The 71,519-nt window shown below is 44.9% G+C and overlaps 2 protein-coding genes across 5 annotated transcripts in view; both read left to right on the forward strand.

Annotated features, from left to right (window-relative positions):
- The first annotated feature begins 1,689 nt into the window (after positions 1 to 1,689).
- MTARC2 (mitochondrial amidoxime reducing component 2) lies at positions 1,690 to 45,892 on the forward strand. Its single transcript, XM_049868217.1, has 8 exons — positions 1,690 to 2,137; positions 11,580 to 11,753; positions 21,618 to 21,780; positions 23,393 to 23,533; positions 40,876 to 40,937; positions 41,076 to 41,147; positions 42,650 to 42,804; positions 44,890 to 45,892. The coding sequence occupies exons 1-7, from the start codon at positions 1,866 to 1,868 to the stop codon at positions 42,774 to 42,776; spliced, it is 1,011 nt and encodes a 336-aa protein (XP_049724174.1). The 5' UTR covers positions 1,690 to 1,865; the 3' UTR covers positions 42,777 to 42,804; positions 44,890 to 45,892.
- Positions 45,893 to 47,422: 1,530 nt separating this feature from the next.
- The window catches only part of MTARC1 (mitochondrial amidoxime reducing component 1), a 34,841-nt gene continuing 10,744 nt past the window's right edge, over positions 47,423 to 71,519 (forward strand). For all 4 annotated transcript variants that reach the window (XM_049868221.1, XM_049868219.1, XM_049868218.1 and 1 more), the window contains exons 1-6: positions 47,423 to 48,341; positions 53,019 to 53,192; positions 61,003 to 61,165; positions 62,584 to 62,724; positions 70,463 to 70,524; positions 70,613 to 70,684. In XM_049868221.1, the coding sequence (XP_049724178.1) occupies positions 48,070 to 48,341; positions 53,019 to 53,192; positions 61,003 to 61,165; positions 62,584 to 62,724; positions 70,463 to 70,524; positions 70,613 to 70,684 (884 nt within the window). In that variant the 5' untranslated portion in view covers positions 47,423 to 48,069. The remainder of the gene's footprint in view (positions 48,342 to 53,018; positions 53,193 to 61,002; positions 61,166 to 62,583; positions 62,725 to 70,462; positions 70,525 to 70,612; positions 70,685 to 71,519) is intronic.

Consider the following 71,519-nt stretch of genomic DNA (forward strand, 5'->3'; position numbering starts at 1 on the left):
AAAGATGTGGCAGTGTGCTTCCATAAAGATTGTTGTTAGGTACTGTGGAGTTGGTTCCGACTCATGTGACTCACTGTATGTACAATAGAACGAAACACTGCCTGGCCTGTGCCATCCTCAGAATTGTTGCTATGTTTGAGCCCATTGTTGCAGCCACTGTGTCTGTAAAGATTACAGCCAAAGAAATCCTGTGGGGCAGTTCTACCCTGCCTACAGGGTCATCTATGAGTCAGAATCAAATCGAAGGCACACAGCGACAACAATCGGTATCACTGAGTTGTACATGTAGAAATTGTTGAACTGCTTTTTGTTCTGCTGTGTATATTCTCAACAACAACAAAAATTAAAAAAAAAAAAAAAGGAACAAAGACAATATGTCTTGGCCACTGAGTATGACAGGGTGTATGGGGACCGAAGAGATTGGGGTGTGTGGCTGTCCAAGAGCTTGGTTCTCCCAGGTCTGGGGTTACAAACTGCGTCTGCTTCCAGGGAAATTCAGCCTGGTTTTCACTCACTTTTCATACCCAAGGTGTGCAAAGAGCTTTGTTTTTTTGGTTCTCCTTCCCTCCCCAGTCTATTCTCTTCCCACAGGGTGGGCCTCTTCTGCAGAGGTGGCCCATGTGGATTTTGGAGATGGCCCACTGGCTGCCTCCCTATGCGCTCCTAGAACTGTGCCACAATTTATTAAGAAACAATCTTTTAAAAAACAAATGAGCTGAAGCCATCGCAGAGGCTTCCCCTGCTCCACCACAGTTCTCCCCTTCCTTGCAGCCCACCAAGCCTTGGTTTCTAACTCACTTGGCCCAACCTCGCTGGGGCCCAAACTATGGATTGAGTTTGTCACTGGAATTCCTCACATGCACAAACCAGGATCTTGGAGCATGTGAAGGACCTGAAGAGCTGTGGTCCTGAACTTGGCCCCAGACATGAACACTGCGGGAGAACAAGATGTTCTCCAGCACACAGTGGCACCCAAACCCATTGGTAGAGTGAAATGTCCCATCCTTTTCAACATGACTCAGCACGTGGATCTCCAAATAGGACATGGGAGTGATTGCAGTGTCAGATTTTGGGCACCAGTCCCTGCCGCTTGGGGACTGGAGGGCATAAAAGCTCCAAGCTCCCCTAGGACAGGAGCACATGGTCTTTCCACTGTTAGACCCCAGTTGTTCCTTGTTCTGGAAAACAATAAATTGCCACTTTCTGTTTCCCTTGCAACTGGTGGCCTGGCATTTGTCTTATTTCCATCGACTAATAGAATAGGAATAGAACAGGACGAGAACCTTCATTCAGCTACAGAAAGACCTGGAATCTTAAACTTGTATGCCTAAGAAAAATCAACTCTTCCCAAAATAGCTTGAAGGGAGTGGTCTGTCAGAAAAAGTAGTTCCCAAATATTTTTGAAATCTTGGATTCTGCAGCCCACCTTCACGGTTCTGTGTGCCCTGGTCAAGCAGCTAAGTGTGTGATATTAGAGGAGAAGAGGGGGCTACAGAGACCAGGGGTGGGAGGGCAGATGAAGGGTCACATTGCGTGGGGGACCGCCGCCTTGCAGGGGACAGGGAAGAGGGAAAAGCAAAGTGAAAGCGAACACTGTAGAGAAATTGGCCGTTAGCCCGATGGCTTTGAGCCGGCTGGATCGCCCCCAGGGGCGCCCAGAGACCTCAGCGCTGCTGGCTTCGCCCCACCACTGCGGTGCCCTTGGTACCGCCTTTAGGCACTCCCTCCCTGCGTGTAAGTGGCCGGCAAAAGGTGGCGGGTCGCGCAGCGGGCCGGCTGTGGCTCCTCCCGTCCGCCGGAAGCCTTCTGCGCCTCCACGTCCTCCTTTGCCCGAGCTCAGGCCCCGCGTCCCGCAGCGCTTGGCCATGGGCCCCGCCGGCTCCTCGGCGCTGGCCCGCCTCGGCCTCCCCGCGCAGCCCCGGCCCGGGTGGCTCGGGCTCGCCGCGCTGGGACTGGCCGCCGTGGCACTGGGGGCCGTGGCCTGGCTCCACGCGCGACCCTGGCGGCGCCGGCGGCTGCAGCAGGTGGGCACCGTGGCGCAGCTGTGGATCTACCCGGTCAAGTCCTGCAAGGGGGTGTCGGTGAGCGCGGCCGAGTGCACGTCCATGGGGCTGCGCAGCGGCCACCTACGGGACAGGTACGGCCGGCCCGGGCCGGTGGGCAGCGCGGGCCCAGTTATGGGTGGGGGTGGAGGAGGTGGGGTCTGTTTCCCATAAGAAAGTAGAGGTTTGGGACCTGAGTTAACCTTGGCTGACCGTTGGAGCCTCTGTCTTTGAGCCTTTAGCTGGGAAGTTCAAGTTCACGTCTGGTTCAGATTTGGAAAGGTAGGTAGGGCCCTACCCTTGGGCAGGCTCCTGCGTTATCTGAGTGGGAGGCCCCTTTTCTGTAAAAGAAGGGGGTCTGACCTGGTTATCTCCAAGACTCCTGTGAGCTCTAAAGTTTCTTATTCTGTCTCTGTAGCACGATGGTAGACAGTTAAACGCCAGTGGCCCTAGTGGCGGGATGGGGCAATGCAGAAACTGTTGTTCAGGTACGCTGCCGTTGGCCTTGCTGAGGCTTGTTCTTCGCAGTTCCCCCATCCTTGGGGTCCTGCCTGCGAGACCTGACTCACTTTGATGCGTGAAGTCTTCTGCTGGGGTGGGGGTGGGGGTGAGGGGGCGGCGGGGAATGTCAGTGGGAGAGAGCTGCTCTGGCAGGGCCACGAGGGTGACACTTGCCCCCAGAGGCAGAGTGGTCCTCAGCTAAGAGCTGTGCGTAAAGTCCCAACCCAACACAGGGCCTGGCAATTAGAAATTTTGTTCTGAGCCCTCCAGAAAGGAGAGGTGCCATAGTACTTGTCCCAGAGGTGAGCATGCGTACACGTTATCACTGGCCCAGAACTATGCAGCTGTGTATCAGGAAGGCTCTCTTGACAGTGAACAATGCTAAACCCTAGAAAGAGTAATCAAGAGAGAACTAGGCCGCCTGCTTTGGTTCATTAGGTTTAAGATGGCTTCTTACCTGGCTGGGATGCTGTATAGCTGGGGTCTTATGTCTAGTGGGAAGGAGATTTGCAAGTTGGTCATTTAAGGAACCTTCTAGCAGAGGCCATCTGCTGCCCTGAGTTCACTCCAGGTTCCACACATAAGTGCTGTCTCTGAAGATGGCTGACTTCTTAAAGAAACGTCAGTTGGCCAGTGCTCTGGGAAACCAATCCCACCTTGTTTTAGGGAAGTACAGGTGATGTAACTTATAGGAGATTTCCCATTTTCCCCCACCAGATTTCCAATTCTGGAGAGTTTAAAAAATATATATATAGCTTCTGATTCATGACAACACCGTGTGTGTCGGGGAGAACTAGACACAAGCCACAGGGTTTTTAATGACTGATTTTTTCAGAAGTAGATAAAAAAAAAATTTTTTTTTTTTAGATCAGCAGGACTTTCTTCCGAGGCACTTCCGGGTGGACTCAAACCTCCAGCCTTTCCATTAGCAGCCAAGCACGTTAATCATTCACACCACCCAGGGACTGGATATCTTAATTAACTTTGTAACAATCTTGTGAGCTAGGTGTTATCTCATTTTGCAAATAAAGAACCGGTGTCAGGAAGGATACTGAGATGTGGTATCTCACCCAAGATCACAAATCTCTATGTGCTGGAGGGATTTCAGCTCTGGGCTGTGTGAGTACAATAGGCACACTCTTTCTGTGCATCCAGAATGTGAAATAGAAGTGTGAGGATTGCAGTGAGGATCAGGAGAACTTGGGCAAAGTGACTTGCCCCTTTGAGCCTCCTTTCTCTCATTTGCAAAATAAAGAGGTGGAACCCTGTGATTTCTAAGACCCGATTAACCTAGATTTGGAGCCCTGGTGGCACAGTGGTTAAGAGCTCAGTTGCTAACCAAAAGCTCAGCAGTTCGAATCCACCAGCTGCTCCTTGGAAACCCTATGGGACAACTCTACTCTGTCCTATAGGGTTGATATGAGTTGGAATCGACTCAACGGCAAAGGGTTTGATTTGGTGTGGTAACCTAGATTTTATTTACCAAAAGATGATTGACATTTGAAAGCAAACCTGTGCACTCGAAAGAGCTCTGCCGAATGACTCCTGTTGTTCTCTCAACCCGAGAGGACAATAAAAAACCTACAAATATTCCTAAGCCAAACCGTTGCCATTGAGTTGATTCCTATTCATGGCGACTGCGTGTGTCACAGAGTGGAACTGTGCTCCGTAGGGCTTTCTTGGCTGTAAACACATGGGGTCTCTATAAGCCAGAATTGACTAGCTGGGAACAGGTTTGGTTTTGTTTTTAATCTTTACGGAAACAGATCACCAGGCCTTTCCCCCACAGTACCACTGAGTGGGTTTGAACCTCTGAATGCTGGAAAAGTTGTCTTTGCGTCTATTCTGAGTCAGTATTTTTGGAACGCCTCTTAAGAAGCTAGGATTTTCCTTCGTCGGTGCTCTGTGCCTCAACTTTCTGGAGGTATTTTGTTAGCTCGTAATGTATTTGTGAATCCTTAGGTGAAGCACCCTGTGCTTTGAGGGTGGTTAAAGTCCAGCTGACACAATGCTGGCATTGGCTGCTCCTGCTCAGGTCCTGGGAGGGCCTGGCTGCTCTCCCTGATCTTGAAAACCTGCTATCCTTAGCAGCCATTCATGACTGTGTTGTTTATAAATCCCCAAACCTTTTCTGACACTAGCCCTTTATTTTCCTTTGGGAAATGAATTTTCTTAATTTTATTATCCAGTATGTCATTCCCTGCCCAGCTCTTGTGCTTTTATCCTCCCTGTGGGGGGTTCTGTGCTCTCCCCACTTGCAGGCTCAGTCTTTCCTGCTCCCCAGGCCATTTGTTACTGGAGAAGTGAGATTTTTAAGCTGTCTTGGGCTCCTTCTTCACGTTACTCTTGGTTGCTCAGGGCCCTGTTGTTCTTCGGCTCCTGCACAGGTCCCTATATCACATACTCGTGTTTTAGGTGTAAAGTCAAGGTGCTGGTGTTCCCTATTACTGCCTAGCTTGTGCTAACCTTCTCGTGAAAAAATCCACTCTCCAGGCTTACCCTTTCCTTCAGATCAGCAGAACAGAGCGAATTGTTAATTCACTGGGTGTCACTACCCAGGCCCTCAGGGGCTCCCGAGGGTGGATGGGGGATGTCACAGAAGACAGCCTTTGACCTTTGTGGCGTCCTGTGTTATTCTGCAAGTTGCCACTTGACATCGCAGTTATTAGCACAAAACCTTTAACTACAGCTTCCTGCTGTTAACTCCCAGAAGTTACCTCCCACAGGATTATACAACAGCCTGGAGCTCAGGGCGGGGACTGCGAGCCAGAAAAAACCAAAGCCCACTGGCATTGAGTGGATTCCAACTCATAGCGACCCCATAGGACACAGTAGAACTGCCCCAATAGAACTTTCAAAGAGCACCTGATGGATTCGAACTGTTGATGTTCTGGTTAGCGGCCATATCTCTTAACCCCTATGCCACCAGGGTTTCCAAAGGAAGCGCTAATACTGGGGGAATGGCGGGGAGATGAGAAGACTCAGCCCAGGGAGGGGCTGACTGTCAAAATGATGTACAAACATGGGTGTCACTCTTCTTCGGACATGTGTCTCGTCATGGGCAGATCTCAGAAGTCATCTTGTCTAGAGGTGGGACGTGTTGGAATTTAAGGGTACGGGCCTTTGGGGTGTTAACTACATCAGGGTTACCCAGAACTCTGCACCCAAGGATGAAGCTGGAAGTAAGGAATGGGGCCCGGCCTCAACGGAAAAAGGGCTGTGAAAAAGTAGGCAGGAAGTCCTTAGGTTACAGAGATAAGCAAGATGCCTAGAAAAGAGGGGCCCCCTTGGAAGGGTGGGGATCTGGTACTGCCCAGCATTGCCAGCTGGTAGGAAGAGAGCAGACAAGACCGCTACCAAAATGCCGTCACACGTTACCTCCACCACTGCCACACCCTTGCACCAACACCATGCCAGTCAGCAGGGCACAGCTGCTAGCCATTGTCTGCTGGCTTGGTTGCAGGGAGAGGACAGGTTAGACAACACCTGACAGGGACTCTGCCTGACACGGGGGCTCCAGGTGAGAAACCACGTACCAGGTCAGGAAGGGCAGCACGGGGCTCCCTGCACCCCGTATTAGATGGCGTCATAGGTTACTTCGGACATCTCCAGTGTGCTCCAGTCGTGTTTTGAAATGTCTCCTGGGGAGGGGCTACCCCTTATTCCAGAAGGGGCTGTCTTTTTTTTTTTTCTAATTATTATATTTATTTGGTTATATGACCAAGTTTACACATACTAGATACATTTGTAGGGTTTTTATTTTTTTACAGTGTTTAGAGAGAAACCTTTTTTTATTTTTTTTAAATATTGTGTATTTCTGATACACTGCTATTTTCACCTCTTTGTTTTATTATTATTACTATTATTTTGGTGAAAGTATACACAGCCAAAGATACACCATTTCAACAATTTCTCCATGTACAATTCAGTGACTTTAGTTATATTCTTCAAGCCGTGGTACCATTCTTGCTATCCTTTTTCAAATTACTACACCAATATCTTAAACCCACTACCCCCTAAGTGATCCATTGAACCTTTCCAGTTGACTGTCAATTTGACATCACATAGACAATTCTTTAAAAGAGCACAATACTCAAAGCAGATGTACTTTACTAATTAAGATAAGCCATTTTTTGATTCAAAGAAGACATGAGGATAGTTTTGTTTTGAGGTTTAAAGTTTAAATATTATCTTAGGGCAGTAGTTTCAGTGGTTCATTTCAGCCTCAGTGGCTCCTAAAAGTCTGGATTCCATTGACAATTTGAATATCTGTTCCACATTTTCCCCTCTTTTGATCAGGATTCTTCTATAGAGCTGCACCCTTCCTGTGGGTCCAGTAAGGGTAGCTGGGCTCCATGCAGTTCTTCTCATCTCATGGCAAAGGAGGCAATTGTTCATAGAGGCAACCAGACACACGGTTAAATTCCATCTCCAGTTCCTGATTCTCCTTCTGCCTCTGTTGCTTCGGGTGAATGGAGACCAGTTGTTGCACCTTGGATGGCTGCTTGCTAGCTTTTATGATCCCAGTCACTATGCAACAAACTAACAGAAGAGAGGTACTGAGAAACTGTATTAGACCAATTGATTGGGATGTCCCTTGAAACTATGATCCTAAACTCCAAACCAAGAAAACAAACCCCGTGAGATGTTTGTTTTGGTTGTACATAAGTAGCCTCAACAGCTTTTTCTTTCTTTTTTTTTGGAAAAGTATATATAGCACGGCATATGCCAGCTCATCATTTTTCAGACGTCCAGCTTAGTGACGTCAATTACATTAATCTGTTATGCAACCATCACTCTAAGCTGAAACGCACTGCTTCCCACATGGTGGTTTTTCTTCCCCTTCCTTCTGCCCCTGGTAACCACTGATAAACTTTGGTCTCTCTCTATTTGCCTATTCCTGTTATTAAACAAAAGTATTTTCTCGTATTTTTTTGTTGGTGTTCAGAATGTACCCAGCAGAACAAACACCCGTTTAACAGTTTCTACATGTTAAATTCAGTGACGTTGATTACATTCTTCAAGTTGTACAACCAGTACACCCTCCTTTTCTGAATTGTTCCTCCCACATTAACATAAACCCACTGCCCCCTAAGCTTCTTATCTATTCTTTCGAGTTGCTGTTGTCAGTTTGATCCCATATAGTTTGTGATAATTAGTTTCCTAGTGTTGCCATTAAGGCCAAAGATGAAGAAATTGAAGATTTTTATCAGCTGCTACAGTCTAAAATTGATTGAACATGCAATCAGGATGCATTGATAATTACTGGTGATTGGAATGTGAAAGTTGGAAACAAAGAAGAAGGATCGGTAGTTGGTCGAAAATATGGTCTTGGTGATAGAAACAATGCTGGAGATCGGATGATAGAATGTTGCAAGACCAACAACTTCTTCATTGCAAATACTTTGTTTCACCAACATAAATGGCAACTATATACATAAAAAAAAATTTTTTTTTTTTTTATATACATGGACCTCGCCAGATGGAACACACAGGAATCAAATTGACTACATTTGTAGAAAGAGACGATGGAAAATCTCAATATCGTCAGTCAGAACAAGGCCAGGGGCCGACTGTGGAACAGACCATCAATTGCTCATATGCAAGTTCAAGCTGAAACTGAAGAAAATCAGAGCAAGTCCATGAGAGCCAAAATACGACCTTGAGTATATCCCACCTGAATTTAGAGACCATCTGAAGAGTAGATTTGATGCATTGAACACTAGTGACCGAAGACCAGACGAGTTGTGGAATGACATCAAGGACATCATACATGAAGAAGGTGAGAGGTCACTGAAAAGACAGGAAAGAAAGAAAAGACCAAGATGGATGTCAGAGGAGACCCTGAAACTTGCTTACGAACATGGAGCAGTTAAAGCAAAAGGAAGAAGTGATGAAGTAAAAGAACTGAACAGAAGATTTCAAAGGACTGCTCAAGAAGACAAAGTAAAGTATTTATAATGACATGTGCAAAGAGGTGGAGATAGAAAACCAAAAGAGAAGAACACACTCCACGTTTCTCAAGCTGAAAGAACTGAGGGAAAAATTCAAGCCTCAAGTTGCAATAGTGAAGGATTCTATGGGGAAAATATTAAATGATGCAGGAAGCATCAAAAGAAGATGGAAGGAATACACACAGTCATTATACCAAAAAGAATTAGTTGACGGTGCCATTTCAAAGGTAGCATACGATCAGGAACTGATGGTACTGAAGGAAGAAGTCCAAGCTGCTCTGAAGGCATTGGCGAAAAACAAGTCTCCAGGAATTGACAGAATATCAACTGAGATGTTTCAACAAGTGGATGCAGCACTGGAGGTGCTCACTCGTCTATGCCAAGAAATATGGAAGACAGCTTTCTGGCCAACCGACTGGAAGAGATCCGTATTTATGAGTATTCCCAAGAAAGGTGATCGAACCGAATGCGGAAATTATAGAACAATATCATTAATATCACACACAAGCAAAATTTTGCTGAAGATCATTCAAAAGCGGCTACAGCAGTATATCGACAGGGAACTGCCAGAAATTCAGGCTGGTTTCGGAAAAGGATGTGGAAACAGGGATATCATTGCTGATGTCAGATGGATCCTGGCTAAAAGCAGAGAATACCAGAAGGACGTTTACCTGTGTTTTCTTGAATATGCAAAGGCATTCGACTGTGTGGATCGTAACAGATTATGGATAACACTGCAAAAAATGGGAATTCCAGAACATTTACTTGTGCTCATGAGGAACCTTTACATAGATCAAGAGGCAATTGTTCGGACAGAACAAGGGGATACTGATTGGTTTAAAGTCAGGAAAGGTGTGCACCAGGGTTGTATTCTTTCACCATAACTATTCAATCTGTATGCTGAGCAAATAATACGAGAAGCTGAAGTATATAAAGAAGAACAGGGCATCAAGATTGGAGAAAGACTCATTAACAACCTGTGTTATGCAGATGATACAACCTTGGTTGCTGAAAGTGAAAAGGACTTGAAGCACTTACTAATGAAGATCAAAGACCACAGCCTTCAGTGTGGATTACACCTCAACATAAGGAAAACAAAAATCCTCACAACTGGACCAGTGAACAACATCATGATAAACGGAGAAAAGACTGAAGTTGTCAAGGATTTCATTTTACTTGAATCCACAATCAACAGCCATGGAAGCAGCAGTCAAGATATCAAAAGATGCATTGCATTAGGCAAATCTGGTGCAAAAGACCTCTTTAAGGTGTTAAAAAGCAAAGATGTCACCTTGAAGACTAAGGTGCGCCTGACCCAGGCCATGGTATTTTCAATCACAACATATGCATGTGAAAGCTGGACAATGAATAAGGAAGACTGAAGAAGAATTGACGTCTTTGAATTGTGGTGTTGGCGAAGAATATTGAATATACCATGGGCTGCCAAAAGAACAAACAAATCTGTCCTGGAAGAAGTATGAACAGAATACTCCTTAGAAGCAAGGATGGTGAGACTGCGTCTTACATACTTTGGACATGTTGTCTGGAGGGATAAGTCCCTGGAGAAGGACATCGTGCTTGGCAGAGTACGGGGTCAGCAGAAAAGAGGAAGAACCTCAACGAGGTGGATTGACACAGTGGCTGTAGCAATGGGCTCAAGCATGACAATGATTGTAAGGATGGCGCAGGACCCAGCAGCGTTTCATTCTGTTGTGCATAGGGTCACTATGAGTCGGAACCAACTCGACAGCACCTAACAACAACAACAACAAGGGTTTCCATAATAAATTACTACAACTGGGTGGCTTAAAACAACAGAATTTTGTTCCCTTCTAGTTCTGGAAACTAGAAGTTCAAAATTGAAGTGTTGGCAGGGCCATGTTCCATCTGAGGGCTCTAGGAAAGGTCCATTCTTTTCTCTCCTAGCTTCTGGTAACCCCGGGTGTTCCTCGGCTTGTGGCAGCGTCACTGCGATCTCTGCCCCCATCTCCATTGCCGTCTTCTCCGTGCGTGTCTGTGTCTCATCTCCTCTTCTTGTAAAGACTCCAGTCACACTGGATCAGGGCCCACGCTACTCCAGTGTGACTTCATCTTAACATGATTATATCTGTAAAGACCTTGTTTCCAAATGAGGTCACATTCATAGGTACTGGGATTAGGACTTGAACAAACCTTCTGGGGGGACACAATTCAACTCCTAACAGTGTGTGTGAAGAAGAAAACCTGCTCAGAAAGTTCTCCATGTAGGATCCACACACTACAGCAAATTAAACAGAGTAGAGACTAATTTGGATCCTCTTGGTGTCAGGAAACGCATTGCCGGCGAATTGATTCCGACTCGTAGCAACCCTCTGGAACAGAGTAGAACAGCCCAATAGGGTTTCCAAGGAGCAGCTGGTAGATTTGAACTGCTGACTTTTTGGTTAGCAGCAGAGCTCTTAACCACTGCACCACCAGCAGCGATGGCTGCTAACCAAAGTGTTGGCAGTTTGAATCCATCAGGCGCTTCTTGGAAACTTTATGGGGCGGTTCTACTCTGTCCTGTAGGGTCACAATGAGTCGGAGTTGACTCAACAGCAACGGGCTACCCTTTTGTTGGGGTCAGGAACATCACAAGACCTTGTCTAGGGTTCCGTGCCGCTTGAGCCAGTAGTGTTGGCCAATCTCATCTTGTTTCACAACAAAAAGACCTGGAAGATATTTTGCTTCTCCCAGGGCCTCACAGAGGTGTTTAACAGGCCCAGGGGAGCTGCTGACCAAAGTAGAATCCCAAACTAAATAATATGGTTGCTTAAGCCGTGAGGAAAGACCGTTAAACCAGCCTTGTTTTCTGGGGTTTTGTAACTGGACATTTCCAAACATTGGCCAGACCCTCTCCTCCAGGGTTGTTTCCACCAAACAAGCTCCTTTTGGGGACATCAACTTTTGGACTCAAAGAATTTAGCCAGACCTGGATAATTGCCTAGAAAAAAATTGTTGTGTCCCAGGTTGGTTGAGGGTTTTAATGAAGTAGAAAGTAGAAGGAAGCTATTGAGAGGGTGGAAGAGTGTGTTCTGAGCCTGCCCTGGTTTTTCCTCTGTAGGTTTTGGCTAGTGATTAAGGAAGATGGACACATGGTCACTGCCCGTCAGGAGCCTCGCCTCGTGCTGGTCTCTATCACCTATGAGAACAACCGTCTGATCCTGGAGGCCCCGGGCATGGATCAGCTGGCTTTGCCTAGCAAGCTGCCCTCTTCAAATGCACTCCAGGACTGCAGGTGCTCTGTGTGGGGGCATCCAAGGACTGCAATAGACCCGGATTTTCTTTAGGGTCTTCCCTGCATTCTATCTTGCTACAGTTTGTAGAGCAGAAGATGACATTGGTAAAGGGAATATTTAAGAGAAGTCCAGTCTGGGTTTGGGGTCAAGACAGTGGTCAGACAGGAGTGCGTGGTTAAGAGGATAAGAGCAAATCAGCCTAAATCAAAATCCCCACTTTCTCACTTCTCCGCCACTTCGTTTCTGACACCAGCAGTACAGGCGGCACTTCTTCCTCTGACCCGAGCCACCTGGAGCTAGGTCAGAGCTCACAAGTTCAAGGGCACAGACTGCCAATTCTGCCCAAGACGTCAAATGCCAGCCATAAGCTTGGGAGTCCTCACGACACCCTCACTTCTTACCTGCTGGCTACAAATTCAGCATTTTCCCACTACTCCATCAGGCTGCCGGGCACAAGCTTGCTCCCTCCACCCTGGCTCCCTCACTTCTGACCTGCTGGATACAGATTCGGGGGTTCCTTCTACCCCTTCAGGATACAAGCTGTAAGCTCAGGGGCTCCCAGTTCCCCTCACTTCTGATCTTTTGGCTTCCAACACTCCTTTGGGTTCAATAATTTGCTGGAACGACTCACAGAACTCAGGGAAAGAGCTATACTTACAATTATAGTTGTTTTGCAGGAAAAAAGGCTACAATGAAGAGCTGCATAGGACAAGGTCTGGGAGGGTTTCCACTGCGGAGCTTCCATGTGCCAAAGGGTGTGCTACCCTCCCAAGGACATCACAGTCTTTTGCCAACCAGGAGCCCTTGGTGTGTCCCTGTCCATAGCCTTTATTGGAGTCTCATTAAGTAGACATGATTGACCGAATCATGCCACCTCCCCCTAGGCCAGCCATCCAGAGGTGGTCTTTCTGGCCTGGCCATCCCTCACCTGAGTCTCCTTGCTAGCGTAAACCCTCAGGTATGGTCTGGAAGCTTAGATAAGAAAAGACACCTCAATTATTCAAGAAAGAAATTCCAGGGGTTTAAAGTTCTCTCTCAGGAACCTGGGGCAAAGACCAAATTCTTTGGGTAAAGTTAAATTCTTTACCCCACAGCGATTCAGAGTGTAGAGGGGGCAAAACGTGCTAGTCTTTAGGCCCTGTCTCCTTTCATTTGAGTCGATGGACATTTATTCAAAATTGCCGACCCTTCAGCCAGGCAGTCAAGGGAGTAAGTGGGGCCTGTACCAGCTGAATCTCAGGGCTGGTGACAAGGATGCTGGAGCTTTTTAAGATGCCTCTGAGGCCTGGGTCTGAGACTAAGGTGTTGTTGGGAGGAGTAGGGTAAGAGGATTTCCACGACTGACCTAGGGACCTGCCTCAGGCCTGGCTTCCTGTCAGTGATGGGACTCTCTGCAGGACTGCCAAGTTCCATGTCTTGCCCTGTGCTATCAGGAAGGCTTAGAGGCTCAGGTGTTCATCATGGGTGTTCTGTATTCCTTTCTAACCAATGGGACTTAAAAAAAAAAAATTATGATGAGTGTACATATATATGTGTGTGCATGTATGTATGTGTATGTGTGTATATGTATGTATATCTGTGTATGTATGTATATGTATATGTATGTATGTGTGTATGTATATATGTGGAAACCTTGGTGGCATAGTGGTTAAGTGCTATGGCTGCTAACCAAAGGGTCGGCAGTTTGAATCCGCCAGGTACTCCTTGGAAACTCTATGGGGCAGTTCTACTCTGTCCTGTAGGGTCACTATGAGTCAGAATCGATTCAACGGCACTGGGTTTGGTTTTTTTTGGTTTATGTATATATGTGTATGTGTGTGTGTATGTATATGCGTGTAGATATGTCTATGTATATGTGTGTGTGTATATATATATATATAAGATTGAAGTTGTCGAGGATTTCGTTCTACTTAGATCTACAATCAACAGCCATGGAAGCAGCAGTCAAGAAATCAAAAGATGCATTACATTGGGCAAATCTGCTGCAAAAGGTCCCTTTAAAGTGTTGAAAAGCAAGGATGTCACCTTGTACACTAAGGTGCACCTGACCTAAGCCATGGTATTTTCAATCACCTCATATGCATGCGAAAGCAGGACAATGAATAAGGAAGACCAAAGAAGAGTTGACATCTTTGAATTGTGGTGTTGACGAAGAATATTGAATATACCACGGACTGCCAGAAGAATGAACAAACCAGTCTTGGAAGGAGTACAACCAGGATGCTCCTTAGAAGCAAGGATGGCGCTAACACGTCTTACATACTTTCGATATGTTATCAGGAGGGATCAGTCCCTGGAGAAGGACATAATGCTTGGTAAAGTAGAAGGTCAGCGAAAAAGAGGAAGACCCTCGATCAGCTGGATTGACACAGTGGCTGCAACAATGGGCTTAAGCGTAGCAATGATTATGAGCATGGCGCAGGACCAGGCAGTGTTTCATTCTGTAGTACATAGGGTTGCTATGAGTCGGAGCCGACTCAAAGGCACCTAACACAACAACGAATGTATGTATATATAAATTGGAGCCCTGGTGGTACAGCGGTTAAGAGCTTGGCTGCTAACCAAAAGGTGGGCAGTTTGAATCCACCAGCCGCTCCTCAGAAACCCTATGGGGCAGTTATTGCCAATTCAATATTATTTACATGTAAAAACTCAGTGACATTACTGTGCGCATCATGTCGAGCAACCATCACCACGATCCAGTTCCAGGCTTTCCCATCACCCTTAACGGAAGCTAGTGCCCACAAGCAATGACTCCCTCTTTCCTCCTCCCTTCCACCCACCCCTGGTCTCTATACATTTGCCTGTTCTAGATATTTCATATAAGTGAGATCACACATATTTACCCTTTTGAGATGACTTATTTCATTCAGCATGTTTTTAACCATTAGAACTTTTAAAAAAAGTTTAAGTATGTGAAAAAGAAGTGGTGTCCCAAGATCCTAGGGCTCAGAGGAGAGGCTAAGATTGATCCCTGGGCCCTAATCTTACTCTTTCGTGAGCAAAGTGTCTGAGCTAACACTTAAGCTTCCTAATCTTAAAACATCCAAAGAAGTATCTCGCCGAATAGAATATTTTGGTTAATTATCTTAGCAAGCTAAAAATCCAGTTCCCTTCTAGTCAGTTCCGACTCATGGCAAACCTATGTGTGTCAGAGTAGAACAGTGCTCATCAGGGTCTTCAGTGCGTGATTTTTGGGAAGTAGATCGCCAGGCTTTTCATCTGAGGCACCTTTGGTTAGCAGTGAAGCGCAATAACTATTTGCACCGCCTAGGAACTTAGCAAACTTATAAGGTGGTTATCGTTAATTCCACTTTAGCAGTGAGGAAACCAAGACTTCGGTCACTATCCTGCAAAGGTGGAGCTGGAATTTGAATCCACCTGCCTCCTAGGCTTTTGCTCTTAACTCCTATGTACTTGTAAAGAAACCAAACCCGTTGCCATCGAGTCAATTCCAACTCATAGCAACCCTATAGGACAGAGTAGAACTGCCTCATAGGGTTTCCAAGGAGTGGCTGGTGGATTTGAACTGCTCGCCTTTTGGTTAGCAGCCAAGTGTTTAACCACTGTGTCACTCCTATGCACAGAAAGGAAAAAAGATTTTCCATGACTGATGGGTTTTGAGCAAATACATTTACTGAAGAGGAAAACTGTAGCCATCTCCGCTTGACTGGAGGACGCCAGAAGCTCAGGGAAAATGCTTCCTTGATGTGTCGAGAGACAGACGTGGATGTTGCCTGGCAGACTCACTTTGTCACCCAGATTAAGCAAATGTTTCCCTCCAGGTGGTTTCCCTTGCTAAACAGGCAGAACTCTAGGGAGACACAAACCCTCCCTGGGGAGAAAGAGGAGGACCCAGTTGGGGCTGATCCGAGTCTGACAGAGTCAACCAATGAAGCTCTTTCTTGTATCCATTCATTCTGTATTTCTGAATGTGGTGGGAATGAAGGCCCCAAAGCCCTGGTGATTTGGAGAAACCAGACGCAGGGAGCTGTACATTTGGATTGACACCAAGGGGGGAGATGTCATCATCACCTCTCCTTAGATGTACTGCAGCTAGTGCAGCCTGTATTATAATCTCTCTTTAATGGGGTGCCTGCCATGAGAACTGGTAAAAACAGAAGAAGTGATATAAAGTAGATGGTAAGTAACAGAGTGATTACCATGGTGAGCTCACCAGAGCCTAAAATAAAATGAGCTCAAGTCAGAAAGAAGAAAAGGAAATCCCTTAACACAGGCATATGGACAAGGCTGAAATGCCATGATAGGCTTTCTTTTTTAACTTTCGTTGTTAGTGTCTCATTATCGGTCTTCCCTGTCCACGCTTTGTGGTGGCAATTTTTTTGAGTGAGTATAGACCAATAAGTTTTCTTGATTATCACAAGAATTTGAGAGGTTTTTGTCTAAAAAGGCCAAGTTTATGTTTTAAAGTTGGAGGAAGGAAGAAATAACTTTAAACTTGGGTAGTCTAACACAAGTTTTATATCTTTGTAACTGAACACTAAGTCAGTTTTAAAACAGAAGTGATTTCTCCAGCTGGCTTTCATTCAGCTACAAGTATATTGACCGCTGATTATATTATAGAGCTGAAAGTGCTTACTCATCTACGCCAAGAAATTTGGAAGACACCTACTTGGCCAACTGGCTAGAAGAGATCCATATTTATGCCCAGTCCAAAGAAAGATGATCCAACAGAGTGTGGAAATTATGGAATGATATCGTTAATATCAAACACAGGTAAGATTTTGCTGAAGAGAATTAAAAAACGTTTGCAGCAGTACATCAACAGAGAACTGCTAGAAATTCAAGCCAGGTTCAGAAGAGGACGTGGAACAAGGGATATCATTGTTGATGTCAGATGGGTCTTGGCTGAAAGCAGGGAATATCAAGAAGATGTTTGCCTGTGTTTTATTGACTATGTGGAGACATTTGACTGTGTGGATCATAACAAATTATGGATAACATTGTGAAGAATGGGAATTCCAGAGAAGAACTGGTACATAGACTAAGAGGCAGTCATTCACAGAACAAGGAGATACTGCATTGTTGAAAATAAGGAAAGGTGTGTGTCAGGGCTATACTGTTTCACCATACTTATTGAGTCCCCCATGTATCTGTCAGTTTGTTGTACTGTGGGGGCTTTCATGTTGTTGTGGTGCTGGAAGCTATGCTACCGGTATTCAAATATCAGCAGGGTCACTCATGGCAGACAAGTTTCAGCTGAGCTTCAGGACTGAGACGGCCTAGGAAGAAGGAACTGGTGGTCTACTTCTGAAAAGAATTAGCCAGTGAAAACCTTATGAATAGCAGTGGAACATTGTCTGATACAGTGTTGGAAGATGAGCCCCTCAGATTGGAAGGTATTCAAAATACAACTGAGAAATAGCTGCCTCCTCAAAGTAGAGTCAACCTTAATGATGTGGATGGAGTCAAGCTTTTGGGACCTTCATCTGCTGATATGGCATGACTCAAAATGAGAAGAAACAGCTGCAAACATTCATTGATAATCTGAATGTGGAATGTACAAAGTATGAATATAGGAAAACTGGAAATCGTCAAAAATGAAATGGAACACATAAACATAGATATAGGCATTAGTGAGCTGAAATGGACTGGTATTGATCATTTCGAATCTGACAATCATATGGTCTACTATGCCAGGAATGACAACTTGAAGAGGAACAGCGTTGCATTCATCATCAAAAAGAAAATTTCAAGATCTGTCCTGAAGTACCAAGCTGTTGGTGATAAGATAATATCCATACAAGGAAGACCAGTTAATATGACTATTATTCAAATTTACATGCCAACCAGTAAGGCCAAAGACGAAGAAATTGAAGATTTTAACCGGCTTCTGCAGTCTGGGAAATCCTGGTGGTGTAGTGGTTAAGTGCTACAGCTGCTAACCAAGAGGTGGGCAGTTCGAATCCTCCAGGCGCTCTTTGGGAACTATCGGGCAGTTCTACTCTGTCCTATAGGGTCGCTATGACTTGGAATCGACTTAATGGCAGTGGGTTTGGTTTTTGGGTTTTCTGCAGTCTGAAATTGATCAAACATGCAACCAGGATGCACTGATAATTACTGGTGATTGGAATGTGAAAGTTGGAAACAAAGAAGGATCGGTAGTTGGAAAATATGGTCTTGGTGATAGAAATGATGGGGGAGATTGCATAATAGAATTTTCCAAGTCAGACTTCTTCATTGCAAATACCTTTTTTCACCAACATAAATGGTGACTATATGTGTGGACCTCACCAAATGGAATACACAGGAGTCAAATGGACTACATCTCTGGAAAGATATGATGGAAAAGCTCAATATCATCAGTCAGAACAAGGCTGGGGCCAACTGCAGAAGAGACCATCAATTGCTCATATGCAAGTTCAAGTGGAAACTGAAGAAAATTAGAAGAAGCCCACAAAAGCCAAAGTATGACCTTGAGTATAGCCCACCTGAATTTAGAGACCATTTCAAGAAGAAATTTGACACATTGAACACTAATGACTGAATTACATCAAGGACATCATACATGAAGAAAGCAAGAGGCCATTAAAAAGACAGGAAAGAAAGAAAAGACCAAAATGGATGTCAGAAGAGACTCTGAAATTTGCTGTTGAATACCAAGTAGCTAAAGGGAGTGGAAGAAATGATGAAGTAAAAGAGCTGAACAGAAGATTTCAAAGGACGGCTTGAGAAGACAAAAGTAAAATACTATAATGACATGTGCAAAGACCTGAAGATAGAAAACCAAAAGGGAAGAGCACACTCAGCATTTCTGAAGCTGAAAGAACTGAAGAAAAAATCCAAGCCTCGAGTTGCAATTTTGAAGGATTCTACAGGGAAAATATTAAACGATGCAGGAAGCATCAAAAGAAGATAGAAGGAATACACAGAGCCACTATACCAAAAAGAATTGATTGATGTTCAGCCATTTCAGGAGGTAACATATGATCAGGAACCAATGGTATTGAAGGGAGAAGTTCAAGCTGCACTGAAGGCATTGACAAAAAACAAGGCTCCGGGAATTGACAGAATACCAATTGAGATGTTTCAGCAAATGGATGCAGGGCTGGAGGTGCTCACTCGTCTATGCCATGAAATTTGGAAGACAGCTACGCGGCCAACCGGCTGGAAGAGATCGGTATTTATGCCTATTCCCAAGAAAGGTGATGCAACAGAATATGGAAATTATCAAACAATGTCATTAATATCACACGCAAGCAAAATTTTGCTGAAGATCATTCAAAAGCGGCTGCAGCAGTATATCGACAGGCAACTGCCAGAAATTCAAGCTGGATTCACAAGAGGACATGGAACCAGGGATATCTTTGCTGATGTCAGATGGATCCTGGCTGAAAGCAGAGAATGCCAGAAAGATGTTTACCTACATTTTACTGACTATGCAAAGGCATTCGACTGTGTGGATCATAACAAATTATGGATGACATTTCAAAGAACAGGAATTCCAGAACACTTAATTATGCTCATAAGGAACCTATACATAGATCAAGAGGCAGTTGTTTGAACAGAGCAAGGGGATACTGTGTGGTTTAAAGTCAGGAAAGGTGTGTGTCAGGGTTGTATCCTTTCACCATACCTATTCAATCTGTATAATACAAGAAGCTGGACTATATGAAGAACAACAGGGCATTAGGATTCGAGGAAGACTCATTCACAACCTGTGTTATGCAGATGACACACACAGCCTTGCTTGTGGAAAGTGAAGGGGACTTGAAGCACTTACTGATGAAAATCAAAGACTGCAGCCTTCAGTGTGGATTATACCTCAATATAAAACCCAAAAAGCCAAACCCACTGCCGTCGAGTCAGGAAATAAAAATCCTCACAATTGGACCAATAAGCAACATCATGGTAAACAGAGAAAAGTTTGAGGTTGTCAAGGATTTCATTTTACTTGGATCTACAATCAGCTCTCATGGAAGCAGCAGTCAAGAAAGCAAAAAGATGCATTGCATTGGGCAAGTCTTCTGCAAAAGACCTCTTTAGAGTGTTGAAAAGCAACGATGTCACCTGGAAGACCAAGGTGAACCTGACCCACACCATGGTGTTTTCAGTTGCCTCATATGAATGTGAAAGCTGGATGATGAATAAGGAAGACTGAAGAAGAATAGATGCCTTTGAATTGTGGTGTTGGAGAAGAATATTGAATATACCATGGACTGCCAGAGGAATAAGCAAATCTGTCTTGGAAGAAGTATGGCCAGAATGCTCCCTAGATGCAAGGATGGCGAGACTACATCTCACATACTTTGGACATGTTATCAGAAGGGACCAGTCTCTCTAGAAGGACATCATGCTTGGTAAAGTAGAACGTCAGCGAAAAAGAGGAAGAGCCTCAATGAGATGGATTGGCATAGTGACTGCAACACTGAGCTCAAGCATAACTAGGACTGTGAAGATGGCGAATGACCAAGCAGTGTGTTGTTCTGTTGTACGTAGGGTCACTATGGGTTGGAACCAACTCAATGGCACCTAACCAAGAAGTAATTTTTGGTAGGTTATTTTTGCCTTGTCAATTACTAAACTGCTAACTAATGAAGTTAGAATGTACTTACATAGTGAAAGTCAAATTTTTTCATGGGATGTTGATGATGGAATATTTTGTGTCAAAATGTGGAAGAAAGTGTATTTTACAGAAAGTTCTGAAAGAATTGAAGGTGGAAGGACGGAGGAATAGATACATGCGGTCTGTTTCAGGGATGGGGACAGTGAGGATTAGCAGAGAAATAATTTTCAGGAGTGCGAAGGGGTGTTTTATAATTAGTATCCCCTTACCTTGTTGGGTGCTCTCTACTTTTCAAAGTGTAACACCAAGCTTACCTGCGTAGGTGCAAGCTGAGGGGTAGAAGTGCGTACGTTACATGCAGTGCTGTTCTGAAGAAGTTGACGGGCCGTGCTGAACCCAGGAGCAGGAGCTTAAGGAACTGCTGACCAGTGGCATCAAGTCTGTTGAAGTAAGAGACTGGTTGGTTCCAGGAGAGTTTTAGAGGAAAGGCCAAAGTTCAGGCAAGGACCATGAGATGTCTGTGAAGTCCTAGCCAAGAATTAAACAGAGGCTAAACAATGGCTCCAAAAAGGGGGTTTAGAGAGAAGGAAGAGGTCCAAGAACTGCTAATACAATGGCATCAGGATTTGACAGTAGATGAGTGAGGAGGCAAGAGGGTAAGAAGGCTCTGCCAGACCAGGGTTATGGGTCACCAGGTGCACGGGGGTTCAGCTAACCATTCTTAAGTGTACAACTCAGTGACATTAATTTCATTCACCATGTTGTATAGCCATCACCACTCTTCATCTTTGTGTGTTTCTCATCACCCCCAACAGAAACTCAGTACCCACTGAGCAGTAATTCCCCATTTCGTCCTCCCCCAGCCCTTGGTAATCACTAATTAACTTTGGCCTCTATGCCTCTGCCTAGTCTAGATAATTCACATAAGTGGGGTCGTACAGTATTTGTGCTTTTGTGACTGACTTATTTCACTCAGCATCATGTTTTCAGGGTTCCTCCATGTGGTAGCATGTATCAGAACTTCATATACCACATTTTATTTATCCATTCAACTCCTGAGAGACACTTGTGTTGTTTCCACTTTTGGCTGCTGTCAGAATCTGCATTTTAACTGCATCTCCAGCTGACTGGCCTGCACAGTAGAGTCTGAGAAGCATTTTTCTAGAGCACATTCTGCCCTAGTCCCCCTCCTCTTCTGTTCCGCCCACCTTCTGCCAAAGGACTGCTTACAAGCCTTCTGGGGTAGTCAAGCTGCAACAGTCCGGCTATTCCATTGCACACCATCACTCGATGTGTTGATGTTAGTAACCGTGGTGTTTTCTTGTGACCCTTCCAGGGTATTCGGGCTTGACATTAAGGGCAGGGACTGTGGCGACGAGGCAGCTCAGTGGTTTACCAACTTCTTGAAAACAGAACCTTTCAGGCTGGTTCAGTTTGAAACAAACATGAAGGGGAGACAATCAGAGAAAATCTTGTCTCCTTCTGTACAGAATTATGAGGTAAGCTTACAGTGAGTTTCTCTTCACTTCTACGGGCACCCTCCTCTTTCTGGCTCCTTTCTTGGCTGACAAAGAGTCTGTCTTCAGAAACCAGTTAGGAGAGTTTGTATTGTAATGGCCTGAGTGAGTGTTAATGAGGGCACAACCCGGGCAGAGACACAGGGAATGGAGAGGGAGAAGAAATATTTCAAAAGTGGAGTCTCTAAGGTTTGAATATGGGTACTATTCAACCCTTATTCAGTAATCCTTATTCAGGTAAGGATTTGAGTATGGATTGAATCAGGATTGAATAGGGGAGATAGTGGAGGGAGAAGTCAAGGGTGGCTCCCTGGTTTCCAGCTTTGCGCTGCCAGGTACACAGTGAACTCAGAAAGAAACTAGTGTGGGAGGCAAAGGTGAGACTTTTGCTTGGGGCTGAATCTAGGTACCCTGAAATTACAAGGCAAGGATTTCTCAAGGCATCTTGTTTTAAAGAGTACTGCGCTCTCTGCCAGTTAAGGCCCAAAGACCAACGCCCTGATTCTGCAGTGAGATAAGATGTAAAAAGCTACAAGTACCTTTTTCTTCCCAGGTCCCCTAAATGATAAGCTCCTTGATGGCAGCTTTTTTTTTTTTTTTTAGTGATTGCTTTATTTTTATCCCGTTTAGATAGAATTCAAAAACGAGGGGAGAATCAAAAGACTTGGATATTTTTCTAAACTGGGTTCTTCAGTCCTGGATAGTTGAAAGTAGTAGTTACGTTGTTCTCTCCGTCTCAGTCATCTAGGCTCCCTGGAGCTAAGCATTTGGAGTGAAGTGTGGGAGTCCTTGGGTCAATTGGGTTGAATGTGTGCAGGGTGTGGGAGCTCTGCTGTGGGTGCTGGGGGAGGAAGAGGGGCAGGAGATAAAGATGGAAGGAAACTTGATCTTTGTCCACTTTGAGTTCAAGGACAGGGTTTTTTTGCCTTTGCTCACTGATGTTTCCCCACCTGGCACAGTGCCTAGGACATGGTTGGTGCTCAATAAATATTTGTTGAGTGAATGGCTGTTGTCGAAAGCGATTATTACTAGAGTAGAGCTGACTGGTGGGGCAATGTTTAAGTGCTTAGCTGCTAACCAAAAGGTCGGCAGTTGGAACCCACCAGTGAGTCCACGGGAGAAAGACCTGGCGATCTCTGATAAAGATTACAGCGCAGGAAGCTCTACGGGGCAATTCTGCTCTGTCACTTGGGGTCGCAATGAGTTGGAGTTGACTTGATGGCACACCACAACAATAACAGAGTTGACTGGCAGCAGGCCCGTCCCCTGTTTGATAAGGATATGGAAGGGGCACTGTGTAGGGAGCTGGCATGAGGACCAAGAAATATGAGGCCTGGGAGGCATCTTTGGCTTGAGCCCTACCTGCTGCCTCCAATTGAGTGCAGACATGGAGAGCCCCATGGAGGCTTAGCAGGCAGGACCCATACTCCAGCACTTACCTGGCTGTTCCTAGCCCCACAGTATCACCTCTCTCTGCTGGACACCACTCTTCTGTACTCAAGTAGTCTTGCTTCTGGGCTCTGCTTAGCTTTGCAGTTGGTCTAAGCGATTTCAGGGAACAGTGAGGCCTGATTATGCTGTGTTCTTGGTACAGGTGGCCTACCCGGACTGCAGCCCAATTTTGGTTCTCTCAGAAGCCTCCCTGGCAGATCTGAACACCAGGCTGGAGAAGAAAGCAAAAATGGAGCATTTCCGGCCAAATATCATAGTGACGGGCTGCGGCCCTTTTGATGAGGTAAGCAGCCCACTGCCTTTGTGCGTCGTGCTCGGATGTGCTGTTCTAGATGTTCAGGGAACTGCTGTCTCCTTTGGAGTGCTAACTCAGCTCCTCCAAGGTTGGCAGTGGAGAAGACCTCTTCTTCCCCAAGATTCACCTTAACCTGGTGGAGTTTTTCTATATTGCTGATGCCCTCACTTCACTGGCCTCAGGGGGGCACTGATTCCCATTTAGTGCTCTGGACCCGAGGAGACAATCCCAGCTCTAAATTTAAACAAGTCTGAGACTTCCTTTGCTATGTTAGTTGCCACACAGTTGCCTCCTACTGAGGGTGACTTTATGTATAATAAAATGAAAAGTTGCCCGGTCCTGCACCATTTTCATGATCTTGGGTATGTTTGAGCCCACTGTCGAGGCTATTGTGGCAATCCATCTCATTGAGGGTTTCCCTCGTTTTCGTTGTCCCCCTACTTTACCAAACATGATGACTTTTTCTAGCATTTGGTCTTTCCTGATGATGTCCTAAGTAAATGAACCAAAGTCTTGCTATCCCTGCTTCTAAGGAACATTCTGGCTGTATTTCTTCTAACACAGATTTGTTCTTTCTTTTGGCAATCTACAGTATATTGAATATTTTTTGCCAACACCGCAGTTTGAACGTTTCAATTCTTCTTCTGTCTTCCTTTTTCACTATCCAACTTTCACACGAGTATGAGGCAATTCAAAGAGCTCCAGCTGCTAACCAAGAGGTCAGTAGTTTGAATCCACCAGACGCTTCTTAGAAACCCTATGGGACAGTTCTTCTCTGTCGCTATGAGTCAGAATTGACTTGACAGCAGCGGGTGTGGATTTTTTTGGTTTGTCTTGAGTCAGACGCCTTAGTCACCAAAGTGACATCTTGCTTTTTAATACTTTTGAAGAGGCCTTTTGCAGAAGATTTGCCCAATACAAAACATTGCTTGATTTCTTAACTGCCACTTCCATGGATGTTGATGGTTGATCCAAATAGAATGAAATTCTTGGCAATGTCAATTTTAAGACTATGCTAGAATATATAATGGTAGCTCAGGCATAACTAAAGGAAAATTAATATGAAGAAAACAGAAAACTCAGTAGTCTGACACACAGGTGTGGTTTACTCATCTGTACCACATAGGAGTGCCCTGAAAGATCTGAGACTCCTGGAAGCACTAGACTCCAAAGTGGGGCCCAGAAGGATAAAGGAGTTGAGCTGTGAACGGTGTCCCCTGGCATCCCATGCAGTGGCCCCAGTTCTTTCCCAGGAGGCATACATTCTCTCCTATGTGACTGACACCAGAAATGTCCTCTCTCCTCAAGGACACTCCCTTATGGCCTCATAGGGATAACCACACCAGAGCCCAGTAGTGACCTGAGATCTGTACATCAATGCATAGAACTGAGTGTTGGTTTATAATATGAAACATCAGACATATTAAGCATTGTGGGGTGGGGTGGGCTAAACTTTCTGAGCATGGAAGGTAACAACTACAAATGCCATTTATTGGGTGTTTGCAGAGGCGTCTCTAAGTATGGCGGGTATGCTGCATGCCCTGGGCACCACTCGAAGTGGGGGTGCCACTGAGCAGTTTCCATTAATCATCGCAGTTTCCACTGTGCCAGCTGTGAGAGATCATTCGGCAAGTTAACACTAATACTTTTGTGTTTGAGAGCATCCATGGAACTCTGGTGGCACAGTGGCTTAAGAGCTCGACTGCTAACCAAAAAGTCAGCCGTTCAAATCCACCAGCTGCTCCTTGGAAACTCCATGGGGCAGTTCTAGTCTGTCCTATAGGGTTGCTATGAGTCAGAATCAACTGAATGGCAATGTTTTTTTTCTAGGGGCGGGGTATGGGTCAAGGGGAAACCCTGTTGGCGTAGTGGTTAAGAGTTTGGCCGCTAACCAAAAGGTCTGCAGTTCGAATCCACCAGGTGTTCCTTGGAAACCCTGTGGGGCTGTTCTACCCTGTCCTATAGGGTTGCTATAAGTTGGAATTGACTCTACGGTGATGGGTTATTTTTGGTTTATGGGTCAAGACACACTGTGTGATCTTGCTGTGCTGAGTGTTAAAAGAGAAGAAACTGAAAAAAATGACTTTGAGCACATCATAGACCAACTTTCATCAGTGAAAGCAAGGAAGGTATAGTCGTAATTTTCAAGCAGCGCCGTAATGTGTTAAGTAAAAGATTAGCAAGCTTGACTTGTATTTTTGAGCTGAGACTGTAGGGTCGCTGTGAATCAGGATTGACAGCAGTGGGTTTATCATTATGGCAAAGTTATCTAAAAGATGGGTGTCAGATGTTTGGACGGGGCACAGAGGTATAGCAAGGGGGGTAGAGGTGGGCATTTGCCTCCTTGTGCAAGTCCGAGGGGGCACCAGGTGATGCACCGCAGGACGTTCTGAGGTGCCACAAAGATGAAAGGCGCCTGACTGAGGCAGCTGGACCAGAAGGGGGGAGGCGTTTCTGCTGACGAGTGACTGCTATCAATGTCTACTCATTTTTAAAATGGGGGGGTACGACTTAGAGGTTGCCCCCGGGCGCTCATCCCCCTGGCCACAGCCCTGCAGGGGCACAGTTTCGGTGCTTGCCGTAGGCGCTGTTTTCTGTAGGTGCACCCCTGTCCCTGGGTGCCAGGCGGTGTGTCTGGGACCCCTGGGTACAGAGATGAAAAGATGTGGATCCTACCCTTCAGAAGTTTTCAGCATGGTGAGAGGCGTGGCCACAAAGCAATGGGAAAAGTGTGAGAAGTGCTTTAAAGCACATGGTCAGAAGGTGCCAGGGATGCTTAGAAACAGGAATGGGTTAAATATGCCTAGGGAAGAGGTGTCGGGCGGGAGGGATCAGACCAAGCCCCACAGAGGCCGTGCAGTGTGGCCTGAACTCTGAAGAAGGGCTGGGAATGGTGTCGTGTGCGTGTAGACGAGGGCGAGTGGGGGTCACTGTGGGCAAGGACAACAGCCAGTCGGAAGGCCCAGAGGTGTGAGAGGCGCCCACGAATATTTCAGAATCTGGAGCAGGGTTGGTTTCATCCCAAGGGAAAGGACCGGAACTGTTTTTCTCCCCAGAAGTAAATCTAGATTTCCTGGGACCTGAAGTTTATATGATTTTTTTTTTAAGGGGAGGTCCTCTTTAAGAAAAAGAAAATAAAAACAAAATGAGGAGCAAGGCCTTGAAAAAGGGCGGTGCAAGTGAGAGGCCCTGACAAGTAAGCCTCACTACCAGTTGCCTGGAGTCCGTTTCGACTCATGGCACCTCCATGTGTGTCAGAGTGAAACTGCGCTTCATACGGTTTTGAATGGCTAATTTTTCACAAGTATATTACCAGGCCTTTCTTCCAAGGTGCCCTGTGGGTAGACTCTCGAACTGCCAATTTTTTGATTAGCGGCCGAGCACGTTAGCCATCTGCACTACCTATGGACTCAGTAAGCCTCATTTCTTCCCGGTGAATCTGCTTGTTTCTCCCTTTGCTAGTTCCCAGAGTTGTCCAGTTGAGCTGCACCTAAGTCCCAGGTCATTAAAATACTTTTTCAGCCCTGAATAAAATTTTCCTAGGATCTAGATTAGAAATTTGTTCATGAAGCAATGTCCCTCCACAAGAATCGTCCATTATTTCCTGAGAAGCTTCCTTTTGCGGAGTAAGTTTTTCTGACATGTCTCCGTCGAAGGGTGAGTTGTTTTGGTATTAATTTTAGTTTAAGATCTTGAGCCAGGGATATAAGAAGAAAGATTTTCTCATGCCTGGCCGAAGATTTTGCTTTTCTGTAATGAGCGAATGGAAACCCAAGGCTAACGCAAGCCTATTCATGCTCTCTTAGGCAACTTGAATGGGCAGACTTTTTTTTTCTTTTGAATAATAAAATTTTAAATGACTTTGTGTTCCCATAAACAGTCCATTTTTTGTTTTATTCCTGCGTTCCGTACCCATTGTGATGGGTTTACAGATATAATAAATGAAGTAGAGCTCTCATTTCTATGAAAGAGTTCCCCAACTGTGGACATTTAATAAAAAAAAAAAAAATCTGCCTATCAAATGATGCTAACGTTGTCATTTCTTCTCCCTTAAATGAGGAAATCTGGTAGTTAAGGGTCAGTAGCATTAACCTGTCTACCTGGCGCCATTACACAAGTACGCCCTATCAATTAGTGGGGCCCTATTAAATATTAATGGATAATATATGTGAATATTTAATAAACCAACAAATAAAAAAAACCCTGCAAACCTAAGCATGGTGCAAAAATTCAGGCTTTTGTTTATTGCAAAATTATACAGCAGCGGGAAATGCACGGTGCTGTATTGACTCTTTGTGACCCAAAGTGCTTTGCACATTTTCCACGTACCTGAGAACATTAGGCAGGTTTTAGAAGCCTGCTTCGCTTGGGCCGGTACCGTGTTTGCGTGCGAAGAGTGCAGAGGTATGAGGTTTAGAAAAAAGAAAATTAACCAGCACTTCTTATCTCTGTAGCAGGCTATTGTGGGGTCAGTATTTCCTGAACTTTGGTCGCTGTCCTCCTGGTGAACAGGATTTGGCTGTCTTTCTGTTCAAAGAAAAGAAAATTTAAGTAGACTTTATTTTTCAGAGCAGTTAGAGGTTTATAGAAAATTGCAGAGAAAGTACTGACTTCCCAGTCCCCCTCCCCCACCCCTTATTAACCTCAGGTGGTCCATTTGGTACTGCTGATGAACTAATATTGATGAATTATTGTTAACTAAAGTCCACTAGAGTTCACTCTTTGTGTCGTACGGTCCTATGGGTTTTCACAAATGCATAATGTCATATGTCCACCATTGTAGTACTGTACAGAATAGTGTCACTGCCCTAAAAATGCCCCGTACTTTACCTGTCATTCTGCCCCCTTCCCCTGAGCCCCTGACAACCGTTGATGCTTTTAATGTCACCATAGTGTTTCTGTTCTTGACTGTTGTGTGCGGTGTCTTGTTTTTGTCTCAGTTGTTACTCCCAATGCTGAAAGAACTGTGGAGGGGCTTTCGGGAAACTCAGTGTATTACCTGTCATTCAGGAAGTGCTTCTCAAAGAAGCTTCTAGAGATGCAGGAGATTTTGAAGCCAGGCAGCTGTGATTTGAATCCCAGCCCCACCACTCACTGGCTGTCTTAGCAGTACTGTTCTACCCAGCTGTTGGAAAACACAATTTTTGCAAATCACCATCAGCGGTCTTTCCAGTTCCCAGTGACCTGAGTTGGGGTGAGTTAGGATTTTATTTGGGTGCATAGATACGAAGCCTGTGCCCCTGGGTAAAAGTGTCAACCCCTCCCTGGCTTCAGGGATCTCTGAAGTAGCAATAATAATTACAAGTGGAAACACAGTAGTTTTAGCTCACATGTATTGATTGCCTACTAGGTAGCAGGTGCTGTGCCAGGCACACCACATGCATTGTCTCATTTGATCTTCATAGTTCCCCTTTCCGAATTGCTGGTCACAATCCACTCTTGGGCTGTAATATCAGTTTAGTGGGCCATGAGGAGCCTGGTGGTGCAGTGGTTAAGTGCTTGGCTGCTAACCAAACGGTCGGTGGCTTGAACCCACCAGCCGCTTCACAGGAGAAGGATGGGGCAGTCTGCTTCCATAAAGATTGCAGCCTTGGAAACCCTATGGGACAGTTCTACTCTGTCTTGTAGGGTTGCTGTGAGTAGGAATTGACTCAATGGCAATGGGTCATAGGCCATGACCAGCACTTAAAAAAATAAAATGGAATAGAGTAGAATAGCAAATATCAGACTAACGACAAACACAAAGGTTAAGTAGTACTTGGCAAAACTTTCTTTAAATCATAGGCGATCTGCGTGTGCATGTGTGACAGTATTATGAAGTAATGTAAAATGATTTTTTTGCTGTGGGTCGTGGTGCAAAAAGCTTGAGGCAGGTGATGTTTTTGCTCCTTCTTCACAGAGGAGGAAACTGAGGCTCAGGGAAGGTGGTGTGACTTGCCCAGGGTCACAAAGCTAGTGTGCAGCGTAAGGACTTGCCCCCTGGCTATCCATCTGAAATGAAAGAGGACTCATACCTCACACCATCCACAGAAACTAATTTGAAATGGACCAAAGCCTAAATATAAAACCAAAAATTATAAAGGTCACGGAAGAAAAAATAGGATCAACTCTAGAGGCCCTAATACATGGCATTAACAGGATACAAACCATAACTAACAATACACAAACACCAGAAGATAAGCTAGATAGCTTGGATCTTCTAAAAATTAAACATTTATGTTCCACAAAAGACTTCACCAAAAGAGTAAAAAGAGAACCTACGGACTGGGAAAAAAAATTTGGCTATGAAAATCCTGACGAAGGCCTAATCTCTAAAATCTACAGGAAAATCCAATACCTCTACAACAAAAAGACAAGTAATCCAATTAAAAAATGGGCAAAGGATATGAACAGGCTCTTCATTAAAGAAGACATTCCAACAGCTAACATATACATGAGGAAATGCTGGTGAACACTAGCTATTAGAGAAATGCAGATCAAAACCACAATGAGAAACCATCTCACCCCAGCATTACTGGCATGAATCAAAAAAAACAGAAAATAACAAATGTAGGAGAGGCTGCGGGGAGATTGGAACTATTATGCACTGCTGGTGGGAATGCAAAATGCTACAACTATTTTGAAAAATGATATGGTGCTTCGTTAAAAAGCAAGAAATAGAAATACCATATGATCCAGCAATCCCACTCCTAGGAATATATCCTAGAGAAGTAAGAGCCATCACAGGAATAGACGTATGCATACCTGTGTTCATTGCAGCATTGTTCACAATAGCAAAAAGATGAAAACAACCTAGATGCCTGTCATGGATTGAGTTATGTCCCCCCAAAAATGTGTATATCAACTTGGTTAGGCTGTGATTCCCAGTATTGTACGGTTGTCCTCCATTTTGTGATTGTAATTTTATGTTGAGAGGATTAGGGTGCGATTGTAACATCACCCTCACTCAGGTCACCTCTCTGATCCCAGGTAAAGAGAGCTTCCCTGGGGTGTGGCCTGTACCACCTTTTATCTCTCAAGAGATAAAAGGGAAGGGAAGCAAACAGAGAGTTGGGGACCTCATACCACCAAGAAATCAGCCCCAGGAGCAGAGCGTGTCCTTTGGACCCAGGGTCACTGCACCTGAGAAGCTCCTCGACATGGGAAGACTGAGGACAAGGACCTTCCTCCAGAGCTGACAGAGAGAGAAAGTCTTCCTCTGGAGCTGATGCCTTGAATTGTAGGGAATTAAATTTCTCTTTGTTAAAGCCATCCACTTGTGATATTTCTGTTATAGCAGAACTAGAGGACTAAGACAATGCCTATCAACAGATGAATGGATAAACTTGCCAATTGCCAATCTGACACAAAGGGTCCTTGTCTTTTCTGGATTAAGAATACACGTGAAAGACAAACTTTATCTTCAGCAAGGTTTATTTTGCTTGAGTCAAGCAAAAGGAGTCAGCGGGGATCTAAGCCTCTCTAAAAGACTGACTTGAAAAGGGGAGCAAGGCTAGGGCTTACGTGGGTTCGGTGGAGACAATAGAGTAATGAATATTTAGTGGGCTTCTTTCAAGGGGCAGATACTTCTCAGAATGGTGGTGCATGTTAATTAGGTTGCCCATGCATCTGGAATCCAAGATGGGACCCCCTGATAGTCAAGATGGAGTCCTCTCAGCAGCCCTTGGCATCACATTATGGGATATAGCGCAAGCACACTGATTTTTGGCACTACATCATCATCTTCGGAGGGCTAAGGAAGGTCAAAGAGCGGTCACACTTTGTTCTTCTGTGCATGCGGGAGCCTGTAAAGGGGGAGGGACTAGAAAAACACTAAGAAGGATATAGTAATTCACAGGTTGTTTTAGTCTTATCTCTTGGTGACAGAGTGTGGTTCTTGTTTACCCAACTTCCAGATAGTAATCTTTTAACAGCTCTTTTGTTCCTCCAGCACAGTTAACCTTATCTGTCTCAAAACTATGGTACATACACACAATAGAGTACTACAAGGATAAAGAACAGTGATGAATCTGTGAAGTGTCTCACAACATGGATGAATCTAGAGGGCATTATGCTGAGTGAAATAAGTCAATCTCAAAAGGACAAGTATTATATGAGATCACTACTATAAAAACTCATGAAAAGGTTTACACACAAAAAGAAACAACCTTTCATGGTTACAGAGCTGGAGGGGAGGGATAGGGATGGAAAAACACTAAATAGACAATAGGTAAGTGGTAACTTTGGTGGAGGGTAAGACAGTACTCGACACTGGGGAAGCCGGCACAACTCGTCCAAGGCAAGGTCGTGGAAGCTCCGTAGACACATCCAAACTCCCCGAGGGACCAAATTTCTGGGCCGAGGGCTGTGGGGACCATGGTCTCAGGGAACATCTAGCTCAATTTGGCATAACATAGTTTATAAAGAAAATGGACTTCCTAATTTGGTGAGTAGTGTCTGGGGTTTTAAAAGCTTGTAAGCGGCCATCTAAGATACTCTACTGGTCTCACCCCATCTGGAGCAAGGGAAATAGAAGAAAACCAAAGACACAAGAGAAAGATTAGTTCAAAGTTCTAAGGGGCAATAATACCACAGCATCCACCAGACAGAGTCCAACACACTAGCTGGTGCCCGGCTACTACCGCAGACTGCTCTGACAGGGATCATAGTAGAGGGTCCCAGTCAGAGCTGGAGAAAAATGTAGAACAAAATTCTAACTCACAAAAAAAAAAAAAAAAGAGAGAGAGATAGAGAATGGAGAAAGCCTGAGAATATGGCCCCTGGATACCCTTTTAACTCAGTACTGAAGCCATTCCTGAGGCTCACCCTTCAGCCAAAGATTAGATAGGCCCATAAAACAAAATGAGATTAAATGGGCACACCAACCCAGGCGCAAGGACGAGAAGCAGGAGAGGACAGGAAAGCTGATAATGGGGAACCCAAGGTCGAGAAGGGGAGAGTGTTGACATGTCATGGGGTTGGCAACCAATGTCACAAAAACAAAATGTGTGTTAATTGTTTAATGAGAAACTTGTTTGCTCTGTAAACCTTCATCTAAAGTACAATTTAAAGAAAAGAAAGAAACAACAACAACAAAAAGAAATTAAGACTTCTGGCCCAGATCTTCAAAAAAAAAAAGACTTTTCTTTTTGTGCACACGTCAAATGTGTTAAGTGAGGAAATGCTTCTCTATTTTGAGGCAAAGCAAGAAATTTTGATGGAAAGAATGTCAAGGACATGAAGGAGTGGCTTTGGAAAATTGTGATAACATGTATCAAAATTAGGTGGCACAGTGGTTGAGAGTCTAATTCCTTTTGCTTTTTCCTTCTCTCTTTGGTGTGAAGAAAGACCCTTAATCACAGAGGCTTCCCAGATTCTCTGACATGAACTTTTTGCTTTTTTTTTCTTTTTTAAGCAAACATGTATTGCCCATATGTCCCAGGCTCTTTTGTAAGTTAACCCATTTAATCCTTCTCCCATGAGGCCTATTTCTCAAGAGTTCCTTCACCTCCCTTTTTCTGGTTAATCACTGGCCATGAATGGACAAGCCTGTGGGTAGAGACCCTGGAGATCTGAATTAGGGCAAGGATTTCACCATTGAATTGTGTTTCTTGTCACTCAGCAGCCTTGCAATATGTGACGAGCAGCCCAGAGCAGCACAGGCCGCTGCCTTTGGGAAGTGTGCCCGCAGCCATCTCTCCTGGCCTCTGCCGTTGGTGGGGTGGGACCCCTCCTGGTCTTATTCAAGGCAGAGCCCTGAGGGGTTGATGAGGCCCTGGTACGGGGTCCGCTAGGCACTGAGATTCTCCCCTGAGTGGGGGTGTCCAAATCAGCATGTACACAGCAGAGAGAAACAGCCACACCTCAAGACCTCTTCTTTTCCTTTTTATCACCTGATACTGGTGTTGCTAAAAATAGGTACAGGCAGTCCCCAGGTTACAAGCAAGATCCGTTCCTACATGTGTCTTTAAGTCGAATTGGCAGGTAAGTCGCAGCGGGGGCATAGGGCGAGGCTGGAAGCCTCTGCAGTGATTTAAAAGCGAAGGTGACCCTGATGGAGAATTGTTGTGAGTAGGGGTTTTTTTATTTAGGGGTTGGTTCAGTCGTTTCCAAGTGAGGGCAAACTAACATAACATTAAAGGGCACCTTGGAGTGTCCATAAATCAGAGGTCTGTAACCGGGAACTTACTGCAGCCTACAGGAAGGGAAGCCAGCTTTGCAGAAACCTTTCCTCCTGCCAGGATTTTCCAGCTGCAGGTGCCTCAAACAGCAGGTCCCTCCTGGTACATTTTGGTGCAGTTAGGTTTGCAGTAATGCATCTCCCATGATTCCGTAGGAGCACAGAGGAACTAGTGCGTGACATGAGGATACTTGTACTTTAAGAATAATGTAAATTGCGTCTGTAAATGGTGTTGCACAAACCTGAGGTCATGAGAAAGCCCCCAGGGAGTCTGAAACCAGATTGCAGAGATGGGGGAAAGTTCTTACTGACTCAATTCAAGCAACTTCTTCAGATAAAGCTTAATTTTCCTAAGTATGAAATTAACTAGTTTTAAAAAAAAATAACACATATTCTACGTACAGTTGGAAAAATACAGAAAAGTAAAAAATATAAAAATCACTCATCATCCTATCAGAAGGTAGCTTATGATAATATTTTGTTGCATTTCTAATATTGCTTACTGGTATTGTGTATAAACATACATTATTTTGTACATTTTTAATTTTTAAAAATATTGTGGTAAAATAAGTATTTATAATATTTTAATTATACTGTACTTAATATTTATAATAAATATAATTTAATGTTATAATTTTTATAGGTTATATATAAATATAGACAATTTGCTCTTTAACCATTTTTAATCATACAATTCGGTGGCATTAATGGCCGTCACAGTGTCGTGCAAGCATCACTACTACTTCTAAAATTTTTTCATCATCTGAAACAGAAACTCTGTACCTGTTAAGCAATAAGTCTCCATTCTGCCATCCCCCCAGCCACTGGTAACTTCTCATCTATTTTTTGTCTCTAGGCATTAACTTAGGAAACCCTGGTGGTGTAGTGGTTAAGTGCTATGGCTGCTAACCAAAGGGTCGGCAGTTCAAATCCACCAGGCGCTCCTTGGAAACTCTATGGGGCAGTTCTACTCTGTCCTGTAGGGCTGCTATGAGTCGGGATCGACTCGACGGCACTGGGATGCATTAACTTATTCTAGATATTTCATAGAACTGGGCTCATACAGCATTTGTCCTTTTTGTCTGCCTTACTTCACTCAGCATAATGTTTTCAAGGTTCGCTCGTGTTGTACCATGCATCAGAGCTTTATTTCTCTTCATGACTGAATAATATTCTGTTGTATGAACATGGCACGTTTTGTTTATCCATTCCTCTGTTGATGGGCACTTGGAGGGTTTCCACCTTTTGGCTACTGTGAATCATGCTTCAGTGAGCATCGATGTAGAAGTATCTGTTTGAGTCCCTGTTTTCAATCTTTTTGGGTATATACCTAGGAGTGTAATTGCTGGGTCATATGGTAATTCTAGGAGTCCATGGGTGGCACAAATGGTTGAGCGTTGGGCTACTAACCAAAAGGTTAATAGTTCGAAGCCGTCCAGAGGTGCCTTGGAAGAAAGGCCCAGCGGTCTGCTTCCGAAAAGCCACAGCCATGAAAGCCCTATGGTGCAAAGTCTCAGAGAAGAAACTAGTCGACAGGGCTAATAGCTTACATGAGCCGTGGCTTCATCCACCCAGAGACCAGAAGAACTAGATGGTGCCCAGCTGCCACTACCGATCATTCTGATCAGGGCCATGAAAGATGGGAGAATGGGAGAAAATGAAGAACAGAACTCAAATTATTAAGAAGTCCAGACTTACTGGACCAGTTGAGACTAGAGACTATTGCCCTGAGATACTTTTTAAACCTTGAACTGAAATTATCCCCTGAGGTCACCTTTTGCCAAAATAATAGATTGGTGCATAAAATAAAGGATATTACCTGTGACTATGGTGCTCCATTAAAAAACCATCTATATGAGACCAAAAGGTCACCAATTTCTCTAAAGCAAAGAAGAGAAGATAAGGGGGGCAGGGAAAGTAGGGTACCGGAAATGGAACAACCAGAACAGAATTAAAGAGAATGTTGACACAATGTGAAAAATGTAACTAATGTCGCCAAACAATTTGCATAGAAATTATTAAACGGGAGCCTAATTTGCCGTGTAAACTTTCACTGAAAACACAATAAAATGCTGGTAAAACAACAACAACAAGAAAACCCTTATGGAGCACAGTTCTACTGACACACACATGGGGTTGACAGTAGTTGGAATAGAACAGACTAGAGCAGCAGCTGGCTTTGTTTTGTTTTTGTGGTAATTCTATGTTTCACTTTTTGAGGAGTCATCAAAATGTTTTCCACGGTGGCTGCACCATTTTACATTCCCACCAGCAATGGCCATGGGTTCCAATTTCTCCACATCTTTGCCAATACTTAATTTCTTTCTTTTTTTTTTATAGCCATCCGAGGGGTAAAGTGGTATCTCATGTGGTAATATATGTAATTTTGAATTTCAGTGCTTTCATTTAATTGTATATGGTAAACACATCTCTGTCATTACAAATTCCTTCACGTTGGATTCCTTTGCAGCCTCATTTCAGTGGCTCCGTATTAGTCCATTAGATGACTGTGCAATGATTTATTCAACCAGTCCTTTATTACTGGCTATTTAGGGTGTTCTCCATTTTCCCTTGAGTAAATAATAAAGTGTTGTAAAACAATCTTTGTCTACATTTCTAAATTTATCTTAAAAAATCCATTGCTGTCAAGTCGATTCTGACTCATAGCGACCCTGTAGGGCAGGGTGGAACTGCCCCATAGGGTTTCCAAAGAGCGGCTGATAGATTCGAACTTCCCACCTTTTGGTTAGCAGTGCCTCTCTTTCTATGTATGTATGTAGCCAAACTGCTTCCTATAAACCTTGTACTAGTTTATATTTACACAAGCTGAGTGTGAGAGTGTGCTTTTTATTGCAGTCTTGCCAGCACTGATGCCTATAATCATTGCTAATTTGATAAGTGAAAGGTGGTGTCTCCTTGAGTGTGGTAATTCTTTGTTTTAGGGCATCCTGCCCTACTTGCTGAAGGAAATGTGTCCATTTAATGGAGTTTTACTTCAGCTGGGAAACTTATTTCCTACAAATGCATGCCATCGCCCAAGATTCTGGAACATTTAGGCTTGCGACAAACATTTGTTAAGGGCTTACTGGGTGCTAATGTCTGAGGCAGATTACCCAAGGGAGCCTGCTGTGTCTGCCTGAAAAAGTCTCAGGACCAAGTGGGATAAAGGCAGGAGTGCTTGGAGGGTTACAGAGCTGATGCATGCTGGGATAAGGCAGCCGCACTCACAGCCCTGGAGGAAGAGCATCAATGCAGGAGGCATGTGTGCAGGCGGGGCGGCGCTTTGAGGGCTTGATACCAACTGGATCCAATTGTAGAAAGGATGCCGGGGGCTTTTTCATGGGGCATGCAATTGGATTTTGGCATAGAACATTAAGGAATATTGATGTCCTTGTATATCTTAAAAAAAAAAGTTTGGTTTGAGATAATTTAACTATAAATCTGCTTAGACTACAATGATTTCTTAAATGCTTCATTGGGGTTATAGTGTTTCTCGTAAAAAAAAAGCAAAAAGAAAATAAAAATTTATTATAAAGAAACAAATAACACTGCCTAAATCTTGCTGAGGAACCTTCCAGATATACTGCTACAAAGTTATACACAGGCATATATACAGATTTTTTTAATAAATGAAATAATCCTATTTATCTCAGAATCAACTGGACAGCAACAGGCATTTTATTTTTTTCCACTATCTATATATATGTGGTGTGCTTTTTTCACACATCTTGAACATTATTCATGTCAATAAATACAGATTCACATCTTCCTTTTTAACGCCCAAAGAGTAATTCATTGCATGTACGTCCCATAATGTATTTAGCCAGTCTCTAGTAGGTGGCTTTCCCAGCTTACTAACCATGTAGGGTCATTGATACCAAAACTGAAAAATTACTAAGGATTTCACAACAGAACAATTTCATTTGTTTATTCACTTTCTCATTACCTCATCTTATCCAAAAAGAGTGTAAAATTGCTCTTAAGAATCGTATGTACCACACAGCACAATAAACGTACAAGTGGCGATTAAAAAATCAGGATCAGGAGAAGGGGAGGCACCAGTGTAGTGACTGAGATTAGGGGGTAAAAGGGTTAGGTTGGTGGTCCCAGAGGCTCCGTTTTGGTCAGTCGGATTTGAATTTCTCATCTGGTCCGTGCTCCCCAAGATAATTCCATTTAGAGCCCACACAACTTTTCTGGGGCCATGTCCGCTTCTGTTGTCTGCCTTTTCATCTTACTCTCATGCTTTCTTATCATTCTATGGGCTGTTTGGTATTTAAGAGATCGTCTTGGCATATGGATGTGTGTGTGTGTCTGTGTGCGTGTGGACAGAGATACTGAGAGAGAGGTAGTTATTTTTAAGTTCTGTACACTTAATTTTTTGCTTGGCAAATGCGAAACTTACGTGGCTGTCTGTTACTATATGATCACGTCCTCCTTGTATATACAAGAGTGGGGTCAAGCATAGCAGTGATTGTGAGGATGGGGCAGGACCAGGCAGTGTTTCATTCTGTTGTACAGAGGGTCGCTATAAGTTGGAATCGACTCAGCGGCACATAATAAACAACAACAAAAATATACCGATCCATTTCATAGTAACTAATTAAGAACCCTTCTCATCTTTTCAAATGCAGATTTAGTTTAGATAAATACGGAGGGATTAATATTTTAGGAGGTAATTAGAGCTGGAAGGAGCCCTGGTGGCACAGTGGGTAAGTGCTGGGCTGCTAACCAAAAGGTTGGTGGTTTGAACCCAGCAGCTGCTCGGTGGGAGAGAGATGTGGCAGTCTGCTTCTGTAAAGATTACAGCCTTGGAAACTCAGTGGGGCAGTCCTTCTCTGACCTATAGGGTCGCTTTGAGTCGGAATCCACTCTATGGCAGTGGGTTAATTAGAGCTGGCATTTGTGGTGGCGGGGGGGAGGCTGAGGGAGGTCCTTATGAATCCAGACAGTTTGGTATTGTCAACTGGGTGCTGTGTCTAATAGTGTAAGGGCAGATGCCTTAAATCTGCTTTGTTAATCTAGAATCCTAACTGAAAGTTTGAGACTTCCCTGCTTTATATCAGTCATGATGCAGCATTAACACAGATATGTAGCTTTGAAATATTCATCACCATTTATAAACTTATAAAATTGAATAGAAGGTGAATTGAGAGCGCAGGTTTCCGCCCTCAGCAGCCTGGTGGGCTCTCATTTCTGTGTCCACAGCGCCCTCGTGTGGAAAATGCGTCCAGCACTACATCGCCAGGTCATGCCCCATCAAAGGTCACATCCCTCCATGGGGTGAGCCTGGTGCTATGGTTGTCCTGTGGTTTTAGTGTTCGAACCAAACCAAGACCAAATCCATTGCGGTCAAGTGGATTCCGACTCATAGTGAGCCTATAGGGAAGAATATAACTACCATGTAGGGTTAATTGTTTGGACAGTGCTTGTAATAAATCCTGGCCAAAAAAACCCAAAAACCAAAACCATTGCCATCGAGTTGATTCTGACTCATAGTGACTCTACAGGACAGAGTAGAGCTGCCCCATAGAGTTTCTGGGAAGCGCCTGGTGGATTCGAACTGCCAACCATTTGGTTAGCAGCCGTAGCACTTAACTACCATGCCACCATCCTCACTAGGATATGATATTTCCATTTGTTACACGCTGCGTCCTCAATTTTTACAAGGGTTACATAGTTCAAGTTCATTGGTCAACTGGTTGTTTGGAACGTGAACTTTATTTCCACACAGATTATTGTTGTTGTTGTTCGGTGCCGTGGAGTCGATTTTCAACTCGTAGGAACCCGTGTGACAAAATAGAACTGTTGTATCGGGTTTTCTAGACTGCAGTCTTTACGAGAGTAGACTGCCAGGTCATTTTCCTGCACCGCTGGGCGGGTCTGAACCTCTGACATCAGGGTTAGCAGCGAGTCTTCAACCATTGCCCGTACAGAAAAGGTTTGGCAAGTGATGGCTGGGCCCCCAGGGCATCCACGGAGACCTCCTCACCTGTGGAATTCCAACTTTAAAAATCAACAGATCTCAGCAGAGACAGGCATAGGCACCTACAAGGTAAAGAATGACAAACGGCTTTCTTATTAGCGAGACCTGTGACTTTAAAAAGCTCTACGTGACCCCTCTCTTTTATATCATTTCATATTTTATATCATATGATATGATAGTAATTATAATAATCATAGTAATATTACATAGAATCTACATATGAAGGTTATGCAGATTATATGTAATATAATAGTAGTCATAGCAATTTTAGTAACTACATTACATATGATCTACATAACCTCTGTATAGGACAGGGTAGAACTGCCCCATAGGGTTTCCAAGGAGCGGCTGGTGGACGTGAACTGCCAAACTGCCGACCGTTTGGTTAGCAGCCCTAGCTCTTAACCACTGTGCCACCAGGGCTCCATATATACATATATACATAACAATATATGGTTAAAAGCTGGGTGGTTAAAAGCCCTGCTTCAGATTCAAAAAGGTTTTCAAAAATAGTTACCCTACATCCTCCTGGTGTGACCCAGGAACTTTTCGTAATCTTTCTCTAGGCCTCCATTTCTTCATCTTAGATGGGGTCACGGTAGTACCTATGTCAAACTTATGAGGACTGATTGAACCACTGAGGCAAACATTGGCAGTGCTCTTTGTTGGAGGGTGGGAAAGAGTGGCCCATGCAATACCGGGACCCCCGTGGCCGGCAGTCTCTGTGTGGAGGGAGACGTGCTGACCGTGTGAACGTTATAACTGACTTCCCTTGAGTGACATCTTGCTCATCAAAGAGCTCTCAGACTTTAATTTGGCTCCCATTGTGGCTTAGCTATAAGGAAGGGGCAGCTTGTCCTGTAAACTGCATTCCTCATTGTATATCAATAAAGTGGCCATCTAGTTAATTTATTAGTTAATTTACTGAGTTTATTTACAATCCTCATGGCAAACTACCTCTGTAGAGAAGATCAATCCATGTTGTGCTGACAGAATCGAGCTTCTGAGAAGTGGACCCGGGCTCACCAGCATGCTGCCTCCCTCTGGGTCCTGTGGGGGGATACTTCTTGGCATCTTCTTGTGCCACTTTCTTCTGCTAGTTCCATAGTTAGTATCAGTTAAGGAATAAAAAGCTGTAAAGATGAATGAAGTCTTAACTCAAGAGGAAAATTTGTTTTCTCCTAGGATACCTGGGATGAACTCCTAATTGGCAATGTGGAACTGAAAAAGGTCATGGCTTGCTCCAGGTAAGGAATCTTTCCAGGCGCACAACCTCTGGGTGCAGGGTGCCCGTTAAACCCACTGCCATTGAGTGAGATTCCAACTCATAGCCCTTTGGCTCTTAGCGAAGAACCAGTGCCTCAGCCTTGGTTATTATTTGACAGGTGCATTTTGACCACTGTGGACCCAGACACTGGAGTCAGAGACCGGAAGGAGCCCCTGGAAACCCTGAAGAGGTAAAACACCGAGTGTCCAGCGTGTTTTCAGTGGTATCCCCGTCCTGGAACCACCTGTGGGTTTAGTGCTGTCTCTGAGCCTGGGTTTTAAGTGGATATGATCTTTCTGTCTGGGAACGTCTTCCACTCTGCCTTCCTGTTGGTTTGTGTTTCTCAGTTAATATAGAAGGGTCCTTGTTGCTTCCTCTTCCTGGGTGGACCTTCCGGTACTTTTCACAACGGTCTAATGATATAATACCATGTTTCAAAATCCTAATATCTCCATATCAATTTTTAATAACATTTTTGTGTGCATTTCCAAATTAAGACCTCAAATACTTAATTTTATTGCCAGCTCGCATTTCTTTATTAGAACCAATATCAAGTAATAGGAGAGTAATTGAATAATATATGTAACATATACAATATATGGAAACCCTGGTGGTATAGTGGTTAATTGCTACAGCTACTAGCCAAAAGGTCGACAGTTCAAATCCACCAGGCGCTCCTTGGAAAGTCTATGGGGCCGTTCTACCCTGTCCTCCAGGGTCGCCATGAGTCAGACCCGACTCGACGGCAACGGGTTTGGTTTTTTTGGTTTACACAATATATATTGTAGATATAATATTATTAGTTGTATAACGAAGTATTAGGAAAAAGCCAAATGTAGTGAGTCATTAGAGGTTGTTTGTGCAGAAGCTCCTTTTATGCCAGGGTTTTTGTTTAGTTTTGTTATTTAAAGAATTTCCGCTGAGATTTTAGTTTCCAGCGCAGACGTATTTTTATGCTTAAGTTACTGCTTTGCCCACAGTATTCTGTTTGCTCCTCTTTCTGCTGTTTTGTTGTTTGCTTATTGCCAACAGGTGTAGCTTAGAGAAGAGTCCTTCAGGGTTATTTCTTAAGCCCTTCAGATTTATAATTCTATTTGGATTTTTGGTTTTTAAGATGCAGTGATGTTACTCAATTTTTTTTTTCAGACAAGCATGTTTAAAAAAAAAATAACTTCAGCAATAGTTCAGATCCACATGCCAACTGTATCATTGTCTGAATTTTTGTCCACCAAAGCACGCCAGCTCTGGGCTTATATCCTTGGAGGGGAACTGGCATCACAGGGTTTCAGTGCCTTAGAGTGAGCGTTTGGAGAGGTCATGGCATTTCCATGTTGAGATTCCACGAGCATTTAGTTCAATGAATTATGAAGTTGAAGGTACACACGTCAACAAAATATGTATTTTAAGTAACACATACACATAAATTATTAATCATAAGTAATGCATATACATTTTTCGGATTGGCTTCAAACTGAAGCCATGGAAAAACTGTTTAGGCTCTTAGGGTCCTTCTAGAAAAGCCAGGGTTATTTGCAGTTTGACTTCTCTGTCCCATAGACTTCTCTGTCAGCATTTTAGAAGAACCTTGCTGCTTATTTATGAAGAACCTGGGCACGGAAGACGTGAGTCCTATTAAGAGAGCACTAATCAATTTCCTTTTTGCACCTGACAATGAATTTTTGCTTCTCTCAGCTACCGCCTGTGTGATCCCTCCGAGAGGCACATATACAAGTCGTCCCCACTTTTTGGGATCTATTATTTGGTGGAAAAATGTGGAAGCCTGAGAGTTGGTGAGCCCGTGTATCGGATGGTGCAGTGACGAATCCACTGAGGTGACAGGGCAAAAGGTCAGCTCTGCTTCTGGTGTCCAGTGTTGTGACAGGCACTGGCACGTTTGCTCGTGTTGAGCCGTTTTTATGTTTTGCTGCTTTCACACTTAGGGGAATAAGCAGCTTATATTTGGAGTTGGAGAATGCTCCTTTTTTCTATTTCTCTCAGAAACCAGGGTGACTCTGCCCCAACCTTGGCCCACCTCACGTTCCCATTTGATTTTAAAATGCTGGTGCCGAATCCCAGCAGAAACACGGGCTCCCAGTTCATTAAGGGATATCTTTGAAAAGAAACTTGGGAGACATGTTAAATCAAACGTGTTTTATTAACTATATATTTCTAAATGTAATTTAAAGTTAGAAAAAAAAATCAATGCATCTAGGTAAAAAAAAAAAAAAAAATCCAGAGGTAGAAAATGTTTTCACACTGATTTCATTGGGCCAGATTAAACCCTCGCTCCTGGCATAATGCCTAATCCTAAATTATGGAAAGACCTCTAATTGAAGTTTTTAAGTAATCGTTTTCATAAAATCCAGAACCCAGTTCTTAAAGTCACCATATCTCTAAAGTTCTTGACCATCCTTCTGTCTAATTCTGGCCTGATGGTCTCACCTGTGGTGACCTGCCCTTCCAGCCTGGACACCCGCCATCTCCATGATCATTAAGGACAATGTAGGATGGTAGGTAAGACTAGTCTACATCTAGTGCTGGACAGATTCAGGTTCATAATCTTGGCAACTCCGTCTCTGAATTTGAGTTACTTAACCTTGCTAAGTCTCAGTATCCTTCTCTGTAACGTGAGAAGAATAACGTTGTTGTCGTCAGGTGCCATTTAGTCGATTCCGACTGAGAGCGACCGCATGGGACAGAGTGGAACTGTAACCTATAAGACATTTGTCTTGATAGTCATAATAAACACCTGTGTTACTGGCTTACGTGTGGACTGTACTTTCTGTCCCTATTTTAATGTGAACGTTCCCTATTTACAAATAAAAAGTTTACCATATAACAGTATATGCTTCAACTGGTAGGCAGCAGCATCCAGTCTCATGTACTGTGCTTCTCTTGAGTATTGTAGTATTATTTCTCTGTTTAATTTTCTTTCAAAAATATTACCGTGAAGTGCATCATGGCTCCCAGACGCAGCAAAACCAGTGCTAGGAATAGCAGCAGCAAGCGGCAAAGGAGAAGTGTCAATTTGGAGTGATACAAAAGGTTATTAAACAACACAAAGGCGGAAAGCCAGTGAAAGCTAATTGCTCTCCATTTAGGCACGTTTGTGCACCATCCAAATTACATAACATCCTATTTTCAAACATAACTTTTGATGACCTCTTAACATTGATTGTATTAATGTATGACCCTTAAAAATATTTTTATAGTATTTGATACTTAGACTATATTCAGTTTTACTTTAAATGATATTGTAGTGTATATCTTTGTATGCAAAACATTTTAAAATTTAGGATTTTTCCATAAGTTAGATTCCTAGAAGTGGGACTGTTGACCCATGGGGTACACGCATATTTTTCAGCATCTTGACCAAATGCCTTCAAAAGGCTGTTCCACTTTGTACCCCCCCAGTCATGTAAGAAAGATCTCTTACTCTGGACACTCACCAGAACTGGGTGGATGACTCAATCTTAACAGGCTGTTTTTTTGCATTAAGGAATTTGGGGTGGGGGCAGTGATGGTTCCGTGATGGAATTCTCCCTTCCATGTGGAGACTGGGGTTGTGTTCCTGGCCAGTGAACCTCGTGCACAACCACCAGCTGTGTGTCATTAGAGGCTCGCAGGACGCTATGATGCTAAATAGGCTTCAACAGAGCTTCCAGACTAAGACTAGGAATAAAGTCCTGGCACTCTACTTCCAAAAAATCAGCCAATGAAAACCCTATGGGTTACGACGGTCAGCTCTCATTGTGCATGGTGTTGCCACCATGGTGGCAGCTAACGACAACAACAACAATAATTTGGGGCAGGACAAAGTTTGTATCTCCTCCATTTTAACCTCAATAATGACTGTCTTGTGGATTTTTTAATTATTTATGGACAGGGAAGATAAACAACCAAATAATCAGAGATTCTTATTATTTATTCAGGTTACAGCATCCACAAGACCTGGATCAGGGTTATAGCCCACGGCCATGGCAACATCTCAGCGAATCTCTAGGACCCAGCCCTTGACCATCTTTAAACTGAAAATGATTCTCTATTTTTAACTTTTTGGTGTTTTATATGCTTCAAGTTAATGGAAGGCAAGCATTAGAGGTGATTTGGAAATATAAAGATATACATTTTTGAGGTAACACAGAAAAAAAGAAAAAACACAGAAGTCTTAAATAAATAAAATAATGCATAAAATGATTTTGAATGTTACTCTGGGTATTACACTTCTCCAATACCAGACTTTAATATTCTCGAGGAAAGAAAGTTAACAAATCAGCTAAAAAACTGCAAAATAAAAAACAAAAAAGTGTACACTTTATTTTCGACCGTTCCATGTTTTTTAAGAAATGGGAAATAACAGGTCATCGTTTTCTATCCTGTCTTTACATGTCAACACACTCATAAATTCCCATCAGCTGGCCTTTACATGGCTACTGAGCCTTCCCTGGGTGGTGCAAATAGTTTTCGCTCTACTACTAATGGAAGGGTTGGTGGTTCAAATCCACCCATAGGCCCCTCAGAAGAAAGACCTGTTGCTCTAGTCTGTAAAATTACAGCCATTGAAAACCCTGTGAGCACAGTTTTACTCTGACACACACGGGATTGCCATGAGTTGGAGCAGACACGATCGCAACAGGTACACAAAGCTATAGAGTCCTGGTGGTCTTTCATGTGGGTTTTTTGCCTACTATTATGGAATAAGGGTTCCTCTTGATTATACAAATTATTTTATAGACTCTTTTAATACTCAGTTTCAACTTTTCCAAGCCATATGAAAGTCAATTGTGTCTAACTGCCAGACACACCACCTGGAATTGTAAGTAGGATAAAGAGGACAATGGAATTTAAAAGAGAATGGAATGTTGAGGGTAAGGCCTGGGAGGAATAGAACATGAACCTAATTTTATAGGTGCAAATTTTTTTTTTTTTTTTTTTGGTAACAAAGAGAAACGAACTACTTCAGTATGACCAACCAGCAATGTTGTTCCATGCAGCTGAGTTGAATTCTAACCCACAGTGACCCTATGGGGCAGAGCAGAACTTCCCCATAAGTGGAGTCGACTGCCACATCTTTCTCCTGCAGAGCGGCCGGTGGGTTCAAACTCCCAGCCTTTCTGGTTAGCAGCTGAGGGCTTAACCACTGCATCACCAGGGCTCCCTAACCAACAATACTCACTGAAATAATACACGAATGAATTAACCTACTTATGATTTTGTGGTTGCTTTATTATTAATAAACGCGAATCTCAATTCTACTTTTTCTTTGGTATTTATGAGTCTGCTTCCAGTGTTTTTCTCATTTTATATTAGAACCTCAGTCACTGTCACTTTTCTTTGTATTTTCTGATTGCCTAGCATAGAACTTCCCTCCAGAGATGAAATCTGGCTCCGTAAACATTACCTCCTGTGGCTATTGTGGGGGCGGGCAGGAAGGGTCATGAATTTCGGTCACACAGCTCTGGGATGTGATGGCCAGTGACTGTGAGGATACTTTCCAATGCCAGTGAGGAGCCGCAGTTCCTATCTTCTCCTATCTGGGTGCTGGGGCTGAAATTAACCTCCACTCCCAGCATCTGTGGCCCAGTGGTTAAGGGTTTGGCTGCTAACCAAACGGTCGGCAGTTGGAATCCACCAGCCACTCCTTGGAAACCCTATGGGGGAGTTCTACTCTGTCCTGTAGGGTTGCTATGAGTCAGAATCTATTTGAGGGCAATGGGGTTTCCTCCCACCACCCTGTGAGGTAAAAGTGGTAAGTCAGCTATATCTCTGGGTACATTTTGGAAGTAATGAAACTTAAAAATCATGCTTACTCGAAAGTCAACCACTAAAATTAAGAAGCAAAATTTTCCTTTTGCAAAGAGATTGGGGAAGGAGGCAAACAGAAATAGACAAATTCCAGTGCCTTTTTTCTAGGGGAGACTGGCACTGGCACCTGGGGTGTACCAGTCTTCCTTCTTCCCCAATGACACACATCACCATTAACTGACATCTCTTCCAGGGACGTTGATGTAACAGGTCCCTTCTCCAGCTCACTCCTGGAAAAAGTTGAAGTATCTCAGCAGCTGGAGCACTGCCCTCTGTGCTTGGAACACAATCGCTGGGTTTTCCAGGAGTGAGGAGAGGGTGAAGGAGACCTGGGGTTGGAAGAGAAAATAGTAGGACAAATACTATTTGTTTAGACCTAAAAATTTACGGTGAGGAGCAGTGTTCAAGGACAGAGCTTTCCTGAGCACTAAAGGGCCCTGCAGCGTGCTGCCAGCTGGAGAAAGAGGGTTCACTCCCCTTCGGGGACCCTCCTCTGATGCAAGTCGTCTGCCTCTACAGCCCTGCCCCGCGTGACCAGCAGCTGTGCCCGGCACAGGAAATGGGAGCAGAAGGCACTCAGCCCTCCATGTGACCTTGTGGCTTGAAACATGGCCTGATCTGGAAGCGACCAGTGCCTGAGGTCAGTGCTTGCAGGACCGGCGACAATCGCTCCTACCCGAAGAAGCCTCGGGGCGGGACCTTGTGCCAGTGCCAGCCTTTCTAGCTGGGTCCCGGAGCAGGGGTGCGCGCAGGAGAAGCGCGCCTGTTGCGGGCCCTGTAGAGAGGGTGCTCTCCTCCACCGCGCCTCGGAGCTGCACCCCCAGGGCCTAGTCGTCCCGCTCCACCTCCGAGGCCCGCCCGCGGACAGCGCCCTCGCCTCGGGGCACGGCTGCAAGGACAGCTCGACCCTCCGCCAGGCCGTGCCAAAGAGTGGAGTCAGCCCGCGGCCCGATGTCTAATTTCGAAATCACGCTCTTTTGTAATGCAAAGTTTGCATTTCCGCCTGTTCTCGGTCAGATACCCAACCCCACAAGCCCATAAAGCGGTCACCTGCAGCCAAGGAGTCGCTGGCGGAAGACGAGGGGGCAGTGGGGCGAAGGCCAGGGCCGGCTGAGGTAGAGCCCCCAAGCGCCCGGGGGTCTCCCGAGCGGGAGGGCGAGGAGCCCCGAGTCGGCCCGAAGGGGTTCGGAGCCGCCCTCCCCGTGGGCTCCGAGCCAGGCCGCACCTCCCCAGCCCCGGGCGACCGCCTGCTCCGGCTCCGCAGCTGCCTCGTGCGCTGTCGTCCCCGCGTCCCGCAGCGCTTGGCCATGGGTCCCGCCGGCTCCTCGGCGCTGGCCCGCCTCGGCCTCCCCGCGCAGCCCCGGCCCGGGTGGCTCGGGCTCGCCGCGCTGGGACTGGCCGCCGTGGCACTGGGGGCCGTGGCCTGGCGCCGCGCGCGACCCTGGCGGCGCCGGCGACTGCAGCAGGTGGGCACCGTGGCGCAGCTGTGGATCTACCCGGTCAAGTCCTGCAAGGGGGTGTCGGTGAGCGCGGCCGAGTGCACGTCCATGGGGCTGCGCAGCGGCCACCTACGGGACAGGTACGGCCGGCCCGGGCTGGTGGGCAGCGCAGGCTGGGCCCGGGACGAGGACCCGGTGGAAGGTCTGACAACAAGTCTGACAACAAGTCCTTTACTCCCCTTACTAGAAGCTGGGAGCAGGGTGAGCAAGGAAGGAGAGAAAAAGGGGTCCTAGGTCCCGGAGCCCCGGCGGCGCAGTCGTTCAGAGCTACAGGGCGCTAAGGCTGCTAACCGAAAGATCGGCAGTTCGAATCCACCAGCTACTCGTTGGAAACTATGGGATAGTTCTACCCTGTCCTAAAATATAAGGTCGCTATGAGTTTATGAGTCAGAATTCGCCTCGACAGCAACGGGTTTGGTTTAACAGGCTAGCCCCCAGAAAGCAGGCCTTGGGGGCCCGGGACGGTGAGCAGAGCTGTTATCCCACCCGCTTTCCGGAGTCGGGGGTATTTCCACCTCCCAGGGGCGCTGTCGCACCTTGCGGTCCAGAGGAGGTGAGTATCCGGCTCCAGGTGTCTGCCAGAGTGCGCAGGCAGTTGTTGAACTCTGTCTAGAGTAGGCAGCAAACTCCAAGGGATTGGTCCCGCCGCTTTATTTGCAGCCCTGGGGGCGCAGTGGTTAAGAGCTATGGCTGCTAACCAAAAGGTCACCAGTTCGAATCCACCAGGCACTCTTTGGAAACCCTATGGGGCAGTTTTCCTGTGTCCTATAGGGTTGCTCTGGGTCAGAATGACTCTAAGGCAAAGGGTTTGGTGTTTTGTTTTGTTTTTCAGGTTGAGAGCTTGAGGAAACTGAGAGCAGAGTCCAACCCTCAAAGAGCGGCTGTGGCCAAGCACATAGTAATAATGGCGGCAGTTGAATGCCTTGTTAAAAAAACCAAACCCGTCGCCATCAAGTCGATTCCAACTCATAGCAACCCCACAGGACAGAGTAGAACTGTCCCATAGAGTTTCCAAGGAGCAGGTGGTGGATTCAAACTGCCAACCTTTTGGTTAGCAGCTGTAGCACTTCACCACTACACCGCCAGGGATTCCAAATACCTTCTTACAGCTTAAAAAAGAAAAAGTAGGGCTGTATTGAGTTCTGCTCATGGCGACCGAAATTTGACAAGGGAAATTATTTGCACCACACTATTAATGTAATTGATGTCACTAAGTGTTCACATCATAAATGCTAAATTGCCAAATACTGTATTATATATATTTTGACAACAATAAAAATGTATATATTTTTTTCCCTAATTTGCCCAATTGCTCTTTTAAGGATAAGGACACTGAGGTTAGAGTCACTCAACAGTGGAACTGGGACTCTTGTTTTCTTTAACACACTTGTGCTTAGGAAATACTGATTTTTATTCATGCCCTATGGTGGCTAGTGGTTAAGTACTATGGTGGTTAGTGGTTAAGTACTATGGTGGCTAGTGGTTAAGTACTACAGCTGCTAACCAAAGGTCGGCAGTTTGAGTCCACCAGGCGCTCCTTGGAAACTCTGTGGGGCAGTTTTTCTCTGTCTTATGGGGTCACTGTGAGTCAAAATCAACTCGACAACAACAGGTATCTGAGCAGTGACGAGCTGTGTGGATTCCTGGGCTTCAGAGAAGGTTGCAAAACCCCACAGCGAGTGACTTTGTCCTCTTCTGCATCTGGCTTCAAGCCGGCCCTGGGCCTCATTGTAAGATTACATTCCAAACTCCTTCCTCACAGACCAGCCCTCGCAGCTTCAGCAAAAAAATTCACAGGCTGAAGGGGGCTGAGTCTTTTCCCAGAGAGAAGGCAATTCATGAAATTGTGGAAAGGTGAGCTATGCACCTTTGCCTCAGGGAGGAAGCCAAGAAAGCTAGATAGTCTGTAGTTTGTACCATGGACTCTCAAAGATGGTAGAATTTATTGAGTTGTTTTTGCAGGGCCCAGAGGCAAAGGATGTTGTAATTATATCAGTTCCATATTTATTGAGCTCCTATTATGGCTGATAATAATATGAGATGGCATTTATACCAGACACGAGTCCCTGTGTGGCCCAAAGGGTTAAGCACTCCACTACTAACCAAGAAGTTGGAGGTTCGAACCCTCCTAGAGGCACTTCTAAAATAAAGCCTGGTAATCTCCTTTTGAAACGTCACAGATTTGAAAACCTTGTGGAGGATTTCTACTCTGTACACATGGGGTTGTTATGAGCCAGAACCTACTCAAAGGCAGCAATGCTAAGTTCTTTATTTTTATCATCACGCTATCAGAAAGTATGATCAAGAGAAGCAAACAAAGCCTTAGAGTCCTATGTGGAAGGAGGGACATGTGCCAGGGAGCACAGAGGAGCGAGCCCTAAAGGTGCCTGGGGTGGTCAGGAAGGGCTTCACAGAGGAGGTAACAGCTTGAGCTGAGACTCAAAAAATGATTGTAAACCTTCCGGGCATATCAGTTCTGTTGTTGTGGTTGTTAGGTGCCATCAAGACAATCCCAGCTTATAGCAACCCTGTGTACCACAGCACAAAACACTGCCCGGTCCTGTGCCGTGCTCACAATTGTTGTTATGCTTGAGCCCATTGTTGCAGCCACTGTGTCAATCCATCTCGTTGAGGGTCTTCCTCTTTTCTGCTGCCCCTGTACTTTACCAAGCATGATGCCCTTCTCCAGGGACCGATCCCTCCTGACAACATGTCCCAAGTATGTGAGACGCAGTCTCGCCATCCTTGCTTCTAAGGAGCATTCTGGCTGTACTTCTTCCAAGACAGATTTGTTCATTCTTTTGGCAGTCCATGGTATATTCAATATTCTTCGCCAGCATCACAATTCAAAGGTGTCAATTCTTCAGCCTTCCTTATTTGTTGTCCAGCTTTCACATGCATATATGATGCAATTGGAAAAACCATGGCTTAGGTCAGTGCACTTTAGTCTTCAAGGTGACGTCTTTGCTCTTCAACACTTTGAAGAGGTCCTTTGCAGCAGATTTACCCAATGCAATGCATCTTTTGATTTCTTGACTGCTGCTTCCATGGCTGTTGATTGTGGATCCCAGTAAAATGAAACCCTTGACAACTTCAGTCTTTTCTCCATTTATCATGATGTTGCTTATTGGTTGCTTATCAGTTCCAGAGAGAGGAAATAAGCTGGACAAAGAGACTGGGCTTGAGAACGAGGTGTGGCGGGGCAGAGTAAGAAAGGCTGGCAAGTGCGGGGTGTGGGGAGGGGAGCAAGGTGGAGAAAGCAGCCTTGCTTCAGAGGTAGGGTTTTATCCTAAAGGCAGAAGGAGCCATTGAGAGATTTCGAATGAGGGGTGACATGAGCAGATTAGCTTTGAGAAAGATAGTCTGCCATTATTACGACTAAAAGAATAGCCATGTGCTGGTATGAAGAATTTGGGGCAGGGCAGGTCTCTGTCTGTGTGTCCAGGAGGAAGGACTGTCAAAAGGGCAGTCAGAGAAAGGGCTTACACTAGGGAAGGAGCTGATTTGTTTTTCTCGAGTAGCTGAATAACTCAGCCATGAGAACTCCTGGAATAGGGTGGGGATGGGGGTGGGGGTGATGCAAGACCTATTGATTTAAACACCTAAAGTCCCTGCTGTATTTTTTCCCTTCTGTCTGTGCATCCCAAAGGCACATGCTCACTTGTGTAATTGTGATCATTTGATCCAGTGTGAATTGAGATTACCAAAATGTCTCGACATAAGGTTAGCTTCCTAGTAGCTGAGAGGTAACCCACATGATTGTGTTCTTTTCGCGAAATGTTACTTTTCAGGAAACCATTCTATAACTCATTTCTCCATGTATCTTTCTTTCTGGGAAGTACATGTAGACCAGGAATACTGAGCCAGGAAAAATATCGTCCGGTCAAGAATAGACGTTTTAGCAAATTGCAGAACCCACAGCCTCGGGTATATTAATGTTGTTGTTGTTAGGTCCTGTCGAGTCAGTTCTGGCTCATATTGACCCTATAAGACAGAGCAGAACTACCCCACAGGACTTCCAAGGAGTGGCTGGTGGATTTGAACTGCTGACCTTTTGGTTAGCAGCTGAGCTCTTAAGCACTACGCCACCAGGGCTCATATTAATATAATATTTAATTGATATTCATTTTATGTTTAAGTTAGTGAAACATTGATTTAAAGAAGAGGGGCAAATTTGGCAAGGTTTAAGAGGCAACGATTGTGAGGATGGTGCAGGACTAGACAGTGTTTCGTTCTGTTGTGTATAGGGTCACTATGAGTCGGAATCGACTGGACAGCACCTAACGACAAGTGGCGTTTGCATGCTTCTCAGCTGAACTTAATACTCTGAATAACGCATGGAATAGGCTTGCTATTTCAGTTGACCTGAGTCATGCCCACTCTGTGCCAGGCACTATGCCTCCTTGTGCCCTTACATCTTTTGGAGACGTAGATTATTGTCATCTTCTGGGGGCATATTTAATGAAAACATAATTAACATCTTTGATTTTTGTGCCATCAAGGGGCTCAAAATGTTCTGCAAATATTATAGGTCAGATGCTTCAAGAATTATTAAACCCTTTTTGAAATTCACTGACAGAGCTCAGGCTTGCTGTGCTGCTGAGGTGATGTTTATGAAAGGCAGACAGACAGACAGACTCACACATACCAGGCTTAACGGGAGGGAATCACAGGTGACCGTTTATAACTGAAGCTTCCACTAAGATTGGCTGCCTGTCATGTTGGTTCACAAAAATATTGTGTCTTGAAAATGACAGGTTTTGGCTCGTGATCAACGAGGAAGGAAACATGGTTACAGGTCGACAGGAGCCTCGCCTGGTCCTGATTTCCCTGACCTGCGACGGTGACTCCCTGACCCTCAGTGCAGCCTACACGAAGGACCTGCTGCTGCCCATCAGAACGCCCACCACGAACGCAGTGCGCCAGTGCAGGTAAGGAAAGGGCAGGCTCGAGCCTTGACGACTTGCGTGGATATTTATTTCCAAAAGCATGAACTATGGAGAGAGTCCTGGCAAACAGTACCAATTATGAACTGTTTTTTTGCAAATGTACTATATGCAGTGTCAAGTCCTGTGCTCGTGAAGAAGATCTTAAAGAAGGAAGAATCACAAAGTAGCTTCAGAAGCCTGTGTTCTTGTGGGTATGAGGGACATAAAGGTCATATGTAGAAAACCATGAGGACAAAAGCATACTGACATGTCAGCAAGAGAAAAATAACCTGTGGCTTAAAGAATTTAACGTTACCCAAAGTAATTTGGTCTTTGCACTCGATGCTTGAGAGAAACCTCTAATCCCTTGGAAGTTCCTGAGTAATTGAGGGCCTTTTGTTATCTAGGCCTCCAGATCACACTTGAGGGTTTGTGCTAAGGACTGGGGCTGGCCTAGCTAGAAGGGCTACTACGTGACCTGATATCAACTGTCCTCAGGGAGGGGAGGCGTGATTCAGCCAATCATGACCATGCAACGATGCCCCAGTCATGACTATGAAGCTAATAAAGGCTCTGGGCACAGAAGTTTCATGAGCTTCCTGGTTGGTGAAAGACATCAATGCAAGAGGGAGGGTAGTGCACCCCTTCATGGGACATGGAAGCTCCACCTTGGGAACTCCCCCAGACCTTGCCCTGTGTGTCTCTTCATTTGTCTCCTTTTTGCTGTAATAAAACTGTAATCGTAAGTATAGTGCTTTCCGTGAGTTCTGTGGTCATTCCAGCTAATTATTAGACCTGTAGAGTGATGGGAGTCAGCAGGTCAGAAGTGAGGGGGCCTGAGGACTCACTGACCTTGTGGCTGGCATCCTGAAGGGTAGTAGGTAACCCCCGAATTCGTAGCCAGCATGTTGAAGTGAGGGGACCTTGGGACTTCCGAGATCCTGGCTAGTATCTAAAGTCTTGGGAAGATTTGGCAATCTGTACCCTTGGACTTGTGAGCTCGGACCTAGCTCCCGGTGGTGGCTAGGGTCAGAGGAAGTGCTGCATTCAGCTGGTGTCTGAATGGAACAGAGATGTGGAAAAAGTGAATTTGATATATTTATTTGAGATTTTTTTCTACTCGTAATTTCACAAAACGAAAAAGGACAAATGTGGGGCGGGAAAGATTGCAGGAAGTGTCCTGAATGAGGTGAGGTTAGACCTACCCATGTGTTACCCACAGGACTTGCCCAACAATGTCTGCAGGGACTGCCTACCTTCCAAACCTGAGCTAGGAAAAAAAACAGAAAAAAACCAAACCCATTGCCGTCGAGTCGATACCAACTCATAGCAACCCTGTAGGACAGAGTAGAACTGCTCCACAGAGTTTCCAAGGAGCACTTGGTGGATTTGAACTGCTGACCGTTTGGTTAGCACCCGTAGCACTTAACCACTACACCACCAGGGCTTTCTGAGGTGGGAAAGGGGTCACAAAAGCCCACGTGACCCGTAGCATTCAGTTCTAATGAAATGCAGTTCAGAACTAGAAAAGAACAGCTGCATCCAGGAAGAGTGAAGCGACTTACAGACGCTAGGCCGCTGGTCCATCTGTATGTACGTATCATGGACAGAGCAGAGAGTCAGCCAGAAGGGCCCCTTGTACAGACGTTCACTCCTTCCTCAGCATTTAAGGGCTGCAAGCGAGACATTATTCCAGAGAAAATTGCTTTGCTTCCAAGAAATCTTGTCTAGGTTTGAGTTTTCATTCCATTGTGGGAAAATTAAAGTTTGGCCTAATTATACTCTTGCTACAGTGTCTGCATTTTGAATTAAAATGCAATGTGAATAGTATACGGAGTCCATAGCCTACCATAGAAAATATGGCAAAAATATAGTTAGCTGAAAAATGCGTCAACTGCCCCAAAGTTCGTAAAATGCAATACCAGTATAATTTATATAATGTCTTAGAGGTTTAAACATTATGATGTTTTAATTTTAATGTGGTTGTTTTTCTTGTTTTAAAAGTAATACACATTCGTTATTGAGAAAATGGAAAATATTGGGAAAAAACCTGAAATAATGGCAATTCATACCTCGGCATATTTTAGTCCAGCCTCTATGGCTAATAGTTTTAAAGCAAATTGAAATAATACTACCCTCCCTAAAAAAAATTAAAAAAAAAAAAAAAAAGCCTTGAATACTGTTTACCTACTTAAGTTGATATGATGGACTTTTTTTCATATTGTTAAAAAATCTTCAATAGTACCATTTTCATGTAGAATAAAATTCTAACTCACAAAAAAAGGCCAGACTTACTGGCCTGGCAGAGACTAGAGAAACCCTGAGAGTACAGCCCACAGACACCCTTTTAATTTAGCACTGAAGTCACTCCTGTGGTTCACCCTTCAGCCAAAGATTAGACAGGCCCACAAGACAAAATGAGACTGAATGGGCACACCAGCCCAGGGATGAGGATGAGAAGGCAGGAGGGGACAGGAAAGCTGATAATGGGGAACCCAAGGTTGAGAAGGGAGAGTGTTGACATGTCATGGGGTTGGCAAACAATGCCACAAAACAATATTTGTATTGATTGTTTAATGGAAAACTTATTTGCCCTAAAGATGCAGGTTTACAGAGCAAATTAGTTTCCCGTTGAACAATTAATATGCATTTAAAAAAATTAAATGTTTTTCAACGTAAGCACAATTGAAAAAAAAAGATTACAGCCTTGGAAACCCTGTAAGGCAGTCTACTCTGCCCTAAAATGTCGCTATGAGTCGCAATCGACTCAACCGCAGTGGATTTTTAAAAAATATCTCCCCCACCCCCTGGGGGAAAATTATTATTTTAAAGGTTGACGTAATATTTCATTCTTCAGGTGTTCTCTACCATGGCCTAGAAGAATAACGTGATGAACATCTCGGCCTAAATCTTTGTTCATGTATCTTATGGTTATTTCCTTAGGGAAAAAAATTCTAGCAGTGGTTTTGCTGAAGCAAGGGTATAGATTCTATAGACTTTGATACAAGTTGCTGAATTGTTTTGTACTAGCTTATGAGCGTACCTGTCTAGATGTATTCTAACCACGATATTTAAAAGCATTTTGTCATTTTTATGTGCAAGGACGGTAATAACTTGTTAATTTAATTTTCATTTTTTGCTTGAATGAGGTAAACTTTTTAACATGCATAATGGCAATCAGTATTTCGTGTTTGCTTGTCCAAGGCCCAGCTCGTGTTTGTTTGCCATGGTTAGATATTTACCCATAATTTCTTATAGTTAAAAAAAATTTTTTTTCATTTATTTTTTAATTCATTTGGAATTATGTGGAAACTTTTCTCATTTTTCACGGTCTTATACTGGCTTTTTGGCCCATGCCCCAAAGACTAAACAAGTGTGTGTTTGGAAATTGCAAAATGAGGAGAAGCCTTAGACGTGCCTCAGGCCGATGCAGACTCTTACAGCAAAGGTCGCAGAGACCACCTGGGACTCAGGTTGCTTTGGCGCCTGTCCCAGACCATTCTCTGGTGAAGCAGTTGTAACCTCAGCCTGCAGTTTCCTAAAGAATTTTGATGAGTTGCTGGGGCCTCGGGTCACCTTCAAAAGGTCATAATGACAGCCAGCACCCCTGTTTTCACAGTTGAGGTTGTGACTTGATTTTCTTACTAACCAGGCAGCCACTAACGGGCTAGAGAGAATTAAGGTCGTTAAATGGATTATTCAGGCGAACGGCCTAAATTACCTTGTCTAAAAACTTTAGGAGCATTTGGAATGTGTTGTGTTTTGTTTTGTTTGCTTGGACTCTTCGGGACAGCATGCCAGTGGACTTCTGGGCCCAACGACACAGCGCAGGCTGCTCAGAACTCAGAACAAGTGTAGGAAGGAAACAGAACGCACAACAAGGGCAGAGAGGAGTAAGAAGAAAGTAAAACTGCCCATCGAAAGGCCACAGGTCCCGCTGTCCGTGAACCCCAGGACCCACACACAGAGGCTGTAGTAGAAGGAAGTGTCAGGCAGAGGGAAGATGTTTACAGTTTTTTTAATAATCCAAGAGAGATGCAAGTGCTTTAACTCAGTAAAAATAATTATTCCCAACTGAAGCCCTAAGAAATCTAAGCAGCCTTCCTCCCCATCCTCCTTTAAAAGCAACTAGGAAAAGCCCTGGCTGGGAGGCTGGATGGCAGGACCGAGGCCTGGGTGGTCGGGAAGGGTTTGACCCTGGGGAGATTTGCTAGTACAGGCCCCAACAGGGAGACACCCAGCAAGGGGGTGACCTTCACAGCTGTCTCCAAAAGTAGATTTTGCAAATACTGCTGTTACCCAAGATGCTTCAGAAATTAACGCAGTAGATGTTAAACGACACACACACACGCACACTTATGCTCTCACACAAACTCAGTTCTGGAAATCTTCACCCTTTTACGATGGATTTGATTTTTAGAGAAAGCAAAAATATCATTTGGAGCGACGTCTGGTGAAGAAGGAGGCAATCCAGCTGTGTAGGACCATTGTTTTGGTTGAGAAGGGGAGGTTAGACTGCAGTGGTCAGCCTCACTTCTGGAGAGCCTCCCAGTTGTGGGGGTTAAGGTTCAAAAGCTTATGATGAGTCCCAGGGGGGCTACTGTGACAGGTGATACCTATTCGAACGCATGGCTTTTGGCATACATTTTATTCATTTAGTTTATTCTTCATCTTGACCCAGAAAAGAGGAAGGCAGGTATTCCTGGTGTTTGTTGATAAAAAGGTGTCATGACTTCACAGCCCCTGAGCTTAGGAAGCCAGTTTAGAATGTGTGGGGTGAAGTGGGTAAAAAGGCATCGTCAGAACCCAAAAAAAGGCATCGTCAGAAAGAATCGTCAGGGACAGTGTAATTTCTAGATGAATATTAGACCTCAGTGAAAAGTTGTTAAAAATTCGTGAACGTTTTAAGCGCAGCTAAATTCACTGTTTAATGTAGTAGCCCCGGCACTCTTAGTAACAATTTGCTCATTTAACTTAAAGAGCAATTAAAATTATATAAAGTTTAAGATACTGTATGCATAGTATATTTATATACTCTAGCAGACGTTTCCTATATGAAGATAACATGAAATAGCTGGAAAAAAAAAAAAAGGGCACCACTACCATCTACTGAGAAGATCCCAAACCCAAGAATTATTTTGGGGGAATTTGTATAGATTATCCCGAATCCTCAAGGAGCCCTGGTGGTACAGTGGTTAAGTGCTTGACTGCTAACCAAAAGGTAGGCGGTTCGAATCCAGTAGCAGCTTCACGGGAGAAAGATGTGGCAGTCTGCTTCCATAAAGATTACAGCTTTGGAAACCCTCTGGGGCCAGTATGAATCAGTATCAACTGACAGCAATAGGTTTGGTTGTGGTATCTCTAATCTCCACAAAAAGGCAATGCTTTTATCCCTATTTTATGGATGAAGAAGGTGAAGTGCAGGATAAGTAATACCCCAAGTTCACAGAACTAGTCATTCATGGAAACGGGATACACGCCTTAGTGTGTCCACCCGACTGCCCCACTCTTTCCCAAACGCCAGGCATTCACATAACATGACCATGATACTCTTATCTATTTAATATTTTAAAATTGATTCAGCTTTAAAAAAAAAAAAAACTTAAACACATTCATTTGAAAACGAAAACTTACGTGACTATCCACATAATTTCCTACATGTAGAAGGAGTTCCTGGGTGGCACAAAGGGTTAACCCTGCTCAGCTGCTACTGGAAAGGCTGGAAGTTCAAGTCCTCTCAGAGGCTCCTTGAAGAAAGGCCTGGCCACCCACTTAGGAGGAACACACCACTGAGATCTCTGTGGAGCACAGTTCTGCTCTGACACACTTGGGGTTGCCAGGAGTCGGAGTCGACTCGGCTCCCTGCCCCTCCACAAAACAAGCAATAAGTATGGTTCAGATAAAATGTTATCAAGTTCTAGCCGAACCTATTGCCTACAGAGATCTGGGTGCCTGAGGTCTGTCCTTTGTTAGAAAGATAACAAAGTAACCTTTGTCGAGGGGGTATTATCCAGTCTTGATAGACGTTAAAGACCTGTTATCATCAAGCTGAGTGTTCTCCCTAATCCGGAGGTCACTTTCTCCCCTTGCAAGTTCCCATTACCCAGTGTGGTGCACAGGGGCCACCTGCAGTCACCTCACTACCTGCCACGGCACTGGTCCTGCACTCTGCGAAACAATGGCCTGGACGATAACATTTCTGCAGTGACGCACATGGAACTCTCAAATTGTCCAGCCCTCGACTTGTGAGTCGGGTGGGGGAAGTTCAAATCCTACAGTTATTAACACAAAACAAACCAGTTGCTCTTGGGTCGATGCTGACTCGTGGTGACCCCATTTGTGTCCGAGTGGAACTGTGCTCCATGAGGTTTTCAGTGGCTGATTTTTTTCCGAAGGGTATCGCCCGGCCTTTCTTCCAAGAAGCCTCTGGGTGGACTCGAGCCACCAGCCTTTTGGTTAAACAGCTGAGCCAGTTAACTGTTTGTACCACCCGGAGACTTCGTATTAAAAAAAAAAAACTGGTAATCAAATCAGTGACGCTTAGAGTATTACTGTTAGCTGTAATATTTTAGATTTGGGAACATTTTCCCGTAGGTGTTAACTGCATCTAGTTGTATTATCACTGCACTGCACAGTACAGTCAGTCCCATTAATAGAGATTTCTGGTTGCTATCTAGCTGGGTGAACCAGATTTTGCAGTAATTGTAAGCTTACCTTGTACTAATACATTAGAACGTTCAGGAAACCCCGGTGGTGTAGTGGTTAAGACCTGTGGCTGCTAACCAAAGGCCAGCAGCTTGAATCCACCAGGTGCTCCTTGGAAACTCTACAGGGCAGTTCTACTCTGTCCCATAGGGTTGCTATGAGTTAGACTCAATGGCAATGGTGTTTTTTTTTTTTTAATAGTCCTTCAGGGAGCCCTGTGGTGCAGTGGTTAAAGTGCTTAGCTGCCAACCCAAAGGTCAGCAGTTCTAACCCACCAGCCATTCCATGGGAGAATGATATGGCAGTCTGATTCCACAAAGATTTACAGCCTTGGAAACTCTGTGGGACAGTTCTACTCTGTCTTATAGGGGCCCTTGAGTAGGAATCAACTCGACAGCAACAGGTTTGCTTTGGTATTAGCTCTTTGCAGGAGCCCTGGTGGCACAGTGGTTAAGCACTTGGCTGCTAACCAAAAGGTTAGCAGTTTGAACCCACCAGCTGCTTCGCAAGAGAAAGATGTGGCAATTTGTTTCCCTAAAGATTATAGCCTTGGAAGCCCTATGAGGCAGTTCTACTCTGTCCTACAGGGTCACTATGAGTTGAAATCTACTCTACAAAAGATTTTTTTTTTTTTTTAATTCCTTCGAGGCAGGGAAGCACAGCCTTGCATCGCTGTTTTAAAATGGGGGGAAAACGCCAAAGCGGTTGCTGCTGAGCCTGACTCATGGGCAACCTCACGTGGTAAGAATAGAGCTGTGCTCCACAGGGTTTTCAATGGCTGTGATCTTTTGATTGTAGCTCACTAGACCTTTGTTCTGAGGCACCTCTGGGTGGATTCAAACCGCCAACCTTTAGGTCGGTAGTCAAGCACTTAGCCATTTGTACCACGCAGGGACTCAACAGTGGGGAAAGTAAGGCTCCAAGCAGTATCTTCACTTAGGCTTGCACAGTGGCTCAGAGGCAGGCCTGGGCTCCAGCTCTGGCTCCTGGTAGTGAAGGGATCACAACACCATCAAGCTGGGTGCAGGTTTTCTGATAGGTGCAGGACATGCTAGCCTCCCTGGATCTTCAAAGCCCTGTCCATCCTTTGCTCCCACCCCGGCTGCAGAGTGCACGGCCTGGAGATTGAGGGCAGGGACTGTGGCGACGCCGCGGCCGAGTGGATAACCAGCTTCCTGAAGACACAGCCCTACCGCCTGGTGCACTTTGAGCCTCACATGCAGCCAAGAAAGCCTCACCAAATAAAGGATGCGTTCCGGCCAGCCGAGAAGGTCAGAGGCGCGGCCTGTGGCTTTAGGCTTTGGTGTGTCCCGTGCTGGAGGGTGTCCTCCCGGGGTGGAGAGCAGTCTGCTTCCAACCCAGCAGACCCCAGATGGCACCTCTTTGATGAGCACAGCTCTGTCCTTTTCCCAGGGGGGCCACCTGGACAATGACTAGGGATCACAAGCAGTAGGCAAGAATAACATCTTTCCCCAGGGACCATTAGCTGTGTTTCTTGGTTTGGAGATTCACTTGCATTTTTGCCCATGAGCGCTCATCTTCCTATTTATGTCAGGATTTTGGTGCCAGTATGGTTTCAAAACTCTTCTACAGAAGCGTCTTGTTCACTCCATTCTGTAGTTGCATGTAGAGTCCAGAATTTTTACATTTCTGGACTCCACAGATTGCAACCGTGTGTCAGACTGCAGCTCTGCAAATGAGTGTGGGTATGGACTTAAAATTAATTAGACTGGCCCTAAAAGGAATAATAATAATTTAAAAAAAACCAAAACCAAACCAGCTGCCGTCGTGTTGATTCTAACTCATAGCGACCCTATGAGTAGAACTGCCCCATAGGGCTTCCAAGGAGCAGCTGGTGGATTCGAACTGCAGCCTTTTGATTAGCAGCCAGGCTTTTAACCACTGTGCCACCAGGGCTCCAAAAGGAGTAAGGTGGTAAGAATTCATAATAAAAATAAAGTTGGTAGCAAAAAACACTACTTTTACTATGGCAATTTTTTTTTTTTTAAATTATGATCAGTGTAAGTGTGTAACGTTTATTTACAGGTTGCATAAAAAATAAATGTCCATGAAATTAATGAATTTTTATCAAATATGGAAGGAGCCCTGGTGGTGAAAGTGATCAAGCTCTAAACTGCTAACCAAAAGGTCAGCGATTCAAACCCACCAGCTACTCCATGGGAGAGAGATATGGCAGTCTGCCTCTGTAAAGATTTACAGCCTTGGAAACCCTATGGGGCAGTTCTACTCCATCCTATAGGATCTCTACGAATTGGAATCAGTTCGATAGCAATGGATTTGGTTGTTGGTTTTTATCAAATATAATGAGGTCATCAAGCCCAGGCACATCATGAAGCATCTGAGAACACGAAGGCTTAGAAAGATGACGTGATTTCCCCAGGGCATATACCTAGGGGAAGCTCTGTGATTCTGGAACCCTGTTCTCTTCACTTTACCAGGCAATTCCTGTTATTTGGAAGGTTATTGAAGGCTTCTGAATCACTGTGGTTTTCTATAAAAAAGAACCAGAGAAATACTTAGATGTCATGTGGCTGTGGTGGGGGGCATGGGGGGCGGGTGGATGTTTCCAGGTCCTAGACAATGTAACCAATGTTTCCAGGTACTAGACAGTGTAACTTCTGAGTTCATTTGTTGCCATTTACCATAAACATTTCTGTTTCCTTACCAGATTGCTTACCCTGACACCAGCCCGTTCTTGATCATTTCTGAGGCCTCCTTGGCAGATCTCAACTGCAGACTAGAGAACAAAGTTAAAGCCACCAACTTCAGGTCCAATATTGTAATCACAGGATGTGGTGTCTATGAAGAGGTAATTCTATGCCTTACTTGCCCGTTGTTCTTGTTGTTGCCATCAAGTTAGCTGTGACTCATGGTGACTTGTGTATTGTCCTAGAAGGAAGCCTTGCTCGGTCTGCGCCATCTTCACGATCATTGATATGTTGGCGTCCACTGCCGTGGCTGTTGCATCAGTCCATCTTAGGGAGGGTTTCCCTCGTTTTCATTGACCCTCTCCTCTACCGAACACGATGCCCTTTCCTAGTGATCGGTCTTTACTGGTGACAGGTCCAAAGTAAGAGAGCCAAAATCTCATTACCCTTACTGCTAAGGAACATTCTAGTTGTATTTCTTCTAAGACTGATTTGCTTATTCTTGCAGCATGTGGTATATTTGATATTCTTTGCCAACTCCACAGTTCAACTGCATAAATTCTTTTATTTTCCTTTTTCATTGACTGGCTTTTGCATGCATATGAAGCAACTGAAAAGACCATGGCTTGGGTCAGGAGCACGACAGTCCAATAGTCATCAAAGTGATGTCTTTGCTTTTTAACACTTTAAAGAGGTCTTTTGTAGCAGACTTGCCCAATGCTGTATGTCGCTTGATTTCCTGACTGCTCCTTCCATGAATATTGATAGTTGACCCAAAAAACCATTAAAACCAAACCCATTGCCATTGAGTCGATTCTGACTCATAGCAACCCCTAGTGCAGCAGATTAACCATGTTTGTCACCCATTTGTCACCCAGGGGCTCCTACTGACCCTGTAGTACACAGGAACTCAATGTTCAGGTTTATTGACACCTAGCAAGTGCAGCCTTCTGTATGGGGGAGTCAAATATGGATGAGGCAGAGGTGCTTCCATCAAGGAGGCAACTCAGGGCCTGAGCCTCCAAGGAGAATTCCAAGTATGTAGGTTTCTTTTAGAGCCAAACTTATTTCGTGCAGAATACGTGATCTGTGGGGCCATGGAACGAAGAATGCATGTGCTCACGTCTTGTTAAAGCTGGCGTTCCTGTTCCGTAGATGGGTCTCTTGCGGGAGTTAGACATTTATGGCATGGCTTCAGGGTGAGAGGATCATTGCCTAAGGATGGCGCTGCCCTAAAACACTTCCAGCGCCACCTTCAGTTGGCCCTCAGATATTTGTATTGTGACTTGGCTGGAAGGACCCCGATACTTGGTTTCCATAGTTGCACATGATTCTGGAAGTAGATTTACCTTTCTAATTGTCTTTGGATATTTCATATGATTTTCTCCCTAGTCCCCCATAAGGCAGGGCTTTGTGGCCAGCATGTCTGGTGAGTTGCAGCCGGCTGTGGATAGGTTGCAACTCAAAGCAGCCCTATAGAACAAAACAGAGCTGCCCTACAGAGTTTCCAAGACTGCAGTCTTAATGGGACCAGACTGTCACATTGTTCTCCACAGAGCAGCTGGTGAGTTTGAACCACTGACCTTTTGGTTAGCAGCCGAACACTTGACCACTTGGCCACCAAGGCTCCTTGTGAGAGGCAGCAAGACGTGCTGAAAGAGAAGCAGGCTGGGAACCAGGTCTGAGGTCTGGCTTCAGCTCCGTCACTGACTTCTGTATGACTTGGTGCAGTCCCTCTAAGTGTAATTTACCTTGCCTAGAAAATGGAGTGATAATGTCTGCTGAGATTGCCCTCTGCTTTATACTTCTAGATTACCTAGAGCCTTTGTTGAAGGTTCAATTAAAAATGCAATAAAAGTCAATGCAGGGTAATAAAAGTACCTCCCAAGTTACCTCTGACGTTTTGTATTAAATACTCTGCACTCATTCCCAATGCTCAAGCATATCATAGCTTCCAAAGATAGAAGAGATCCATATTCGTGCCCATTCCAAAGAAAGGGGCTCCAACAGAATGTGGAAATTATAGAACAATACCATTAATATTGCACACAAGTAAAATTTTGCTGAAGATCATTCAAAAATGATTGCAGCAGTACATCGACAGAGAACTGCCAGAAATTCAAGCTGGATTCAGAAGAGGACATGGAATAAGGGATATCATTCCTGAGGTCTGATGAATCCTGGCTGAAAGCAGAGAATACCAGAAGGATGTTTACCTGTGTTTTATTGACTGTGCAAAGGCATTCAACTGTGTAGATCATAACAAATTATGGATAATATTGAGAATGGGAATTCCAAAACACTTAATTGTACTCATGAGGAACCTTTACACAGATCAAGAGGCGGTTGTTTGGACAGAGCAAGGGGATACTGCATGGTTTAAAGTCAGGAAAGGTGTGTGTCAGGGTTGTATCTTTTCACCACACTTATTCAATCTGTATGCTGAGCAAATAATCCAAGAAGCTGAACTATATGAAGAAGGACGGGGCATCAGGATTGGAGTAACAACCTGCATTATGCACATGACACAACCTTGCTTGCTGAAAGTGAAGAGGACTTGGAGCACTTACTGATGAAGATCACGGACTTCAATACTGGTTACACTGCAACATAAAGAAAACAAAAAAGATTCACAACTGACCCGTTAACAGCATCACGATCAACAGAGAGAAGATTGAAGTTGTCAAGGATTTCATTTTACTTGGATCCATAATCAATGCTTATGGAAGCAGCAGTCAAGAAGTCAAACGAGGCATTGCATTGGGCAAATCTGCTGCAAAAGACCTCTTTAAAGTGTTAAAAAGCAAAAATGTCACTTTGAGGACTAAGGTGCTCCTTACCTAAAAAAACTAAAAAATTATTATTTTTTTTTTTTACCTAACCCATGGTATTTTCAATCACCTCATATGCATGTGAAAGCTGGACAGTGAATAAGGAAGATCAGAGAAGAGTTGACACCTTTGAATTATGGTGTTGGTGAAGAATATTGAAGATGCCATGAATTGCTGGAAGAACGAACAAACCTGTCTTGGAAGAAGTACAGCCAGAATGCTCCTTAGAAGGGAGGATGGCAAGATTTCGTCTCACCTACTTTGGACATGTTAGAAGGGACGAGTCCTTGGAGAAGAACATCATGCTTGGTAAAGCAGGGGGTCAGTGAAAAAGAAGAAGACCCTCAACAAGTTGGATTGTCAAAGTGGCTGCAACAATGGGCTTAAACATAGCAAAGTTTTTGATGATGGCCCAGGACCAGGCAGTGTTTCATTCTTTGTACTTGGGGTCTCTATGAGTCGGAGCTGACTCGACGGCACCTAACAACAACAACAACAAAGATGGCAGGGTGGCTCCTAGTGTGAGTGAGTGAACCATGGGCATTATCCCCCAAGAGTCTGAGACGGGCTGTCCCTCAGCGATAGGGGAGCTGTGTCTGTCCTTGCTCCTGTCCACCACAGGTCAGCCTGATGTAGATAAAGGGGGAAAAACCCAGTGTCATGGTTGCTTTTGACCATTGCATTGATACTCATCTCCTACCAGGTGTGGCAAGCCATTTTCTCCAGAGGACTTTCCTTCTCAGGAAATGAGAAATGAGGAGAGAAGGTTTTATTTAATGCCGATATTGTGTTTTACATATATTATCCCTTTTATTCCTCACAACACCCCAGTAAGGTAAAAGTTATCATTCCCATTTTACTGGGGAGGAAGGAGAGGCTTGGGGCGGGAGAGACGGCTTGCCCAAGGTGACACTGCAGGAAGTGGGAGAGCTGAGTGCCCTCCACAAGGACAGAAGGAACACTGAGAATTCCAGATAAGGCCAGGACATCCTCATTCTAATCCACCTGCTTCAGTTAGTGGCTGTTGAACCCTGGGCAAGCCATCAAAGTCCTGAAGGCTTATGCTTCTTGCAGTTGTAACATGTGGCTCTTTTCCACTGACCCCCCTCCTCTAAAGACAGCTGTAAGAATCGAGGTAGATAATTTGTGGGGAAGCTCTAAGGCGTAGTGTGACGTGCCATAGGAAGGTACGGAATAGCCTCTCATTCCTACAGTCAGGGCAAAGGTGCTTTGCTCAGACAACAGCTTTCTTACGGGCTGTGGCCCACTTTAAGCTTTCGTCCCCCATGCTGTGATCTTTGTGCCAGTTGTGGAAACATCCCCATCAGTCATGTTGACGACATTTCCCATCCAAGTTCTGAGGTGGGAAGATGAGGCCTGGAGGAGGGCTTCAGACCTAGGAGATTTCTTTGAACTGCATCTCGTCCTGGAAGCCTTTATCTCTAACTCCGGGGGCTTTAGAATCCTAACTGGAAACACTTCATCCTCTGGGTTGGGTGTTAATAGGACACGCTGGCTGAGTCGGCCTCTTTCTTTGGTTATAATTTACTCATCGCGTAGTGGTCAGGGCCCCTGCATTCCATGCTCTGGGAAGAGACTAGTGGGATGGGAAAACGGAGATTTAAGAAACACAGTTGGGTCTTTTAAGTAGTTCACAGTCCCAGGTGACCAGATCAACAAGACCTGGGAGGTGGTGAGCGCAGGGTGTTTGGTGACCACAAAGGGATGTTGTTAACACAGGGGCTGACAGATAGGCTTTTCAGAGCAGCGACAGGGTTGTGATCTGTGAGCTCAAGTTCAGAGCACCCCAGGGCTGGGCCTCGGACCCTTTCTCATCTCTGTCTACACTGACGTTCCAGTCTATGTTTTTCAAAACCTTCTATAAACTGAGGGAAAAAAAAAAAAAGAAAAGGGTTGCCAACCAGTCAACTCCAACTCATGGTGACCCCATGACTGTCAGAGTAGAACTGTGCTCTGTAAGGGTTTTCAATGGCTAATTTTTCAGAAGTAGATCCCCAGGCCTTTCTTCTGAGTTGCCTCTGGGGGACTCAAACCATCAACCTTTCTATTAGCAGCCAAGCATGTTAACTGTTTGCACCAGCCAGGGACCTCTCTGTACACTGAACACCCCCAATTCATGTCCCTACACCAAAACTCTCCCATGCCCGCTCCATATCACCACCTGGGTGTCCTATCTCAACTTTACTGTGTCCAAAATTGAGGGCCACATTTCCACCCCAAAACTGCTCTCCCTAGTGTCCCCATCTCAGTATGGCAGCTCTGAATTCCAAATGCTCACACCCCAAACTTGGAACCACTCTTGTTGTTCTCCTTCTCTCACTTCCCACATTCAAACAATGGGCAGGTCTTGGTGGCTCTGCCTTACAGCTACTGGAGCTTGGCCTCTTATTACCCTCCTTCACTACCTCCTTGGGCCATGTCACCACCATTTCCCTCTTAGCTAGTCTCCTTGTCTTCACTCCCTTGACCCACTCCACCACCTACCTGGGCTGTTCTTAACACGCAGGTCACGGTAATCCTGTAAACATAAGCCACGTCGTTTCACTCTGCTTCTCAGCATCCTCTCGTGGATTTCCGTCTGCCTTCAAATAAAGCACAGAGTCCACACAATGGCTTTCAGGGCCATACATGACCTCACCCCCTCTCACTCCCCCTCTTACTCTGCCCCAGCCACACTAGCTTCCTTCTCACCACAGGCCCTTTGTCCTTGCTGGTTCCTCTGCCCCAGCCACACTAGCTTCCTTCTCACCACAGGCCCTTTGCCCTTGCTGGTTCCTCTGCCCCAGCCACACTAGCTTCCTTCTCACCACAGGCCCTTTGTCCTTGCTGGTTCCTCTGCCCCAGCCACACTAGCTTCCTTCTCACCACAGGCCCTTTGTCCTTGCTGGTTCCTCTGCCCCAGCCACACTAGCTTCCTTCTCACCGCAGGCCCTTTGCCCTTGCTGGTTCCTCTGCCCCAGCCACACTAGCTTCCTTCTCACCACAGGCCCTTTGTCCTTGCTGGTTCCTCTGCCCCAGCCACACTAGCTTCCTTCTCACCGCAGGCCCTTTGCCCTTGCTGGTTCCTCTGCCCAGCACATAGTTCCCTGGCATGTCTGCAGGACCACTCCTTCAGTTCTTTCTTTTCCCTACTATAGGGTCACAATGAGTCGGAATTAACTCAATGGCAGTGGGTTTACTGAGGCATCTGTGTGATTGCTTCCACTCTAAGAGTTTGTGTCGAATTGTCAGTGTCACTGCCTTGCTTAAACCGTCATAGATCCTCATTTTCAAAGTCCCAGCTTCCCAATCTGTCATCCAAGTCCATCCATAATGTCGACACGGCTTGTTTATGCAGCCTTTGTTTCCAGTAAAAACTCCCAGCTGCAAACCGGACCTCTTGTTATTTCCGTGATATGTCAAGTCAGTTCCGACTCAGAGCGAGCTCCTGTGTGTCAGCGTAGAACTGTGCTCATGTGGTTTTCTTGGCTGTGATCTCTATGGAAGCAGATCGCCAGACCCTTTTTTCCACTGTCCCTCTTGGGTGTGTTCAACCACCAACCTCTTAGTTGGTAGACGAGCACAAACTGCTTGCGCCACCCAGGGAGCTTTGCAAACTGGACCTGGGACATAGTATATTCCCCTGACTCCTGGTATTCTGCGTTCTCCTAGAACCTTGCTCCTTGCTTCACATCTTTAAAAGTCACCTCCTCTGTGAAGCCTGCTCTGATCACCAGACCCAGAAGAGCTTTCTGTGTTCTGTCTGGGCCTCTCCCACGCCCACACCTGTCCTGGTTTACACTCCTTATCACCTCAAGGTCGTGTGTCCTGTCAGAAAGACATTCATGGGCTCTTCTGCACAGTTTCAAATAGTTCTGGGCCCAGTGTGTGTTCAATAAAAAAAAAAAAAAAAAATAGTTTTTCTCGCTACTGCCAAATAGATAACTTTCTTTTCTTTTTAAAATTTGTGCTTTAGGTGAAAGTTTACAGCTCAGATTAATTTCTCATTTAAAAATGTATACAGATACTGTTTTGTGGCATTGGTTGCAACCCTAGATGACTTTCTCATGATGGAATTTTTGCCTCCTTTACTGTGACTCAGTCTCCAACAGTTTCTATCGAACGTGCAAAGGGCTCTGAAAATTTTCATCCAGTTAATGATAAATTGGTTCCCTAACCCCAACAGACTCTGTCGTTTCTCTCCTTTTGTACCTTTGGAGCCTCTGTGTGGTACAAAACGTTGAGGGCTTGGCTGTGAACCAAAAGGTTGGAGTCTACCTAGAGGTGCCTGGAAAGAAAGGCCTGGCGACCTGCCTCCAAAAAAATAAGCCGTAGAAAGCCTTGTGGCGCACAGTTCTGCTCTGACAGGCATGGAGTCGCCAGGAGCCAGAATTCACGTGACTAGGCAACTGTTTTCATCTTTGACGTGTTTTTTTGTGTGTGTGACCACAGTGCCCCCCAGTGGAGAAATGCACACTGTGCAGGTTGTGGCTGCTCCAACCCGTTTTGCCCAGCTCTCTGGACCGTCTTTAAAAGCATGCGGCGAAGAGACCTATTTTATGATTTAAAAAAATTTCCTGCAATACATATTTCCAAAATAATGCACATTTTCACAATTAAAATTCTAAGTTCGGAACTCTGTCTTCGGCTTGTGATCCACAAAGGACAGGACAGGTTTATTTTAATTCACAGATGTTTGCCTTCAGCACTCAGGCAGCAGGACTTTTCTCAGAAAGGTAGGAAGGGCCAGGACTAGAATCAGGTACCCTTTGTCTCCTCAGCGCCCTGTTGATTGCTGCTCCCTCTGCCTGGGATCCCCTTGGCCTTCTTTGTACCTTTCAAAATCTACCCCTTAAGACCTCTGATCCACCTACTCCATAAAACCTTCGCTGACCAGACCACTCTGAAGATTTTGTCCCTCCGAAGAAGAAGCCCTGTGGGGCTGCTCTACTCTGTCCTGTGGCGTCGCCATGAGTCGGAACTAACTCAAAGGCAGCGGGGTAACAGGTTACGAATGTGTCTACAGGGGCCCTGAAGTGCTCATGTGAGTTTGTGCTTTGTCCCCTAGGACTCTTGGAATGAGATTCTCATTGGTGATGTGGAACTGAAAAGGGTGATGGCTTGCTCCAGGTGAGACTCCTCAGGCCTCGTGGGGGGAGGGAGCAGGGCCAAGGTCAGTCCTTGCAACCCTTGTGTGATGCTCTCTGTGTGCGTCCAGGTGCATTTTTACCACTGTGGACCCGGACACCGGTGTCATGAACAGGAAGGAGCCACTGGAAACCCTGAAGAGGTACGACCGGGCAGGCGGGTCTTGTCCTTGCATTTCTGTGCCTAGGTCAGCAGCGGCATTGTATTCTAATGGGGAAGAAGTGGAAATACTACACACCGAGGGTCTTGAAGCTAAGGGGTCCTAATGACGAATGATTTGGGAAGAATTCCTGGGCACTTTCGTCTCCAGAATGTCGGTTTGCACAATTTTTTTTTTTTTATTTAAAATTCGAGATTCAAATGAACCAGTTTAAAAAACAAAGACATATGGACACATTTTATTGTGGACTGAGTGTAGATGATGCCAAGAAATTTTATTAGGTGTGATAGTACCAAACCTGTTGCCATCGACTCAATTCCGACTTTATAGTTACCCTATCGCACAGAGTAGAACTGCCTGCATAGGGTTTCCAAGGAGCGGCTGGGAGATTCGAACTGCTGACCTTTTGGTTAGCAGCCAAGCTCTTAACCACTATGCCACCAGGGCCTCGCATTGTGGATATCTGAGAAATGTCCATTTATTTCGCAGATGTGCAGGAGTAGTGTGATGCCTGGGATTTGCTTCAAATTATTTTAGGAAAAAAAAAAAAAGGATAAAATGTGAGCGATGACAGTGATTCCTTAAGATGCTGTGCTCAGTCACACATCCTCAGAGCAAATCAGGAATCCCTCTTCCTGTTTTCCTGTGGCCACAGGTGAGCTGAAGAGCCTTGGTGGTGCAGTGGTTAAGAACTCCACTGCTAACCAAAAGGTCAGCAGCTCAGATCCATCAGGCGCTCCTTGGAAACCCTATGGGGCAGTTCTGCTCTGTCCTATATGGTCGCTATGGGTCAGAATCAACTGGAAGGCAGTGGGGG

Source organism: Elephas maximus, chromosome 24 (genome assembly GCF_024166365.1).
Source record: "Elephas maximus indicus isolate mEleMax1 chromosome 24, mEleMax1 primary haplotype, whole genome shotgun sequence".
Lineage (NCBI taxonomy): Eukaryota > Metazoa > Chordata > Mammalia > Proboscidea > Elephantidae > Elephas > Elephas maximus.

What these genes read in the sequence shown, in the direction of transcription:
- MTARC2 (XM_049868217.1), top strand. Translation starts at nt 1,866, where the DNA reads ATGGGCCCCGCCGGCTCCTCGGCGCTGGCCCGCCTCGGCCTCCCCGCG. An exon ending in AAGGTCATGGCTTGCTCCAG is followed by an intron (nt 40,938 to 41,075) that starts GTAAGGAATCTT and finishes ATTATTTGACAG; the next exon opens with GTGCATTTTGACCACTGTGG. An exon ending in CCCCTGGAAACCCTGAAGAG is followed by an intron (nt 41,148 to 42,649) that starts GTAAAACACCGA and finishes TGCTTCTCTCAG; the next exon opens with CTACCGCCTGTGTGATCCCT.